Below are 72,089 nucleotides of genomic sequence, written 5' to 3'. Positions count from 1 at the left end.
GTCTCCTTTAGCCTATCCGGCATAACCGTAAAACTTAAAGAATTCACTTAATTTCAAAAATATATTTCATTAACGATCATATTATAATTTTGTAAGCAGTGGTCCCGCGTAGCGTAGTCGCTAACGCTCTCGCCTTCGTTGCTAGCGGTCCCGGGTTCGTTTCCCGGTGTGGTCACTCGGTCGAAAAAGTGTAAATCGCTTTATCAGGCCAGCCACCCTGAATGAGGTTTTTCTGGGTTTTCCTCATTCACACCAGACAAATGCTGGGGTGGTACCTAACTTATAGGTCCCAGGCCGCTTCCTTTCTTCTATTTTATTCTCTTAATTAATCTATGGGAATATAAATAAGAACATAATCAGATCCCACTAAACAAGTGATAATATGCTTCTGTCCTCTACATAAAATCCAAAATGTTAAGGGGAAAATGGTGTCCTAGTGTTAGAGCCTTCATCACTGACTTGAGGTATCTCTGCTTCAGTCGTACGTAATTTTTGTTTAGATGGACATCTTTTCGGGGAGGTTTCCAGTTTCCTTCTACATTCTCATTTCACCCGTTCTTTCGCAACCATTTACTTCATATATTATCGTTTTCTTTATTCTTTAAGGTATAATTCTGGGATGTAAAAACTAATTTCCAATAATTTCATAATGTTGAGGTTCGAAAAATGTAGTGTATGATGAAACTGACAGATAACTCGGAATGTAGACACAATGATAAATCAAATACCATGTAATATCGTTTCTTTGAAGAAAGTGGAACAGCAGTTACCTGCGTAATTTCTTAGTGATTCTAGTGTAGAGAAGTAAGATTAACTGTTTATACAGCGTAAAGATCCATCAAGTAAAGTAGAGTGATGCTTTTCCCAACAAATTTAATATTTGTTTTCTTTCTTTGCTAATTTTTGTAGCAGAAATGGTTAATACAATTAAAGAAAGTATCATGATTAATTGGTTAATATAAATGTAATTCAGGCTTCGATCAGATGTGGATTGGTGGTTTCTTTTAGCGTTGATTCTATACGTGGACTTTTACTTCAAGGTAAAGCCTGAATCACTCTATCGAATTCAAATTTCAAGGATCCTTCACGGGAAATCAAACCAGTAATCTTGTGGGCCAAAGGCACTCGCACTAGGCAAGAGATCAGCTTTGAGAGTTACCCTGTAGTTACTCCAACAACTATGTTAATTTGGCGTTAATCAAAGCCACGATATAACTGCCTCTTCTAAACAAAGTTGCTAGATTGTGTTCTTTCATTAAGCATGATCTTTGTTTCGATTGTTTATTGCATTTTGAAGTTCAGTGTCTCGTTTCAGAACTGTGACTGTATGAGACGAAGACTCACAGTTGAAGTTGGAACCAAACTACTAAAATGAGTTCAGATTTTAGGCCAGAAACTTCGTGGAACGAGGGCGCAAGAAAATATAAATTGGTTGGTTGATGGGTGAGATTCATAGTCAGAGGTTACATAGAAAAGAAAGTGATCAACTTTACGCTAGTTAACGACAGAATATGCAAAATCAGAACAAACACAGAACCATATAACATGACCATCATTACAGTCCATGCACCAACAGAAGGTGAAGATGTCAGTGTAAGGACAGATTCTATAACAAGTGTGATAAAGTGTACGACCAATATCCGAAATACGACATTAAAGTAATTGTAGGTGATACGAATGCAAAGATTTGAACAACATAAACCTTCACCTTAGCTTGGGTTTCAAACTGTATGATCTCCCAGCCAGAATATAGAGGAAGCAATCACTCATATTAAAACAGCTACACTACTAGCGCTCTCACTAAGTGCTTCATCAGATAGGGTGAGTAAGTAGTAAGAAGAAAACAAAGAAAATGAATTAGCAGAAAAATTGTACTAAACGACACACAGCAATATATATGTATTTCTTTTCGTTCTACAACTTCCCCTGTCTATATGATGAAGTATTTAGCGAGAGCACTTTTATGAAAATGTTTTGTTCCATTAGGTGTGTATTTTTTTTCTGGTAAATTCTTCATTATAAATACAACTGTAATCTAAATAGAATAAGCATAAAATAGATGTCTTCTTTATGTAGCCTCCATTTTTATGGGAAACTGTAATGTCACATTTGATAACAAATTCACTATAGAATCAGAAATAATAAAAAAATGAAATCTTTTAGTTTAACGTCCCACGATTATCTCATTTAGGCTAAGGGAGACTGATGATTGAGGTAAGTGAATGATGATAGAAAAATTGGAGGAGTGAGGATGTGAAATAAAACGGGAGTACACCAAGAAAACCCATGAACGCGATGTTGTCCAGCACAAACTTACTAAACCACAGCTTGTAAACGTTGATAAATCCTTATTGTACCTACGTCCTAGTCTGTGTCTAAAGTTAATTTCAGTAGTTAACAATCACTTTAATATGTGACGATACGTGCGCTGCCTGACTCCAATAAATGGCAGTAACGTGCAGACAATTTGCAAATTTAAAGCTAATTAGGCTATATAATTTTAACTTAAACTGTATGGTTTCAATTTATTTGAATATGGATTTATTTGAATATGGATAGTGATGATGATGAACACGAACATGTCAATCTGTTTACAGAAACATAGGAATGCTGGCTTAGTGATAAAGCACTCACGTCTGGCGTTTGCTCTGAGGTGAAATAACAGTAAGTTTTTTTTCTTCTTTTTTTCTTTCACGGGAGTTCTTCCGTTTCTTCCCACTTTCTCTATTCCACCATTTATCATAAACTTCATTATCACAGGCTCACTTACTTTCGGTGCATAACGTGGGTCGTTAAACTTAAAGAAAAAGAAAAAGAAAAAGACGGTATTATATGCTGCTTCTGTATTATTAAGACAAGAGCTGTAAGCGTATTTTGATTTGAGGGTTAATTTTTCTGTAACAGCAAGGTAGATGGTAGACAAACTAAAAGAGTTAAATGTGATCAATTACAATCTTTAATTAAGGAAAATATTAGCCTTACAGCATATAATGCATACTATAAAGTTCTGCTTGAGAAATTGTTAGTAGAGCAAATTGCAGTTTGGAATTGTTTATTTCTACTACTAGTTTTATTACAAAGTTTTACTATAATATAAAATAGATAAAAATTTGGATTTTGGAAAAAAATGGTCTTAGTAAGCAAGCTACGTGAGGAGGAGTTGGACACTCATTACTCTATTGCAAGCTAGACCAGTGTTGTAATAAGGAATTTTCTAATGTTCCATTCCAAGCAGAGAGAAAGGTAAAGTTCCCGCAAGGCTCCACTGCAAGCCAATATGGAAAGAAAGCCTAAAGCTCCATTGAGACTTTAAATTCGGGTGAGGTATTTTTAAGACTTCACTGCAAACCAGTTAAAGCTATTATCAATCGTTAAAATCCTTTTAGTTATAGAAGTGAGACAGTGACGCTGTTGTTTCTCCGTCGTCTGCAACTATAATAATCCGTAATGAAACGCACATAGTTGATGTTTCTAAATAAAAGCACATTTCGGGTGTTTATAAACATAACCATACGAAATATTACAATACTCATTTCCTTCATATTCCCCACCTTTTTCTGAAAACTCTAAGAACCAACCTTCGACGAATACTTAGCTTTCTCCCCTTTGGTGCGAATGAGTCCAGGTTTGGTAGTGAAAGTCTGTGCATTGAATATAAATCCTATGATTCCTTCGTAGGACACTATAATCATTGTTTCCGTATTAGCTTTTCGTCCTCCACAGCGTAGTGATAAGAGCTCATGCCTTCAATACGTAGGGGGTCTTGGTTAGATCGCTAATGGAACAACTTAAATTTCGGTGTTGATCTAGCATCGTCAGATGGTTGAGGAACTACTTGAATAAATAAATAAATAAATAAATAAATAAATAAATAGCGAACTTCCGTCAAAAAGGCCAGCAATAACGATAATAACACTCATAATGAACTCAACCTAAATCATCGGTTGATTGGCTTAAAATATTCGGGTCTTCATGGCCAAAATGAAATGTTTCCGATGATATAAAACACAAATTGAAACAAGAAATCGTGGCAACTGGTTAATTTTAAGAAGTGTTACGAACAAATCTCTAAAAAAAATTATTACGTTTAGTAGGTCCTAAAAATATTTATTGCGTTTAGTTGCGCAGCGAATCACATGAGATTACACATGTCTGCAAAAATAAAACAATGCTAAGCTGTTTCGGTTTAGTTAACTGATTCGTATGTGTTAGGGTGCGCTGAATCCAGGAATGACAACCGTTTTGTTCTGGGACGTCTGGGTTTCCAACAAACGGGTGGTCATTGTTAAACAAAAATATGAACACAAATATGCGATTTACAGAAACACCATTAACAGCGTAACACAAATTAATATACAGAAACACGCACACACGTGAAGACAGAAAAGTAATACCACCCTCAATCAGATTGCTTGTGAAATCGTATTTTTTTAAAGGTCAAACTTCGTTTAAAGCTTGTCGTTTTGTAGGTGGCTGCGGAAGATTCATAAACAACATTCAGCAGTAATCTGCCATCATCGTAACACTCCAGTTCCCCTGATACCGTCGTTCCATTTCTTTGATGGAAACGCTCACCCTGCTCTTCACTCACTGCTCCCACATTGTCAGGAAAGTAGTCAAGGTGGGAGTTGAGAAAATGGACTTTTAAGCTCATGGAGCAACCAAGCTTTCGGTACGTGTGCAACATTTTTCCCACCATTTCCTTGTACTGTGGGTAGTTTCGGTTCCCCAAAAACTTTTTGATGACCACAGTAAAGGCAACCCACACCTCTTTTTGAGTTGGAGTCATTGAAGTGATGAAATCTTTGTCGGATATGAGATTTCTAATATCAGGGCCTACAAAACCCCGCGTACTCGTAGTATTTGAGCAATAAACAGTGTAGCCAGAACTACTTACCAACGTTTTACCAATCTAAGATGTAATTTTACTAAATTCGTTTTATGAACAGATCTATTGTTTTTGTTTTTCTTTGTTATCTCGTACTCTCATTCATGACAGATTACGATATGTGTCAGTGATACCCATCCGGACCAATATACATGTATTTTCATGTTTCGGGGAGCACAAACACATTTAATCTTCCATGCTCATTTTTATTTTTGTGTGATGCATTTGCAATTTAGCGATTTCCAGCTACCTGTTTCTCTACGTTACATTTCGATTGCGCAAAAACTTGACAGGATGAAACGGTGGTCATTTTCTAGTTCCGTGCACCAAGAAGCGTAAAAATCAGATAAACTTATGCAAACAGCTTTTTGGTTGCAGACCTGTGTTATTATTAAGTCAAAAGAATAAAAAAAAGGGATAAAAATATTTGAACAATAGCTCATAAAGTGGTTCCGATATCACACAGAAAATGCGATTGCCCGTATCCTGTGCGCTGATAGTTTTTACTACGTCAGTAGAAGTAGAAAAAGTGATCGTGCTTTTCACTGAATACTTCGCATTGTCATGATTAATAATAATAATAATAATAATAATAATAATGATATTAATAATAATAATAATAATAATAATAATAATAATAATAATAATAATAATAATAATAATAATAATAATAATAATAATAATAATAATAATAATAATAATAATAATAATAAACTTTAGAGGAGCGTAGAACATAACTTCGGATTTGAATCACACGGGGTAAAATGCTGCTCCATTTGATTATACCCTGAACATAATATTACCGTAAGCAAATTTTAATTGTTTATTATGATGCTTATTTGATGTTTCTCATTAATCATTCTTAATTATCATTTCTAAATATGTACATAATTCTAGGTTCAGTTCCTAAGGCAGGTTGGAGGCAATAATCTTAATGACTCTGTATGGAAGTCATGATGGACGTTTTAGTACTTGCTACTAACATATTAGGAGCAAATCGGAAATGCGGATCCAATGTGTCTGTGTAATTACTAATTCAATTCTCGTTTTGAATGTTTTCAACGAACTTAAAAAGCTAGTTACTGAATTCTCTGTGTGTATGTCTGGCTGTTGTTTGCGAAGTTTTCAATTATGAGCCCTTCATACGATAGAGCATCAAAAACTACCTGAGAAAGTGATGAGATTTTTCGCGTCACTCTTACTGTTACCGAGATATTGGCCATAAAATGTCCAATTTCGGGAGATTTAAGGACCCATATCTCGGGAACCATAAGCTATAGAGAGATGATGTTGGCGTTATCAATACCTAAGAGAATGGTGAACATTTTGGTACTAAGTAGTACTTGGAGGCTATTGTCCAACTGGTCACTGGTTTGGCCAGAGCGGCCAGCGGCCAGTTGGCCAATGGCCAGCAGTTAATATTGGTATTAAAATGTTTACCATCTTCTTATGTATTGGTCAACACCAATATCATCTCCCTATGACTTAATGTTCCCGAGATATAGGCCCAAAAATAGTTCCGAATTCGGGAGATTAAGGAGCGATATCTCGGGAACCATACAGATATATTGGTGTTCATTAATACCCAAGAGGATAATGAACACTTTGGTACCAAATAGTAACCGGTGGTCACTGGCCAACTGACCACCGTTCTCCAGATATTGGCCAATTCGGGAGGTTTAAGGATTCTTATCTCGGGAACCGTAAGTCATAGAAAGTTGATACTTTGCGAATTTTTGCGAGAAACAGAAGAAGGTGTGGATAAAAAGATTTACTTTTACATGTAGGAACAATCACAGTTATTTTTCCGCTCCATTTTTCCATTCCTTTTAAGTTCGTTCTGGGAGCATTCTCAACTGGTTAATTATAACATTAAAACGCAGAAAAATACAAAGGAACCCTTGATTTATTTTAAATAACTGCTTACGTTGTCTTCAGCGAATGCTTAGATAACTCTGGGAAGGTGTCTAGTGAACCGGTAGAGAAGAATACAAACATGATTTTAAGAAATCACAATTTATCTGCACTTCTACGGCATAGAAAGCTTAATATTAGGTCTGGTTACGCCATAGTCGTGAGAAGGTAAGAAAATTACCATGCAAAAGATATCGCTGGCAATAGGCTCTATACATGTGTGACCAGACAGTGTGTTATATGCTGCCGACTGACATTTATTTTCTTATATATGAATTGTGATATGTTAATTTTGTAACTAGTTTCAAAATTCAGTTAACACACACACACACACAGATGGAGAAAAAAAACTGCTAATGTTAAAGGAACGCGAAACAAAAGTTGTTTTTCTGATTAATAGATAAACTTCAAGAGCGTGTAGATTTTGTTATAAGATACATCTAATGTTTCGAATTGTATGAGAGAAATGTGCAATTAACAATAGCCTGAAAATACATAACAACATTTAAGGAAAATGTGAAAATCATTTCCCTTTATATGAATCTTATTGTTGTATTGAAAAGAGTAATGAATAAAAGGAAGGATTTCAATAACTTATTTCATTGTTGATCCTCAGTGCCACAATCGTATGTGCTAAGGCTGCTGTTCCGTTGACTGTGTCAAGTAGTATTCGTACATAGCGTCGTTAGTAACGTTTCAGTAAATAACCTTACAGTTCGGAAGATCATGATTATCTTTGATATATAAAATCGAATGATACATTAGAGAAGTTTCTTCGATAGTAAGACTATTCATGGCTTTGGATTAACTGTTTTAACAAAAGAGACACTGACCAAAGCTTAAAACTTTACTTTATTTTAAATTATAATTTGTAACTGTTTCGGATATCTAGCATATCCTTCTTCAGACACGATCGAAATTAATGAAAATACAGACATATATATAAATTTATATATATGTCTGTATTTTCATTAATTTCGATCGTGTCTGAAGAAGGATATGCTAGATATCCGAAACAGTTACAAATTATAATTTAAAATAAAGTAAAATTTTAAGCTTTGGTCAGTGTCTCTTTTGTTAAAATAGAGAAGTTTCTTGAGATTTTGATATATAATCACTTTTTCTTTCTTCAATACGTAATGAAGTGCATAAAACAATTCGAAAAGTAGGGTTCTGATGGCGTCTAATTGCAAACAATGATTGTTCTCACAAGGGAAGGTCACGAAGTCGCTCCGCTGAGATCCGAACGAAACAATTGTGTTTGCATTTGATATGTTCTAACTAGATGAATCCCAAAGCTATATCGGGATCTGCTACCGGGCAGGATATCATGAGTTACAACATATTTTGTAACGTAAAAGCTACAAAAAAATTACCTGCCAGAATAGTTTGAACCGAGTCATTTGTTCGGAAACGGTTGGGTAAATGGAAAACTCGGCAACACATATTCCATCATTTTCAAAGGAACACTTTGGAAGTAAAAACGTTTGCCCCAGGGTGTCCCACAAGATCCCAGACGGGGTCCAACTTAAAAGTTTCAAATAGCAAGAGGGGTTAAGTAGCACATCGTTTGAAAGCTGTTGTTAAATGAAAGAAGATGGAGCAAGTCCCGACTCTCTACGACAACCCTGTGCAAAATGGCGTAGAGTCAAAGTGTAAACAAAAGCTTAATTCAAAAATTTATGGCCACCTTGAATCCAAAATGACCACTTTAAACCTATGTCGAAAGGATAGGTATACCGAACTGCTGAAGCTAGGAAAACCAAATTTGCATGAATGTTGATCAGTAGGTGACGAAAAGATACGAAATGTTCAAGAACTCGACATCTTGACCTCAAAATGCCGCACTATGTATCGAACGCATTTCCAGCTCAAACCACTGAAGTTGGAAAGTGAAATGTGAAATTTATGTTTATGGTCAATAGTAGATATCCACAAAATATCAAAGACGTATCATCTGTAATCCAATATGGCTGCCAGAGTGAAAAATCAGTTTGTATATAAATATGTTTTTTCTTGGAATATTGTGACCAAACCAACATGTAGTAGATGTACTGAAATGATTTACACGTGGTTTGGTACTGCTCACCAATCTTGTAAATGAACATTTTCTGTATATTTGGTATTGGTTGGAATATTGCGATCAAACCAACGAATGGTATAAAAATGTAACCATCACGACTACGTTACAATAGAGCCCCCAACCTGACTGGTGCAGTACGTCCTTTATGTATGAACTACGTATGATAAAATTAGAAAATTCCAGATGGTATTTAACTTTGGGTTAACAGTATGTTCATCGCTTATTCGTTATATTCACGTAAATGATATCATGAGAACCGTGACGACCGTACATCAGGAACAAAGGAATGAAATACTAGTTGAAATGAATTGAACTTCAATTGATCTTTAGTCTTCTTATTGTTTCTAAATACATAATAGAGAAAAATAGAGATTTAGATTTGTACTGTTATGAATGACACGGCCATCTAGGATGCAAGATGGCCATAGACTTTTCAATTAAGTTTGTGTTTATACTTTGACCCGCCGCCATTTTGCACAGGATTATCGTAAAGAGTTGAGACTTTTTTCATCTTCTTTCATTTAACAACAGCTTTCAAACGATGCGCTACTTAACCCCTCTTGCTATTTGAAACTTTTGAGTTGGACACCGTCTGGGACCCTGTGGGGCACCCTGGGAGAAACTTTTCTTACCCCAAAAAGTGTGCCCTTGAAAATGATTGGATACGTGTTCGCTAACCTTTCCATTTACTAGACTGTTTCCGAACAAATGACTCGATTCGAACTATTCTGTCAGCTTTGTAGCTTTTGCATTACAAAATATGTTGTAACTCACGATATTCCGCCCGGTGGCGCGTATAACTTTGGGATTCGTCTAGTTATAACATATCAAATGTAAATACAATTGTCCCATGTGAGATGATAAAATTAATTTCTTTTTGTAAAAAAAAAAAAAAAAAAAAAAAAAAAAAATCAAGTATGTTAAAATATCCTATAAAAATTTTTCAGGTTAATTGCTCACAGTAATAAAAAAATATAGAACACGTTAATGTAATAGGGTCAGCAACAACAAAGAAACAACGGAGGATTAAAGAATCATTCTTTATTTATAAATACAAACCTCCTCTGAATCTGGATACTGGCAACATTGATAGAACTTGGTTACCTGCTTTTGATGCATATTTTGAAATCTTTTTAGTTTTACGTCCCACGATTATGCCAGTCATGCTAAAGGAGACGGTGATTATGAGTAACGAATGAAATGGTGGAATGAAAAAAGTGGAAGGAAACGGGAGAACACCAAGAAAGCCCACGCACACGGTGTTTGTCTACCACAAATTTCACTTGGCGGGGGCTGGAATCGAACCCGGGACCCCAAGCACCAGAGGTGAACGCTTTACCACTGAGCCACCGCGGCTCCTAATGCATATTTTGAGTCTGGCAATATCGACACCGCATTATCTTCGATTCATCACTGTTTTTGCACTTCGCTCTGCTCGTCACATTTCAGAATCTACTCTTTACGTTACATTTATTCATTTAGTTGTGTGTATTCCTTATTTTACACATTTTATCTCCTATCCGTTTTAATCCTTTTCACCTTGCCACTGAGGACGGAACGACCTTTGAGTACCGAAACATTTGAAAAATATTTAGGCTTTCCAGGAGAAGATTCATTGGTAAGTAGCCATTTTTTTTTTTTTTTTTGTTGTTAATTTTGAATCATCCTCTCATGAGCCCATATATTTGTAGTGACAATTTACTTTAAGAAGCTTATAGTTTAAGTCTTCATTTGTTAACTGATTCATACTGAACTTTATTATATTTGATTCACCTCTACGGTGAATTGTAGGTTGAAAGTCAGTTTTATAAATGAATTGAACTTGAAAAAAAAAAAAAAAAAAAAGGAAGTGTCATAATAAGGTACACCAACAGATCCTGCTTGCTGTTACACCTAAAATGGACAACTATAAAAATATCTAGTAGAAAGAATTGAATTTTTCCTGGCGACGTGATTTTAGTAACTCTTGTCGGGCTATCAACAAGGTGAAGGTATTGTCATCTGATGTTTTGAATGCAGACATTGCATTCATCTTCAGTTATTGTAATGAAGAGACCGGAGATATGGACATGTATATATGGTGACTACTTAGGGGCGCAGCTATGAATGGGGGCTTGTGATTGGCTGAGGGATGTTGGCTCCTTATTGGCTGTTGCCCCTGAATAGTCACCATATATACACACATACTCACGTCTCCTGTCTCTTCATTATAAACGCTGATGATGAATACGATATCTGCATTCGAAACGTCAGATGTCAAAATACGTTCACCTGACTGATAACTCGAGAAGCGTTACTAAAATACCTAGTAATTTTATTTAGTTTCCAACGTATATTCATCAACTGAATTTTAATTATTTTCAATTACTTTGTACCCATCATTATACATCAAGGCTAAGTTTATTCTCACCATTTTGAATTTTAGTGCATAAGTTAAAGAAAATGGAGAATATAAAAAATAATAAGAACCAAGACAGATTGTATCTACAAATGAATAAAATAAAATAAGAAAATTCGCGTATATGTTAGTGAACTGAGCTAAGGGCCCTAACGATATATCGGTTGGCACATAATGATGCATGCAAAGTAGAGAACAATAATTGAAATTCAGCTGCTGAATATACTTCGGAAATTTATTGTAACTACTGGATACCCTTATATTCGTCCTCGTAGCAGGCAGGTAGAAATACGTGGAGCGAGTTCAGCGGTTGGAATAGCAGGGGAAAGCGGGAAATCAGTGGGATTAAACCACTAGTCTATTGGCGGGACGACAATATAATAAGTGTAATCAAGCAGGTGGTCTTGTGTTCACCACCTGACTGCCGTTTGTAGATCGGTGGGCCTGCGATGGCTCTTTGGTTGGTAGGTTAGGTAACTAAATGTTCCATTCATACGAGAAAGTTAGATTAATTCCGAACACAAATTCGTGCATCAATTAAAACTGAATTAAAAGATCGAAATATGGAAATTTATTTAAAGGCGGTTTCTTGACCTGGGTTCGATGTTTATTCTGATTGCCCCTTTTATTCGGAGCTTAAAACACGGAATAGGAATATTATGCTGAACAGATTCATCAATCACACTAAATTCATCAAAGAAGATATAATAGGTCAAAAACTTCCATTTTTTACTCATTAAAGGAAAGAATCAATTCTCAGATTTAAGGAATACGTCACTGTATACCTCCCAAAATTTAAGAGTGCATCATTGTTCCTACGTCCTATGCAAAAGATTTGATCATGTAGTTAATCATATAACTATATAATTTGTAAAGTCTCATCTAAGAAGATAGGTCAATAACCTCCAAATTTTGAATTATTGGCAACTGTTTACCCATAAAAGAAAGAAAAACAGAATCACACAAATTTACGTGAGTCCTAGAGAACGTTTACCAAATTTAAGAAGTGGTCCTATTTACATCACCCAAATTTTAAGAAGCAAGCATCAAAATTACACATGTCTTTTTCAAAAAGAAAATAAAAGAAAATAGATCTCTAGTTAAACATATAATCATATGTGGTGTTAAAGCATATTTTTTTTTTTTTTTTTTTTTTTACCCATAGGAAGGATTATCAGGATAAATAAAAATTACAGAAATACATATTTCGGTCTTAGAAAACATTTAGCAAATTTTATTTTTGACATTTCCCAAATTTAAGGGTGTTCCTAGATATCTCTCCCAAAAATTTAAGAGGGAAGCATCAATGTACCTATGTCCAGGACTCCGGAACTCATCCATAGAACATACTAGCATCAAATACCCGTCTTCATTTTTATTTTCTTTTACATATATATCCCCTCTCCCGCTCCCTTACGTTGTACCGTCAAAGCAAAATAATAAAAATCGTCCAAGGGCCGAACCTCATCTACGTTGAAAATCTGATTGAGATCGATCGGGTGGTTCAGGAGATTAAGGTTCACAAACATCGTCAAACATCAAAGAAGATAAAATAAGTCAATAACCGATTACGTGACTGTACTAATATTTGGCAATTATTCATCCACAGAAGGAAATGAGCTGGAGCATCCAAATTTACAGTAGGATCTACGAAACATTTACCAACTTTGGTTTTTGACAATTCGCAAAGTTAAGGAATGGATCAATGCACCCTCCCAAAATTTAAGAGAGGAATACTAATGTACCCATGTTTTTTTTTTTTTTTTTTTTTTTTTTTTTTTTTTGAAAGGAAATGGACACCTGTGCGCATATATAATCATAAAATATAATAAAGCTTTCATCAGAAGGGGTAAATTAGGTGAAAAATCTCCAATTTTTTTTTATACTCATAAAAGGGAAAAAGAGGACCACCCAAATTAACAATGATAAGGTTCTAGAGTAGTGCTATTCAACCGGGGGTACGCGAAGATGTTTCTGGGGTACGTAATGCTGCTTTTGGGGGTCTGCTGGAGATGTCAGTTGACAGTTCACTGCAAATGAAATTCGATATAATTTGTCAATTTCAGACTTTTGTATTTATGGTCCAAAAGAGTACAATGAAACTAGTGACAGTAATATTTCACAACTTCTTCCATTTCTATCAACATATTTGTGTGAACAGGGTTTCTCTGCATGAACATCAATAAAAACGAAGCACAGAGATTACTTGAATCCAGAATCAGCTCTGATTCTCGCACTCTCGAAGTTTGGACCTAAAAATCGAAAAGTTGTAGTCCCGGAAACAAGCTCAGTCATCTCATTAACAGGTTAGTTCTGAACTCACTTTTAGTTTTTGAATTTTTAATATTGTCCTCAGTGTACGAATTATCAGGGAGGATGAATTGAAAATCCTCCTCAATACAACTAGATGTTTCCAATATGTTTTGAAATTTCCCATGTTTATTTTTTCGGATGTGCACTTTATCCTTCTGTAAATAGTCTTTTGATTGGCACACTGATTGTCCTTCTATTGGGTCTCTATTTGCCCCTTTTTTAAATCAGCAGAACATGTGTATTAAGTTAAATGAGTTAATTTCGATTTAATTTCTTTTAATCAGTTTCACGGGTGCACAATTGAATGGCGAACTGTGTCTAGGGGTACGCGAGGAATAAAGGTTGAATAGCACTGTTCTAGAGAATATTTACCAATTTTTGTTTTTTAACAATTCCTAAATTTAAAGGTGGTCCTAAATACCCCTCCCAAATTTTAAGGTGGGTGCATCAATGTATCTATGCTTTATGAAAGGGAAAACGCCTCTGTGCACACCCATATAATTATATAAGGTAATAATACCTCATAAAAGAGGACACATTAGGTCAAGAACCTCCGAAACTTACATTTTTGGCATTTTTTTTTTTTTTTACCGATGAAAGGGAACGAGATGTACCCGCAAAACTTAAGAAACACATACCCCATACCAAATTTTTAAATTAGGCAATTTCCAAACTTTAACAGGGGTAGTCCGAGGTACTCCTCCCAAAATTTAGGTGGTAAGCCAAGGTACTTCTCCCAAAATATAGAGGGGGTGATACTAAATACCCCGAGGTTATCGACCTCCCACAAATTTTGTTGACTCAACTATCTACAGTGCTCCCACTTCTACCGTCGTTTAAAGAAAGTAGCCATGACCATGGAAACTTGTTCTATGTATTACTAAGAGACACTTAATGAGTGTCTCTACAAAAAAATTTAACTGTGTACAATCACCTTAAAAAAAATCACCTTAAAAATCACTTGCGCAGGACAACGAAGAAGTACCATGCGTATACGTAAAGATTAAGCGAAACTTCTGCGTTTACCAGCCATTGGTCAATCATACAGCAATTGAATATTGTTAAAATTTCTCCGTCAGAATAATTTAGTTTTTATTGACTCGTCTCGAGAGTTTTTTAAACGTTAATTCTTCAATTAGTTACTTGTGCTCCATTAAAATTTCTGTTCAGCTGTAGCCATCTACCGAGCGTTTAGAAAGCTAACAACATGAAAGAAAAAAGTATTACAGTACTTCACAGGTTCGTACCCGGTTCGGAAACAGGGCACGAAGCAATCACTCACATTTGACCGAAACACGTTTCGTGGTCAATTATACACTAACCATCATTTTCTGTTGTGGAAACTTGCGGAAACTTGAACGTTTTAGAAACTTACGGATTTCTTTGGCGTCATTATACATACTTGTTAGCAGCGAAATGGGAATTGCGACGGTTGAAATGAAGAAATAAAAAAAAAGGTTTGGAATCTCACCTTCACACAGTGTTCAGCTCTTTCGATTTGATTCGTTTGTTGAGGTCAGTACACTTTTTCAGCACTGAGGCTATTTTGAGACATGGACCCATGGGTGCCAATCTTGGTGGCTGAGGGGTAGGCGGGCACCCAGAAATTTTTAGGTGGGATGCAAGGGGTGGGGGACCAGTAATGCAAGACATTACATTTATGTAGTATGGAACGGAGTTATACAGGGTAGCCCAAAAGTAAGTATACAGTACCGTGCTGATCAGCTCATTGCATTTTATATCATTTCATTTTGTTATCCATCAGGTAGATTTAGTTGCTTTATTATTTGTTCTTAATGTGTCTTTGCTTACATCTTAAGCTCGGAAGAACCGAAACAAATAAACCCATAAACTAGAATGTTATACTTGATCAATTCAGGAGTGTGTACTACAGCCGAAAAAAAAAAACAAGTAGTTTTTAAGTATTGACACTTATATTCTGACTTTATTTAAAAAAATATATTAAAAAATTAGATTGTTTATATATATATATATATATAAACAGTGCAGATAATGAGGTCCGGCTGAGTAAGGTCAAATTTTTATCAAATATTTGTCTGCTAAACACGTATAGATTTATTAAGAAACTATATAAACGTATAAAAAGTTACGATGTTTTCGGGGGGGAGGGGACAGTGGACACACCTTGCGTGCACCCTTAGTGACAGTCCTGGGGGCTGAGTATCTACCCGCCTTAATTTTGCTTACACCTACGTGTCTGTATTAAAATCATCATTGCTGTCTTTGTTCGGTTACATCTTAGAAAGTTGAATGTTCCCCGAAAAATGTTATACAGAAATATGAACCACTGTATAAAATATACTTTAAGATGGAATCCGAGCACCAAAATACGTTAAAATTTCGTGATCTCCCACTGGGAATCAAACCGAATGCGCACGGGCTGCTGACCACTAGATCAGCTAGGAGAAGATGACCAGCCATGTGCACCAACGAAGTTTAAGTGAGCGTTCACTTAACCCTTATCCGGGCAAGATTATTTTTGTAACGTAGACGGGAACTGGGCCTTACTAACTCTATTAGCCTTACAAACTCGGTATGTTCATGACTTTAACTTCGACTAATGTAGAAGAATTCAGAATTTTATGTCATCGAAATATTTATGGTTATTGAGAAATTCGAAAAAAAAAATGAAGCTACGGGGCCTGGGAGGCCCCGCTTGCCCGGATAAGGGTTAAACGCGCTCAACATTAAACTTTCAAGTTTAAACGTGGTTCCAGGACTTTTGTTGCACCATTAAAAGTCGAGATTCAGTACATCTCGTTTTTGTAAACTTCGGTCAAATTGTAAAATCGACTCTGATTGGTTGCCGTCTTCTGTCTAATCTTCGTTTAACAAAGTAACAAATGAAGAAAGCCTACCGCGTGCCAGTCTTTTCGACTTTGGAGATTATGTGCATAGAGTTGTGAGAAGTTCAGTGATCGTGTTGTGATGGAAAAAATAATGAAGCCACGACCAAACAATTTTTACGAACACGAGTAATGTATTATAATTTCAATAGTGGAAAAATACAAAGACATTATTGAATGTAAACAGACTGATTTGGATCAACAAAGTTTAAACCCCCAAATTCGGCCTTTCAAGCTAAAACCAAATTTATCCACCATTTGACCGAGACTTAACCTTGAAGGTTGTTGGTGCAACAAACATTTTCACCAAGCTTAGTTTCAACCAAGGATTTTATAAAATAGAGGTTCTGCCCATATGTATCTTCATCCTATTAAATCAGAGAAGCCAAAAAACAATCAAGCATCGGCACGCCTATTGGCCACTCACATTTCCGCCATCGTCTGATTCGCTACTTTCGTTTCCGCCATGGTTGTTGTCTCAAAACACTGCGATCTTATTGGGCGGAGTGGGAAAAGTAGTCGTGGCGTAACTGTGACGTATGGCTTCAAGATTTTGTTGTAAGGGCAGATCTTCTATTTTAGAACATCCTTGGTTTCAACAGTTGAACTTCGTTGGTGCATACGGCCGGAATTTTTTCAGTTTAACGTCCCACAATTATGCTACTTAGACAAAGAAGACGAGGACTAAGGCTAATGAATGATGATGGAATAATTGATGGAATGAGAAAGTGGGAGGAAAGAGGAGTACCCCGAGAAAACCAACTAGCACGATGTTCTCCGCCTAAAACTTACTTGGATGAAGATTGGAACAAGGATCCTACGTACCAGAAGTAAACGCTTTACCACTGAGCCACCGTGACCCCATCGGGTAGAAGAGGTCTAGGGATTTTGAAAAAAATTAGCTTCGAAAAGAAAGAGAATAATGAAACTGTTGTTGATTCTTAGTATTTATGAGAGTCGCGGTGGCTCAGTGGCACAGCGCTTGCTTGTATTGTGTGAGGTCCCTGGTCCTATCTCCGGCCAAGTAAGTTTGTGGTCGATAACATCATGCCCTTGGGTTTTCTCTCACATTTTCATTCCGCCAATTCTTCCATCATAATTCATTTGCCTTAATCGTCGTCTTCCTTAGCCTAAAGGACATAATTGTGGGACGCTAAACTCAATGATTCCATCCTTTCAAAAGCATTTTGACAAACGATGACAAAATGAATAAAATTTTGTTCGTTAAGTCATCTACTGCTTAAATTTGATAATACGAGATTGTATTTGTAGTGTTTACGCCTTTCTGAGTGCGAGTGCTCATTGCTCCCCTTCGTTGTCCGTGATGGGGTAGCATACTTAAAATTTTGGCTTTATAAGATTTGTTCTTTCTGGAGAAAAGGGTCGGCAAATGATGCTATAGCGGGGGGGGGGGGGGAGGGAGGCAAATTGCCTATTGCCGTCCCCGAGCGTTATGATGCTGAAGTGAAATCTGATCACTTCCTGTCCATTGCATTTGTAAAGTTAGCACAATTTTCTCTTCCTATGAGTTTGTGTTACCAAGGGAAGAATGAGAATTATTGTATTTTGTGTTTGTAATTTTGCAAAGGATGTATATCCTCAAGTGAAGAATATAATAATAATAATAATAATAATAATAATAATAATAATAATAATAATAATAATAATAATAATAACAAGTGTTTCGGAATGGGGAAACAAATGACAAAGCAAATGTTTGTTTTGACTCTGTTTAACCATATTCCATGTGACGTAGCGATTTTAACTTTTGCATATTTATTGGCATTATGGAGTAAAATGAATGCAAGAGGGATTTAATTTTAAAATAGAAACAGCGTTGTTTCCTTCTATTTTGTCTTTTGCTTCTCTGGTAACCTATTCACCTTCCTTTTTCCTCCCTCTATTCCCCTACAGTATATTTATTGGGACATTATAGAGTTTAGTGTTTTCTTAATTTAAATGATCTGGTAGTACGGTTTGAGTCTTTTGTCAATATGTCATGTGATTGCTATACTTGTATTTGATTGGTTGTTTATTCTTCCGATGAAGGAGCCTTGAAAACAAGTGGTTGGGCCCATCACTTGTTCTCTTCGCTAGGTATGTGCAATACCATTCTTAGTATTGTGTGTATTATATTTTATTTGTGAATTTAAAAATCATACTCTTGTTGTTCTATGAGTATATAAAAATGAGATAGAAAATTACTGAATTGTCTAATTGAACCATCACTTCAAATATTGTTATTGAATTCCAGTAATATAAGTAATTATATTTCAAAAATGGTTCGCGTTAAATATGACTTGTCATAAGGCAGGAGCCATCTTGGAATTTCACTTCATACAACACGTACGTGATGAATTTTTCAGTAATGTCGAAATTTGTTATGGTTTTTGCATGAGTTGAATTTATATAAATCTAGTGGTTGAATTTTTTTTTTCAAAATCAGACGAAATTTTTCGAACTTTACACGTTTGTTGTTCTATTCAACGTTACATACGATCATTTTTTTGTTTTATAAAAGTAAAATTTGTCAATGTTATCTAAATTGCTGTTGTGTCGTTTATCAAGTAGTATTAGTACGTCCCTGTAACCTTTGAAGACAGTATTTGTTGGGCTTTTGCATACCATTCTTTTTCAGTAACCTTCATTTTTACGTGCGCTAAGCGGCGTTGTGAACCACATACCGGACCGGGAAACTTTTCTCGGAGGGGCTACTTGTTTGAATAGAGAGAGGGGAACATACACAGAGAAAAATCCGTTCTCCGGACAGCGGTATATTGTACAAACATACGGTATCCTCTTGCTTACTATAGAAATCAGTACGGAGCATACGTTATCCGTATGCAATATAGGCACTGCCCTTAGATGTTATATCATGCCGTTGCAGGATGTATGGCATCTAACAGTTTTCCGTATATCACATGCTTATACTTATGTTACCTTCGCCAGCTATATGTTATATACATCCATTTGTATGAGAGATCCTGACCGCCTGTATTGTTTCATATGGAAAGTACGTATAGATGGAACACTTATACAGAAAGTATTATAAAACATGCGTTTTCAGTTATACGTCTGTTGTACGTTAAGTCCAAAAACTACAGGAATTACGCATGTAACCTATCTTTTTAAGTACGCCACCTACAATTTTTTTTCTCAGTGTAATACTTTCTTTCCTGATTTTCAAACAATTAGTTTTCCTGCGAAGAGACGGTAATGGTAACATTACCCACATTGGGTGTTACATCCAGATTCCCTATCTGCATTTATTTATTTAATTTCAAAATTTGGCAAATGCAGAGGTTTTAAATATTTTCTATACGATTCATATTTATAGCACTCTATTACAATATTGTGAAAAATGATTACATGATATGAAGAATGCAGGGGCGTAGTCACACGGAGGCCACTGGGTCCGGACTCGCCAAAAGCCTTCGTAATTGGATAAAAATATTTGTAAACTTTCTTAATAAAATGAAGCCTAAAGATGTGATCTCTTACCTTATCTCCGCCCTCCATTTTCTTTTATAGGAAATCCAGTTCTATTATTTTTCCTGAGAATACAGCTGAGGGTATTTAACAGTTACTTATTGTCTTTTCAGATGCAGAGTAACAGCGGTTCAATAACATTTAAGAGGAGTTGTTAACTCGTGGATTACATCTTATTTGTAAAATCGTGCTTAAGCTGTTGAACTGTCATTTATGTAAACGCAGCTGAATCAGCCACTCATAAATCTAAATTTAAAAGCATTTCTACCGGTGTTCCTTAGGGATCGATATCAGGACCCATATTATTTCTGTTATATGTAAATGATTTGCTAAATGACGTAACATTAGCAAATACAACCATGTACTACAACGATGGCAGAAGTCTAACTATAACAGGTACAAGTATCTGCGATTAAATTGACAAGACAACCCGTAGTTTAGAAAGCTGGTTTGCCCAAAACTAACTAAAATTAAACACAGACAAATCCACAGCACTAAATTTTCATCACATTCCAAATAAGCATTGCATAGATATAAGATATAAGATAGATATAATGTTAAGTAATCAAAAAAATAATGTACTTGTGAGCGGAGGATTGTGAGTTTACATAATCTGAATAAATTACTAAAATCATTAATATGCAAAAATGCAAATGTGGGAGGAATCTTAATATTTAATCTGATATTTACTTTAAATTACTGTAACCTCCTGCCACAAAGTTAATTTAGTGAATTTAGTCAGTCGGTAGAGTCTTAGAATGAATAAAAGTTAAAATTTTGAAAAAAAAAAAAAATTTAAATAAGATTCCTGCTAAGCATGACACTCTAATTTACAGGTTCACATGGTTTTAACACCCATCCTGTATGCGAAAGATACCCGCAATATGTTCATCGCAATTACGATCCACCAATAGACCCAGCTTCCGGCCTGAAAAGCAAACAAGAAAGACAAAAGAAGGGTAACACATTACCTTGCGGCCAACTGCTACAATAACAGAAGTCAACATTCCAGTGGTTATCCTGATTTAATGCACCACTTTCGTAATTCCAGAGCACACAGAAATTATATTTACAAAAGCACTCGCGCGCGCGGTCTTACTAAGAGACCTGAGCAAAAGAAAAGAAAAAAAAAATATTTCTCTTAATATTTCTTTCTCACACTTTGAGCTCGCAATTTAGTACTGTTTGTGCACTTTTGTTTTTATCACGCCGCACTCTTCTTTCTTGAAGTGTCTCTAGTTTCTCGATAGACTACACTTCCGGGTCGAGTTTCTTCCAAAGATGTGGGCCATCCTCTTCTTAGATTCTGCTAACCGTCAGGTTTCCTCTTCCATGGAATTTCAGTAAATACCAGAGCCTGTTCAACTGGGTAGTCCTTGGTGTGATACAATGATAAAATACGTTTGTTATTCGACGAAAGTTCTCATGCGTTCTCTTTCACAAAATCCGTCTACTAAATACAAGCGAAAATAACTCAGTTCTTGTATTGAATGGGTTTTAATTAAACTATGCTATACGATAGCATTGGTGATTTCCTACAGAACACTGCAATGCTTTTTCTTCACTAGGAATGTTATTCGCATTCAATTTCACTGTGAGTAGTGTGAACAAGTGATTTAGCGTGTGACGTAAACATGGCACAAATTTTATACTGGTGCGAAGCACTTTACGAAATATGATGTAAAGCTTTGTCTCTTCCACTAGTAATTGGTGATATATGTCTCATATCACTTTCGTGAAAACACACTTTTAAATATATATATCTATATTCGGTATCTCCCACTCTCCCATTCTACCACGAGAATGTTAGTCCGGAGAAAAAAACGTGGAAATACTGAAAGTAAACTAACTATGATTGCCCATTCTACGGCACACACGCACAAATTATCAGTGTGTAACTAACGCACTAATCTAGTACACACATCTCTGAATGGTCAGAGTTCCAAAAGGCTGACGGTCAACACTATTACGACTCGCAGTGCTTTGAACTGCACTCTCTCGCGATTTAACAATAACTAACTCTCTGGTTGTCCCGAGTAATGTTATATCCCTTTGCAGTTTCATTGTTTCTTTCAACTGCAGGGTTGGGCCGAACCAAAGTAGCCCGCTCCACTGGAATAGGGGTGAGGGTGCCTCCCTCACTTGCGAGTTTCCAGTGACCTACATAACTTAAAAAAAACACACTTTTTCATGTTCTTTTCCACTTTGTCTATCACTTCAATGACATCGTTGTCTGTCACTATGTTTATTAACTTGCTTAATAATCAAGCTTCAATTTAGTATCTGTTACGCACACACACTGTGCCGTAATTACAAGAAATATTAACACAAACACCAACATTATTTAAACTCTGTCACTTGACATGTTTACTTAAACACCTTTGTCAGGTGACACCATCTATCGGCGACACCAGGAATTACTTGAACAAGTGACATTGAATATGGTGAATTACAGAAACGGATGCATTGAAGGGATTTGGTTTCTGAACAACTTAATGACGTTAATTAAACAAATTTAAATGAACTATGCAAAATGCAAACAAATTAAAATGACTTTAAATACGGCTAAAGTAGCCTGACACATAATAAACAACATAATATCACTGATTGGAAGGTCGCTTTTCCCTTGTAACAGTATTGCCTTCTCAGTTATATTAAAAAAAAAAAAAAACAAAGGTATGTGTTCGTCTCCCTGCATACCTTCCATAACCACAAACTCGGCCTACACTGGTACTAGTACAAGCCAATTTGACAAAACAAGATATATATATCGAGCTACCTATGTCTAATACTACGAGAACACCCAGAAAGTTTATTTCATAACATAACACATATTATCATACAAATCATATCAGCGGTGCAGACGAAAACTATATTTTTACAGAGACATCTAGCGGATGTCATGGAACCATCACAAACAACGTTCGAGACAGCTTCCCCTCTAGTTCAAGTGGACTCGTCAATAATTTTAAAATAGTCAACATCCCTGTCTCTGAGAATGTTCCGTTGGCAAAACGACGCTTCGAGAGTCCTAGATGCTAAAATTGGGCGTGTTTAAAAAAAATAGCACCTCTTTGTATACATGTTTCTATCATAGACATGCTAAAAGTTATATGGTTTTTCAAGCATTGTCATCGTAGGAATTGTGTCTCGGCGGTGCTAGTGTATGCTACTCCCTATAACAACACTAAGAAATTCAACTAGCAATACATCTAAGCAAAATCTGAATCTCATAGGTTTTCTATCCTTGTTCAGATGGCTATATTGATTTCAAAATATCTACTCAACTTGGGTGTCCAACGCTCCGTTAAGTACACCTGCTTTCTTTGAGTTTTTTTTTTTCTGTGAAGCTTTCTCTGCCTCTATCCATGCAAGCTAGCATATCAAAATACAAAATTCGCTATCTTCTTATACGTTGATATTAATTAATATCAAATTCTCATTGCTTCTCACTTAAGTCCTGCCCTGTTGTTCATTACTATTTATTTACATAACACAATAAACCATAACTATACATAGGAATATTAATAAAAGTTATCTGCTCCCGCTGGTAATTATTTAAATCTCAAAATTCTTTATATGCAAATTACTAATTAAATTGAAATATTATTCATAATTTCACGAAAAATTTAAATATGCAAATCATCTTATAACACAGATAATGTGACGTTCACATTTATTCCCCTCTTAAGGAAATGCAACCGTTAATCGCTTAATCGTTGCATTTTCTCAGAAGTTGTACTAATCTACTTTACGTAAAACACATACATATTCCGTATATATTAACTTTATACAAGAAATTTCCCTAAATACATCAATATGTCCTAACAATCATAAGATAATAAACTAAACACTAATAACACATAAAAATAATCCCTAACATGTCATAATCACTTTATCATCATAATTCTATACAAAATTCATCTCTTTCCTAATATCCTGATTCAGCTGTTGTATTACACTCCGCGCAACTACTCTCTTGGAGGCCAGACGTAAAGAGGTGCGTCTGGGAGTGTTTCTTTCTTCTTCAGCTCTCCATCCTGTATGACGTGCTGTGTTTATTTCCTGCCTTTCCTACGTCATCAGGTCAGCTGTGTCCTGAGGAGGCGTGGCTTCACGCTGAACGTATTTTTTCAGGTGGAACACGTTTCTCTTCATAAATATTTCTCTCAACTCAGGATCGTTTATCTTACAGCAATGCTTTCTCGAATACTGCGTACTGAACTTTGCGCATAACCGACGAAAATGCGTTGATGATATTCATTTGTGAGGGGCTACTATGACTTAATTTTCAAATATACTTTATTGACGTTTATCTTACTCATCAACCATGATGGTTGAGAAGCACGCACACAAGCGAAGCTTACCACGGCTTCAAGCTCTTAACGATTTCTTCAATTTTCTACGCTATGCTATCGTGCAAGGAAACTTAATTTTCACTGGCTAATTTCTTCTATTACAGTGGTGCAATAATTCATTCTACTTTCGCACTCAGCCAGCGGACTCTTCAACGAAGTGGTATTCTTCTGTACTAATCCCCACGTCATCTATCAACTAAACGTATTATTAGCGGCGGATCTAAGTCACAGAGGGTAAAGATACATCCTCGTCTTCATGGTTCGATCATCGGTCACCTCTATAGAATGCTGGTAATCCCTAATGGTACCGGGCTTCTCGTCAAATATGCTTCGATGTTTGTAGAGCACGTCGTACAACTTTTGCTTTTCCTCCCCACTCAAATCAGTATACTTTTCGACATGATCTCTAATTTCTTCTGGGGTAGCCTGGGTTCGAACCTTCGCCCATTCCTGTGGCGAGTAAACGACGTTTGCAAGTTCGGCTGCAGTTGGGAACTTCCATCGTCCAACTGGCTGCGCAGGGTAGCCAACTCTCCCTGGTGGCCTCCGCCTGCTGACGCTCGCTCGAACTGCTCTGTAGTCAGCGGTCCTCTCCTCGACACGCACATACTACTAAGTGTGGGATTCTCACAATCGACCACATCCTCTTCGAACTCCCAGGATAATTTTCTTATGAAAAGGTCTTCTTCCTCAATTTCGATGTCTCGAAAAGAAACTTCTATATGGTGGGGATGGTTAAGCGAAAGGACGTTTCTCTCATAATCTAGGATCGCTCTACTTTCTACAAAGAACTGTGAACCCAAAATGAGTTCACGGTTCAGCCCTTTCACTACTATTGCTGAAGTATAGTACTCCTTTTCTGCAATCACTAACTCTAACAATACTTGGCCGATGATCGAAGCGACGGCGCGACCGAACGCTGAACTGACTCTAATGTTCGCTGACTTAATGAACGCTGGTGGGGGGTCTCGCTTACGTATTTCTTCCCAACATTGCAATGAGATAGCCGAGATGCTCGCGCCACTGTCCAATAATGCCAGAATTTTGCTGTTAAATAGACCTACTTCTACCTCAGGAAGTGTAACCAAATTATTATTGGGTAGCTTTTCGGTCGAACTATCTAAAAGGTTCCTAAAAATCGCATTCGTCTCTTCAAACAACTTTTTGTTTATTTTAATTTTGTCCCCATTTCTCTGTAAAAGCATAATTTCGGGCTGACGAATGTCGTTATTTCCTTCACGATCGAAATGTGTCGTGCTAATTATACGTCTACAGGTTTCACAATCCCCATTCTCTAGTGTCTCTAAAGTCTTTACAAATGTTTCACTACTTTCTTCTTTTTCTTCTTCTACAACACTGTTGCATGCAATAACACAATTACGCATATCCTCAGAAATACAATTCGCCGGTTTATCCTGAATATTCAGTACTCCAGTATTCAAGTCACCGCTCTGAGAACATGCGGACAGTTCTCAGTGGCGTTGACCAGTTCCAGGGCTATTCGCACGTGAATTCCCACGAGACGAGACTTGTCTCGTGGACTGTTCAGTCCTATCATTATGAACACGGAGCTCATTAACCTCCGCAGCATAGTCGCTATTTCTATTATTATTGCGAGTTTGTGCACGACCTCTATTCCTTCCACGTCGTTGTCCTCGATTTCCCTGATTTCTCGTTCGAGAATCTCCAGTGTCACGCTCCTGACCACTGGAATTTCTCGAACGCCAATTGCCATTATTATTGTTATTTCTGCTTCCATTGCCTCTTCGTGAACCCCTATTATAATAAGGCCCATTGTCCCTGTGGAACCTCCTGTCTCTGGTGGGGTTACTCGGCCTACTGTTTCGTGGGGGGGGGAAGATCGTCCTACATCTTCTTCTTCTTCCTCTACTGTGAGTGAATTTATTCCCCTCCTATTGTTGTTGTTACTTGGTGGCTGATAGGTGGACTGCAGCTCACCAACAATGTTCAACAACTCATCTATAGATCGTGGTTTAGATGACACAATACATCTATAGATGGAGAATGGCCATTTCCTGTGGAAGAACTCGCAACAGTACCTGGGGCGGTAACGGGGGGTCGAGAATACTGTTGGTATGCAGTAATTCCAACAAGTATTCTGTCGGCTTCTTGCTTCCCCGTGTCTCGAAGCGTGACGTCAAAATAGAGGCACGGAGATTAGCAAGTTTCTCCTCGCTAAGATAGGCGTTCTTGAAATGTCTAACGAGATCTTGATAATTAGCGCATTTCTTCAAAGTCACCTGCATCCACTGACGTGAGATACCACGGAAGCAGTGGGAGGAAAAGGCCAACCGTCTTTCTTCTGGTACACCCGTTAAATCGAAGTAATTATCTAGTTCTACTAGAAAATTATGGGCCTGTATCTCAGATTCAACTCCTGTGAAAACAGGAAGTGACAAATCTCGATGTAACAGCCCTAAGGCTGACGCAACCTGACAATTCGCAACACTGCTATTGCTACTGCTTACGTTGTTTATGTTTGGAGGGGGAGGGGCAGCCTGCTCGTCTGAGTTCTCACGCCTGGGAAGCTCAGGGAACTGTCCCGCATGACTCGGTCCAGCGACCGGCGTTTCGATTCTCTCATGCGAGACAGAGGCTGTGTTTTGACAACTGGAACTGTTTTCTCGCACCGACTCCTTTAACAGTTCCAGCTGTTCCTCCCATCTCAGTTCTGCTCTACGCAACTTAGATTGTAAGTGGCCCACTGAACTATCTACTGTAGCTTTTACCCTGTCTATTTCAGTAGAAACGGCGGCTACATTTTCCCCCACTCTCTCCATGTCACCACGTAGATGGTTGACATCTCGAGAGACCTGCGCGAGGTCTGCACCAAGGACCTCAGATATCTCGCCTATCCTGCTTTCAGTATGTGCCTCTAGTTCACTAATTTTATTCTCTGTTGTCTCAACTGATGATTTTAGCTCCTGGCAGGATGCTGTTATCTTGGATTCCAGAGCTTCCGCTGAGGAATCGATCCTTGCTTCTAGCTCTGTCACGTTTTGCATCATCTCACGCCGGAAACTGTCAGTGATCTGCTCTTGAACAGCCTCTAACCTCTCTAACATGGTTCTGCTAGCGTTCTCCTGCCTACTTGCTAATTCCGACAACGTTCTCTTATTCGTCTTTTCTTGATTTTCTAATTTGTTCGCTATCTCTAAAAGTGATTTATCCTGCTTCTTTTCTTGATTCTCTAACTTGCCTGCTATTTCTTTCAACATACTAAATAATGACGCGAGACACGGGTCAGGTACTGATGTGACTTGCGCTGAGGTGCTAGGAACCGGTTCCCTAACCTGCTCCGATTCATTAGCCCTCTCGTTTCTAACTGTACCTTCTCCAGGCGGAACTACTTCCTGGAGAGAGGTGTTTACATTTCCTACAGAATCGCTTCCGGTGTCCTGAGACTCCGATGGAAATTCCATTATTTGCGCAAATTGATCGTCAATAATGTTGTCGCCTACAAAGCCTTCCATCGCTCTAGCTTGACTTCGCGTTACTACCATCAAGTGATTATGAACTCTAAATAAGTAACTAGGTTCTCTAATATGCCTAAACTTGATTCGCTAAATGCTATTCCCCTCCAAAAAGGTTTAAAATTTGGCAATACACTTCAACAAAATAAATGCATATAACACAACAATAATACACTCAGAAATAATAAACTTTCTGGATGGCAGCGCGACAACCTGAAAGAAAAACACATCTACTGCTACCCGCGTCTGGCTTGCACTAATTATCGTAAAAACGTTGGGTATCTTTCATTTCTTGTGGCAACATTCTTTACTGAATCGAAAATGAAAAAGAAAACAAAACTTTACTTTACTTTAATTCTCTTGCCACAAGATTTACTATCAACAGCAAAATTTAGCAAAGGACATTTCTAAAAACAAAACATACATCCAGGATGGTGTGTGTGTCGTGCCCCACGCGTTAGGAAGCCAAGTTCTTTGTGAGCGGAGGATTGTGAGTTTACATAATCTGAATAAATTACTAAAATCATTAATATGCAAAAATGCAAATGTGGGAGGAATCTTAATATTTAATCTGATATTTACTTTAAATTACTGTAACCTCCTGCCACAAAGTTAATTTAGTGAATTTAGTCAGTCGGTAGAGTCTTAGAATGAATAAAAGTTAAAATTTTGAAAAAAAAAATTTAAATAAGATTCCTGCTAAGCATGACACTCTAATTTACAGGTTCACATGGTTTTAACACCCATCCTGTATGCGAAAGATACCCGCAATATGTTCATCGCAATTACGATCCACCAATAGACCCAGCTTCCGGCCTGAAAAGCAAACAAGAAAGACAAAAGAAGGGTAACACATTACCTTGCGGCCAACTGCTACAATAACAGAAGTCAACATTCCAGTGGTTATCCTGATTTAATGCACCACTTTCGTAATTCCAGAGCACACAGAAATTATATTTACAAAAGCACTCGCGCGCGCGGTCTTACTAAGAGACCTGAGCAAAAGAAAAGAAAAAAAAATATTTCTCTTAATATTTCTTTCTCACACTTTGAGCTCGCAATTTAGTACTGTTTGTGCACTTTTGTTTTTATCACGCCGCACTCTTCTTTCTTGAAGTGTCTCTAGTTTCTCGATAGACTACACTTCCGGGTCGAGTTTCTTCCAAAGATGTGGGCCATCCTCTTCTTAGATTCTGCTAACCGTCAGGTTTCCTCTTCCATGGAATTTCAGTAAATACCAGAGCCTGTTCAACTGGGTAGTCCTTGGTGTGATACAATGATAAAATACGTTTGTTATTCGACGAAAGTTCTCATGCGTTCTCTTTCACAAAATCCGTCTACTAAATACAAGCGAAAATAACTCAGTTCTTGTATTGAATGGGTTTTAATTAAACTATGCTATACGATAGCATTGGTGATTTCCTACAGAACACTGCAATGCTTTTTCTTCACTAGGAATGTTATTCGCATTCAATTTCACTGTGAGTAGTGTGAACAAGTGATTTAGCGTGTGACGTAAACATGGCACAAATTTTATACTGGTGCGAAGCACTTTACGAAATATGATGTAAAGCTTTGTCTCTTCCACTAGTAATTGGTGATATATGTCTCATATCACTTTCGTGAAAACACACTTTTAAATATATATATCTATATTCGGTATCTCCCACTCTCCCATTCTACCACGAGAATGTTAGTCCGGAGAAAAAAACGTGGAAATACTGAAAGTAAACTAACTATGATTGCCCATTCTACGGCACACACGCACAAATTATCAGTGTGTAACTAACGCACTAATCTAGTACACACATCTCTGAATGGTCAGAGTTCCAAAAGGCTGACGGTCAACACTATTACGACTCGCAGTGCTTTGAACTGCACTCTCTCGCGATTTAACAATAACTAACTCTCTGGTTGTCCCGAGTAATGTTATATCCCTTTGCAGTTTCATTGTTTCTTTCAACTGCAGGGTTGGGCCGAACCAAAGTAGCCCGCTCCACTGGAATAGGGGTGAGGGTGCCTCCCTCACTTGCGAGTTTCCAGTGACCTACATAACTTAAAAAAAACACACTTTTTCATGTTCTTTTCCACTTTGTCTATCACTTCAATGACATCGTTGTCTGTCACTATGTTTATTAACTTGCTTAATAATCAAGCTTCAATTTAGTATCTGTTACGCACACACACTGTGCCGTAATTACAAGAAATATTAACACAAACACCAACATTATTTAAACTCTGTCACTTGACATGTTTACTTAAACACCTTTGTCAGGTGACACCATCTATCGGCGACACCAGGAATTACTTGAACAAGTGACATTGAATATGGTGAATTACAGAAACGGATGCATTGAAGGGATTTGGTTTCTGAACAACTTAATGACGTTAATTAAACAAATTTAAATGAACTATGCAAAATGCAAACAAATTAAAATGACTTTAAATACGGCTAAAGTAGCCTGACACATAATAAACAACATAATATCACTGATTGGAAGGTCGCTTTTCCCTTGTAACAGTATTGCCTTCTCAGTTATATTAAAAAAAAAAAAAAAAACAAAGGTATGTGTTCGTCTCCCTGCATACCTTCCATAACCACAAACTCGGCCTACACTGGTACTAGTACAAGCCAATTTGACAAAACAAGATATATATATCGAGCTACCTATGTCTAATACTACGAGAACACCCAGAAAGTTTATTTCATAACATAACACATATTATCATACAAATCATATCAGCGGTGCAGACGAAAACTATATTTTTACAGAGACATCTAGCGGATGTCATGGAACCATCACAAACAACGTTCGAGACAGCTTCCCCTCTAGTTCAAGTGGACTCGTCAATAATTTTAAAATAGTCAACATCCCTGTCTCTGAGAATGTTCCGTTGGCAAAACGACGCTTCGAGAGTCCTAGATGCTAAAATTGGGCGTGTTTAAAAAAAATAGCACCTCTTTGTATACATGTTTCTATCATAGACATGCTAAAAGTTATATGGTTTTTCAAGCATTGTCATCGTAGGAATTGTGTCTCGGCGGTGCTAGTGTATGCTACTCCCTATAACAACACTAAGAAATTCAACTAGCAATACATCTAAGCAAAATCTGAATCTCATAGGTTTTCTATCCTTGTTCAGATGGCTATATTGATTTCAAAATATCTACTCAACTTGGGTGTCCAACGCTCCGTTAAGTACACCTGCTTTCTTTGAGTTTTTTTTTTTCTGTGAAGCTTTCTCTGCCTCTATCCATGCAAGCTAGCATATCAAAATACAAAATTCGCTATCTTCTTATACGTTGATATTAATTAATATCAAATTCTCATTGCTTCTCACTTAAGTCCTGCCCTGTTGTTCATTACTATTTATTTACATAACACAATAAACCATAACTATACATAGGAATATTAATAAAAGTTATCTGCTCCCGCTGGTAATTATTTAAATCTCAAAATTCTTTATATGCAAATTACTAATTAAATTGAAATATTATTCATAATTTCACGAAAAATTTAAATATGCAAATCATCTTATAACACAGATAATGTGACGTTCACATACTCAAACTGACCTAAATTTCTGGGACTTTGGCTAAACCACAATCTTTCCAGGGAAACACATATATTTTCACTGGCGCAAAAGCTCAATAAAATGTTCTATGCATTAAAATCAATGAAACATGTTTTAAAACTAGACACGATTTGTAATTTTTATTTCAACTTTTTCAGTCCTTAATTTCATATGGTAAAATCTTCTGGGTAAATTCCCTCCCCCAAAAGTAATACGTTGTTCATGATTCAAAAAAGGGTTTTAAGAACTATGGCTGGGTCCAAAATAAACGACTCGTGTAGGCCAATATTCAAGGAAATTAAAATACTGCCTTTACCCTCTCTATACATATTTCGTATATTGCTCTTTGTTAAAACCGTCATTGACGTATTTAATGCACCATCAACCCATAAATACGATACCAGCGTAAGGATAAAATCCCCAACAAACACCATTGTACAAAGTTATACGAAAGAAATCCAACGTATGTGGGTACCATATTATATACCTAGGTAATAGTCTAAACTGCCTCAATATATTCGAAAGACGGAACAAAGAGGATATTACTGAAAACCTATCTGTTAGAACACTGCTTTTATTCCGTGAATGAGTTCCTACATGTGTAAATAAAATTTGATTAGTATTTAAAACGTCTATTTTTTCTGATTCTTTTATATAGTAGATGTAGCTCAGTATTTTAATTTAATCGGTATGCATGTGTTAGAACTACGTATGTATGTTTATGTATTTTTGTACAGTAAGGGACACTTCTGGATGGTACACTTTTGCCGTAAATTTTCACATGGGTGTACCATTCAGAAGTGTCCCTTACTGTACACTGACGAGTCTTATTCATACGTACGAATTTGTGCAATATGTATGATTATAAAGACAAAATAAAATGAACGAATATTTCATAGAGGTAGTGTCTTTAGTGTCAGCCCCCCACCCAACAAAGCATTCTGTGTCCTCATCTTGAAGAATGGGATGTAAATTTGAATTCGGCAAAACGGAATTGTATAAGTATTTTGGACACATATTTAATGGTACTCCTAGTGCCAGCCGTAGGCAATTTGCCATCTTGTGCAATTGCATCATTTGCCGCCCCCTTTCTCCAGAAAGAACAAATCTTAAAATTTACGATTTTAAGTATCCTACCTCATCATGAGCAACGAAGGGGGAGGGAGGGAGTGCACTGACACTCAGAAAGGCCCAAACACTATAAATATAATATTGTTATGTCTGTTTTTTCTTTAAATAATAATCTATTATGTTAGTGAAATATAAAGCAGACACCTGAAGAGGAAAGATTGTATTTTTTTATATATAGAATTCAATATCGAGCTTCAATCTCAATATATCAGTTTGCAATTTTAGTGCAACTAACTCTTTTTTTCTTTATTTCTTAATTTTCCTTCTACATCTGTTTTTTTTTATATAAAATGCTTGTTTCCACCTTCAATGATGAGGAACTTGTTTGTGACAAAGACAAGACTAGTTTTCAAAAAAAAAAAAAAAAAAGATAACTAACTAAATGGAACAAGTGTTCTCTAGTTTTCGAGAATTGAGCTCTTGTATTTGACAACAATCAAGCAGTTCATGCTGGGATTTGTTTGACTTTTTGCTTTAGCACTGTCCATGTGACCTTAAACTAATACGACCTAATCATAATTTATGAATGTAGTATTCAAATAGAAGGTCAGCTTAGTAAATGTAACTACCATCATCATCAAGTCTGTTTCCATGATAAATTTTGCCGCTCGGTGCAAATGCACGTGTTGCACATAGTTAGAGCTGGCCCTGAATACTCTTCTAAATTGTATTTATTCTCTGGTATATATTGCAGAGAAGCTTAGTGTTGGTTTTTGTTTATTGGGCGTGCGAAATTAAAAGCACGCTCTGCAAAAAATTAGCGGTTTTAGTCGTGTATTGTTATCGCATGATTGAAATCGACGGCTGTTTGTGATAAATAACAAAACTGTTCTAGTTATTCTCGGAAGTATTTCGACATAACACGTGGATTCTCTTCCCTTTGATGTAGATATGATAAAACATTGAAATGTTAACACTTATGCATTTGCTTCTGATGCTCTTTTGAAACATTATTTTTTGCTTATGGCTGGAACGTTCACGAGCTATTGCGAATGAAATTCACATAATAGCGACATCTAGGGAGAGTTTATTCAGTCACGTCATGAACTTAATGGAGTCTGAAACGCAATGTACAGTGATCCAGATTGCTTATTTTCATGCGTGTTTTTGTTAAATTTGTTTCTTCTGAATTGTTTTTACTAGAAGTCTCTGAAGACATGAAAGCACCACCTTTAAATCACAATAACATATTTTAGTTACTCCATAAATTCTCATATAACTTTGTACTGATCTGATGCACTTATATGTTGGTAGCTTAGGTCACAGACAAGAATATACAGACCGCAAGCTCCGCGAAAAATGGAAACAAAGCGAACTGTAGCGCCTCTAACATACGTCTACGGAAATAACCCCTTGGTCTCTCTTCAGCAGCGTGGAAAGTTCGAAAAGTAACTGCCTCTAGTAGCACAAGGTGGGTGAAAGCGAGGTGTCCTTTTCCAATAATTTTGTGTTTGACCGCTAGTTTGTATAAATTATTTTAACATAATGTTCGATAAGGAAGTACGAAAATATCAACAACGCATTTCAGGCACAATACAACAAGATGCCTATATAAAAAGTACCAAATATATATATAGCCTGTAACTTTTATGTCTTTCAATTTTTTTAAAAAAAAGCATTCCAAGCGAGATATTTAGCAATTCCGGAACTTTTGACAAGCACTGTATATTTATAATTGTTATTTAGTACGGGTAAATGCAAATGTGATCTTCCTGCACTGCACCTCACGCTTCCATGCGAAACAGACTGAAAGAAAATGCGCTGGTTCAAGGCCAACCCATGACGTCGCGTTCAAAATCCAATGGCACCGCCGTTCCACTTACGGCGAAAATAATTCTGCAGCAAAGGTTGATTGACTCCTTCCGCGTGCAGATGACACAAACTAACTTCAATAGCGCATATAGGGAGCAAGGGCGCCCATGTTGTGGTTTTCAAGGAGGGGGATAAGAGAGGTTTCAAATATAGTTTCAAATTTTGCTATAACTAATGTAAAAATTCGATTGGGCTTTCGATATTCCCAAGTACGATTTTCTCTTAGGAAGGAAGGGGGACAATCGCCCCACCTTGCCCCCCTGATGGGCGCCCTTGATAGAGAGTTGCTCGTCTGTGCATTCTTGTCTGTAGTTTAGGCTAACGGTGTTTGAACTCGGGTTGACAGGTACAATCCACAGAGATGGCCCACGCGGTGGTCCACAAGATCCCTGAGACCCCAAAACACTTCAGATCTCAATATATATTTGTGCAATTTCTTAATAAAGCTATACTTGTTCAGCAGGGAAATGATTGGTGTGGTGTACAAATTTGATCTTACACATCATCTATACGTAGTCTTTCATTTCATATAAAAACATTCTAATTCCATCATTTCTTTGAGTGTATAGGTTCCAGAAATTAACAATTATTTTTTGAATTATCGCATACGGAATAACACCTGTTCAATATTTCATACAAGTAAGGTCTTGTAATATTAGACTCCTCCTCAAATAAAATTTTGGACCTCCCAACAAAAAATTCTGGTTGCACACTTGGTTTCCACAGCACATTTTCTATTCATTTAAAAGCTAATATACAGTTTACAAAATAAAATTCAAAGCTTTTATTTAAAAAAAGATTCTTTTTCAACCACCATTATCTGTTTTTTTTTCCTGTCTTTCTGTCTTTGGGAAATGAAAATCCGACATTGTTTTCTCCAAGCTGAAACCAGTGTTGGTTATCTCTAAAATACTGTTCGGTCTTTCGCCGAAAATTATTTCGGTTTACTCCAAATAACTGGCTCGGTTTCTCACTTAAACAGTTTCCTTTTAGAGTTTTGGGCTTTTACTAAAACCAATGCAATCTTCACACAAGTCAGTATCTGTTCTTGAAGTCAGTATCTGTACTCATTTCCAAAGAAGCAAACAGTTTTTTATAAGAAACCGAACCAGTTTTATGATCGAAATTGGCTGTGATAAAAATTCGAACTGGTTTTAAGACCAAATCCAGATTTTAAAGTAAACCAAACTGGTTTTTTGAAAGCTCTCTAGAAGCCGTAAACTGGGAAACCGGTTTTTTTCTTTTACTCATAACTAGTTCTCATAGCACAAACAGTAGTTTTTTTAATAATTATTTTGTTGGTGTTTTGAAAGGGTTGCACTAAAAAAAATATAAGATTAATTTATGTTACGCCTATTTATTGTAGTGCGGGCACTTGTACTTTTAATACTTCCAATTTCAAAATTTATACAGTGCGGATCCAAGGGGGCTATAGGGGCTATAGCTCCCCCTTGACGCTCAAGTATGCACTGGATAAAATAGGTTTCAACCCTGCTTTACACTGGATAAAATGGCAAAATATGGTTTAGCCCCTACCTTGAGCATATCCTAGATACGCCCCTATATATATATATATATATATATATATATATATATATATATATATATATATATATATATAACTTTCAGACGTGTTGACACAAGTGGTTACATCAACTTGATACCCCCTTCTCGTTAGGGCAAATTGACCCTTGTCATATAGAATTAAACTGGTCAGTAGATGAACAACAAATGCGGTAATTAACTAAGTCCCGAGAAGTAAGTCCCCAGCCTTTGCCTACACGAACGAATCAACAAAAATCCTATAACAAGCAAACATAATTAATGAGAAAGGAAGGGGAGAAGAACCAGCCATGGCCTATATTCACAGATACTATTGATAAAAACAAGGGGGAACTGAAGATAAAACACTGTTAGAGTAGTCCTCAACGTATCTGAATCCGGGGCTTTTCGATTGTTAAGCGAGGTTGCCAGCCATTCGCTTGTGCTCCATTCCGGTAGCCAACCCAAAAATGTAGGCGGGCCCGGTAGAAGTTAGGGGGGCCGACCCAACCATATTATAGTTCATCACCGTTTTATAGTTCATTTGCAAGCCTACCGTGAAAATTTTAGGGATGGCCAGTGAAAATTTAGGGGGGGGGGGCACCCTAGCCCCCCGTGGATACGAGCCTGCTGTGCTTGCATTAGCCCAGTCAATGAAGACCCCAAAATATCTGACACATTGAATTGTAGTCCTAGTTCCTCACATGTCTGGCCACTTTTCGCCTCAATTGCTACTTGAAGATCTTTGGTACGTGTATTGTCCTTTCGCCACTTGGTGCGTTTCCGAGAGTTTCGCTGCACTGTCCACGTAGTCACGACACTCTCACCAAAGGCCTGGCATATGTTCCGCCCAGCTGCACCTTCGTTTGACTCCAGTTTGAACTCGTACAGCGTACACGCTCTTATGACGTTTTGTTGAGGTCCTATGTTTACTCTGTCCTTACGCAAGTTGAGTAAACTGCCACAACCAGGTAGTATGTTAGATATACCTACATCAACAACTGACCTTCGCCTTATCTCCATTCGCATTCAACTCACGGTGTGAGGGCCAACTGAACCCAGGCCTCCACAAAAAACGACAGAACTTTCTTGGTTACCTTTATAGTATGAAAAATATTCTGTGGAGAGCATGTGCTTCATTTTGTTCCAATCATATACGTGTGGATTTTTATACAAGGTCAGTCAAGATATCAGAACAAGCTAGTAATAACAACACACGTGGAATAATTAAAAGCAAATATTGAAATTGGTATTATTGCAAAAACTGAATTGATTGGGAATTTGGAAAGAAGTGGAAAGGTGTATACTTTTACACTTCTACTTAGGCTTAAGTATTCCCGGAAATGATAATGTGAACTCATTTTTTACCCATTGCCATCCGTTTATGAGATAGAGTGTGCTATGTTTGATATTTGTATCTAATAGAAGAAAGTATCAGGACTGTGCAGTAAGAAAGAGATGCGTAGACGAAGGAAAAGCAAATGATGTAAATTGGTATCGGTGCAGAAACTGCGTTGAATGGTTGTACGTACATCATGACTAACTAACTAACTAACTAACTAACTAACTCTATGGCCTATGGAACCCGGAGGTTCAGTGCCGCGTTCACAAAAGCTCTCCACTGACTTCTATCCTTAGCTAATTGCATCCAGTTTCTACTTTGTATTCCTATCTCTGCGAGATCCATCTTAATATTGTCCTCCCATCTGCGCCTAGGTCTTCCTAATGGTCGTTTTCCTATGGGTCTACCAGTCAAGACTTTGAAAGCGTTTCTACTTTCTTCCATTCTAGCTAAGCCTCCTAGATGGACGCTTTTGTGAACGCGGCACTGAACCTCCGGGTTCCATAGGCCATAGAGTTAGTTAGTTAGTTAGTTAGTTAGTCATGATGTACGTACAACCATTCAACGCAGTTTCTGCACCGATACCAATTTACATGACCTGCCCACCTAAGCCTCCTAGACTTGACGACCCTAACAATGTTGGGTAAACCGTATAAACTATGTAGTTCCTCGTTATGAAGCTTCCGCCATTCCCCATTCTCGTTCCTCTTGGGTCCGACATCATGACAGTCATCTTAACTTCTTCATATTGGATATCATACAATATTTTTAAATAGAAGGAGGTATGTGCGTCAAGCTAGGCTAGAATCTCCCTACAAACGAAAATCTGAACTGATTTTTGACCATCTGCCATTCGTTTACGAGATAGAGTGTGCTACGTTTGATATTTGTTTTTGGTAGAAGAAAGTATCGGGAAAGGCAAGCAATAACGAGGCACGTTAGTTGTGTTCTTCATATTTCTGTTCATTTCCTTGCGTTTCTAAAATATTATGGAGTTACAGATAGAAACATATTTTAGTAGTAAGTATATCTGTCGCTGTTAATTGTTATTTTACGACTATAAAATAACAGAATGTTCTTAAAATAACAGAATGTGTAAAGTTTTGAATATTCAGTATAGTTCAACGACGTCGTTCAAATAATAGCGAGTGATGACAATGTTTTGTCTGGTCAGTGTATTGTGCTGTGTGGGATTAATAGGTAAAAGGTATTATGGTAGAATACCTTGAAAAAACATATATTATCCAAATTAAAAAAAATATATATAAGATACTTATATTTGCTAGAGATTTCGTAGATAAGCCCAAAAATTGTAGAGTATTTGTGTTGTTTACCAACGAATCTAAATTAAACCTGCATGCTTATGATGGTAGAATAATAGTTTTTCGACAAGTAGACACATAGCTAAATATTAAGAACATTTAGCTCACTGTAAAACACAGAGGAGGAAGTGTAATTGTTTGGGTTATATAAATTCATCAAATGTTGGAAAGATAGTGTATGTTGACGAGATTATAACTAAGGAAATATATCTTAACGTTCTTAGAACAAACCTTCAAAACCCTTTGACTAACAACTGTGTCCCATGCGAATAATTCAAACATCATTGGGAATTTGATTTTAGAAAATTCTAAATAAAAAAAAAAATATTGTTCTCCCATCGGTTCAGATGTGACCAGGAGACTGTGTTTAGTTTCAAAAACTGTGTATAGATGTCAGGAATATCCCACAGTAAAGGAGTCGTATATTAAAAGAAATTGGTAGTCAAAAGGTTAAGTGTAGGAAGTTGGGAATAAAGAGTACTTCTAATTTTGTCAAAATATTGATTTCAAACAGAAAGTGTATGCTGTAAGGGAATGTTTGTTTCACAACTGCTCAAATGTGCGTGAAACCCCACCCCAAGTACCGACTTTAATCCCATTGTGAATCTTTACAACGAATTGCGATGTAAAGTCAATATGTGCGAGTTACGGTGAAAGAAAGTTTGGAAAAGCATTACACACAGCGTGGAACAATATTTCCCCACATTATACCAAGAAAATGATAACAACCACGCTAAACGCTTAAAAAGAGTTTTAATTCGTCGTGTATTTGCTACTAACTTGGAGGGAGAGAATAACTTTTCAGGACATATTATAGCAGTTTGTCTCATGATGTCCGAATGAGATAAACCGAGTGATACATGCAAATTTAATTTATAGGTAGTATATGTTATTTTTATAACTAACTAACTAACTAACTAACTAACTCTATGGCCTATGGAACCCGGAGGTTCAGTGCCGCGTTCACAAAAGCTCTCCACTGACTTCTATCCTTAGCTAATTGCATCCAGTTTCTACTTTGTATTCCTATCTCTGCGAGATCCATCTTAATATTGTCCTCCCATCTGCGCCTAGGTCTTCCTAATGGTCGTTTTCCTATGGGTCTACCAGTCAAGACTTTGAAAGCGTTTCTACTTTCTTCCATTCTAGCTACATGACCTGCCCACCTAAGCCTCCTAGACTTGACGACCCTAACAATGTTGGGTAAACCGTATAAACTATGTAGTTCCTCGTTATGAAGCTTCCGCCATTCCCCATTCTCGTTCCTCTTGGGTCCGACATCATGACAGTCATCTTAACTTCTTCATATTGGATATCATACAATGTTTTTAAATAGAAGGAGGTATGTGTGTCAAGCTAGGCTAGAATCTCCCTACAAACGAAAATCTGAACTGATTTTTGACCATCTGCCATTCGTTTACGAGATAGAGTGTGCTACGTTTGATATTTGTTTTTGGTAGAAGAAAGTATCGGGAAAGGCAAGCAATAACGAGGCACGTTAGTTGTGTTCTTCATATTTCTGTTCATTTCCTTGCGTTTCTAAAATATTATGGAGTTACAGATAGAAACATATTTTAGTAGTAAGTATATCTGTCGCTGTTAATTGTTATTTTACGACTATAAAATAACAGAATGTTCTTAAAATAACAGAATGTGTAAAGTTTTGAATATTCAGTATAGTTCAACGACGTCGTTCAAATAATAGCGAGTGATGACAATGTTTTGTCTGGTCAGTGTATTGTGCTGTGTGGGATTAATAGGTAAAAGGTATTATGGTAGAATAGCTTGAAAAAACATATATTATCCAAATTTAAAAAAATATATATAAGATACTTATATTTGCTAGAGATTTCGTAGATAAGCCCAAAAATTGTAGAGTATTTGTGTTGTTTACCAACGAATCTAAATTAAACCTGCATGCTTATGATGGTAGAATAATAGTTTTTCGACAAGTAGACACATAGCTAAATATTAAGAACATTTAGCTCACTGTAAAACACAGAGGAGGAAGTGTGATTGTTTGGGTTATATAAATTCATCAAATGTTGGAAAGATAGTGTATGTTGACGAGATTATAACTAAGGAAATATATCTTAACGTTCTTAGAACAAACCTTCAAAACCCTTTGACTAACAACTGTGTCCCATGCGAATAATTCAAACATCATTGGGAATTTGATTTTAGAAAATTCTAAATAATAAAAAAAAGTGTTCTCCCATCGGTTCAGATGTGACCAGGAGACTGTGTTTAGTTTCAAAAACTGTGTATAGATGTCAGGAATATCCCACAGTAAAGGAGTCGTATATTAAAAGAAATTGGTAGTCAAAGGGTTAAATGTAGGAAGTTGGGAATAAAGAGTACTTCTAATTGTGTCAAAATATTGATTTCAAACAGAAAGTGTATGCTGTAAGGGAATGTTTGTTTCACAACTGCTCAAATGTGCGTGAAACCCCACCCCAAGTACCGACTTTAATCCCATTGTGAATCTTTACAACGAATTGCGATGTAAAGTCAATATGTGCGAGTTACGGTGAAAGAAAGTTTGGAAAAGCATTACACACAGCGTGGAACAATATTTCCCCACATTATACCAAGAAAATGATAACAACCATGCTGAAACGCTTAAAAAAGAGTTTTAATTCGTCTTGTATTTGCTACTAACTTGGAGGGAGAGAATAACTTTTCAGGACATATTATAGCAGTTTGTCTCATGATGTCCGAATGAGATAAACCGAGTGATACATGCAAATTTAATTTATAGATAGTATATGTTATTTTTATAACTAACTAACTAACTAACTAACTCTATGGCCTATGGAACCCGGAGGTTCAATGCCGCGTTCACAAAAGCTCTCCACTGACTTCTATCCTTAGCCAACTGGATCCAGTTTCTACTTTATATTCCAATCTCTGCTAGATCCATCTTAATATTGTCCTCCCATCTGCGCCTAGGTCTTCCTAATGGTCGTTTTCCGATTGGTCTTCCAGTCAAGACTTTAAAAGCGTTTCTACTTTCTTCCATTCTAGCTACATGACCTGCCCATCTAAGCCTCCTAGACTTGACGACCCTAACAATGTTGGGTAAACCATATAAATTATGTAGTTCCTCGTTATGAAGTTTCCGCCATTCCCCATTCCCGTTCCTCTTGGTTCCGAATATTCGTCTCAGGATCTTGTTCTCAAATACTTTCAGTCTATGTTCTTCCCTCAGAGTAAGCGACCATGTTTCGCAACCATACAGAACAACAGGCATGATTATCGTTTTGTATATTTTAAGCTTCAAATTTCTCGACAGAATTCGTGACGACAAAAGATTTTGAACCGAATAGTAACACAAATTCCCTGCTTTTAGTCGACATTTGATTTCTACGTGAATATGATTTTCGTTTTTTAATATTGATCCTAGATATTTGAAAGTATCCACTTTATCAAAAGTATTATTTAATATTTTATATTATTTAATATGTTATTTTTATATTTCATTTTATAGTTTATGTTCATTGAATTATTATTTTTATAAGTGTTGCAAATACGTATTTCACTTTCGTTACAAATAAAATATATATAGCGGGTAACAAAAAAGTCGGACAGTGGAATATCTCTAGAAATACACTTGCGATTCAAAAATCGCGAAACTCGTGTCCAATATTTTAAAAAGATCTATTCAACTAACATAAAATGAAATTTTCCTCCCCTTCTCCACTCAGCAGACGTAAACTACTATCAAAATAATTATATTTTATTTTCTTCTGTTCGTTGGATATTAAATAAGCTTTAGCATACAACCTTGCTTTTTTGTGTTATATCTATTCAAGAGAGAAACCTTTTATTTAAAGAAAATTATCACACAATATTTCGAGAATCGGGACGATAATTGTCGTGTTCCTTGTCTTGTCTCGAATTTAAAATGTGCTTCTCGTTTTGATTTCAAGACGAGAAATTTATGGATTCGTGGGCAACACAACTTCTGGAATCAGAGTATTACTAAATTCATCGTTTTATTTAGCGTTGGAACAAATTGTTTTTAGTAAGAAAAACAAGTTTGCAATAATAAAACAGTGAAGTTAGAGGAAACTCTTCAACACTTTTTTTTAATTCAAACAATGAGCAGGAAATATTTGAATTTGTTGTCTTGGTTCCTCCCGACAATCAAACAAGTTGAATTTCGCCAAGAATACGAAACAGGTTCCATAATCACAGGAGATACAACTACGCGAGCTATTCAATCTTTTCTATAAATGAGCAAACAAAACTGTATACAACGAAACTGTACTTACTTTTTGCTGTGAAGGAAATAAGCTTACACTGGTTATCTTTGGGAAACATGTTCATGTAACACGCCTGAATATTTAGGGGTTGGATGAAACGCAGGGAAAATACGTATTTCCTGGCCACACAAATGTCTAAAGGCCTACAGATCACATTCCACATTCATTGTCGTTCATATATTGTCACTCTACTTGAAACTTTTACCTTGTAAAACCTGTATAATCGATAATTGTTTTACTTCATATGTCTAACTCAAAACTCCAAGGCTAAGTACATTATTGTTTCAAATCAAACACTTTGTTATAAAATATATTTTTTTTATTAGTTTCTCATTTTTTGAATTTAAATTCAAAAATAACTATCAACAACATAGCACCAACAAAACGCCATTCACATATGTTAACAAGGAAAGATTGTATTTCGCCAAGAACACGAAACAGTTCCCATAGTTCACAGGAAAAACAACTATGAGACCCACTCATTCCTTCTCATAAATGAGCAAATGAAACTATATACAACAACAAGCAGCTCAGTCCAACGACAACAGTAATCATGGAAATTATTATATTACATAAAATTTGGGTAAAGACATAAATATGTTTTGTTAAATACAATAGTATAATTAAACTTTGGTTTTGTTTTGAAGAGATCAAACACATTACAAAAGTATGTCAAATTAAAGTTAATAGTTGGTACGCATATAATATTCGCCTTCCTGATAATAACAAGAGTATCACCATAGATGGAATATTATACATGTCTAAACGTTCACAGGATTCGGTGCTATTGGATTATTACCTACTTGTGGAAACATGTTATTAGGTCTTTGTGCATCGGGATGAACGTGTTCGTAATGAAATTCTTGTGGAGGGTATTTTATAACGGCCACTTTGTCCTTGTTGTAAACATTGTCATAGGTTTTCTGCTCTTGTCCTTCTCCACCAAAATCATCATATTCCCACGGCTTATGGAATTCTTTAATAATACCATCGAAAAAGCCATCAGCATTTTCATTCACTTTATGAATACTGTGTTTAAATTTACCAAGAAAATGATCAGCATTTTTGTCGTCATGGGGATGGGAGTGATGTTCTTCTTCATGTTCGTGAGATTTATGATGTTTATGGTGGGGTTCTTCCTGTTTGTGGTGACGTTCTTCGTGTTTATGATGGGATTGTTCGTGCTTATGTGGCTGCTCGTATTCATGGTGTTTGTTGTGTATTTCATATGAATGTCCGTGGTGTTTATCTTCGTATTTATAATGAACTTTATGTTTGTGATGTCCACCATGTTTTTTGTGATGTTGTGGATACTTGTGGTGATCGTCGTGTTCTTTATGTTCCTGATGGTCTTCATATTTATGATAATTTCCATGTTTGTCATGATGGCCATAATTATTTTGTTCTTTATGCTCTTCGTAGGAGTCATGATGTCCTTGATATTCTCCGTATCCCTTATAGTCATAATGCTTGTTATCGTGATTTTCATATTTATGGTGTCCTTGGTGTTTATGATGATTGTTCTCTTTATGGTCTTGGTGTTTGTAATGTTCCTGATACTTGTGATGCTCTTCGTATTTGTGGGGTTCCTCATAGTGATGTTCCTGATAGTTATGATTCTCAAATTTATGTTGATGATACTTGTGGGGTTCCTCATACTTATGGTGTTTGTATTTATGGGGTTCTTCATATTTGTGTTCCTTGTATTTATGCGGTTCTTCATATTTGTGTTCCTTATGTTTATGTGGTTCTTCATATTTGTGTTCCTTGTATTTATGCGGTTCTTCATATTTGTGTTCCTTATATTTATGCATTTCTTCATATTTGTGTTCCTTGTATTTATGTGGTTCTTCATATTTGTGTTCCTTGTATTTGTGTTCCTGGTGTTTATGATGAGGTTCCTCGTACTTATGCCCTTGGTAATGAGAATGGTGTTCGTATTTTTGAGGAAATCCCTGATGTTTGTTATGGTGTTCTTCATGTTTCTTATGATCTTGATAATAATAGCCATGAGGTTTCTTGTGCTCATTGTGTTTGTGTTTTTCCTCATGGTGATGTGGAAATTCATATGAGAATTCACTATTAAATCCATGGTGCTTATGGTGATATTTGTCGTCATAGCCATGGCCAATTTCATGACTATTATGTTTATTGTGATGTTGCTCTTTGTGATGATTATCATATTCAGAATGCTTATACTGTTCGTACTTATGCTTAGAATCTTCATGTTGTTTGTGATGTTTGAAGTGTTGTTGGGGTTGTTTATGATGATCTTTCTCTTTATGATGTGGAACATGGTGATAATCACTATGGTACTTATGGTTAGGATATTTATGATTTGATTTATGATCGTTTCCATGTTTGTATTCATCTTCTCCTTGATGCTTGCTGTGTGAATGATGTTCGTGATTGAATTTCTCTCCTGAGTGGTGATGTTTGCCAATGTTAGCGTCGTGGGTCTTCAGGTCATGTCCGTAGTGGATTTGTTCCATAACAGGATATGCCTCTGTATACTTATATTGTTGTCCGTGTGTAAGAATGGAAGGTATACTACTATGAACGCCATGCCCATGTTTGAAAGAAGTACCAACAGTGAAATAGTTATGAGATTTTATATGCTTAAAATCATTCGATTTTGTATTACCGAAAGTGCCTCCGCTTGCGTAATCATGTAGTTGTGAATAATCTTCTGGTAGTTTGTGAAAGTAGTTCACCTTAGATTTCAAGTTAATTGCTCCACTTGGTTGTAACTCGGAATTCGTTATGTTATGTCTATTTGAAGTATTTAATCCGTAATAGCTTGGTTTAACTCCTGTTAGGGGCGCTGCTCTCCCACTAAAATTTGGTTGTTGTACCACTTGGGCGTTAGGTGGCCTTATCACTGCTGGTTGATTGTTGTATTGTTGTGATGGTGGTTGCGGTTGTGGATTTTGTTGGTATGGTTGTTGTGATGGCGTTACTCTAGGAGCATCTGAATCCTTGAATCCCTTTTTACAACGATAGTCGTCACATTTTACCACTGCTGGAACAGGACCTTCTTCTTTTACAGGTCGCGGCTGAAGGTTTGTAGGATAAGGAGGGATACTTATGCGCCTGTTCTCACTGAAGTCATTTCCTTCTGATAGTTGATCAGCGACCAACTCAGGTTCCACCGGTTGCCATGAATTCGTTGTATCTTCGAGATCGGAACTCCTGAAATAAAATGCAGAATATAATGAAAGAAAGAACTTAAATTATTGTTTAAATTAGAATTAAGAAATAAAATATTCCAAGGGATAACCACAAAACAAGCTCCATTTGCAAATGTCGTCACGAAACGAGTTTTACATTTTGTGACAAGAGGTGGAATGAACTTAAAACGTTTGATCAGTTTTAATGAATTGTATACTACGTATAGATTGCGTCCACTCTATAATCAAGGACAAAAAAATGGTCAGTAGAACTCGCGAAACTGACTGACTGCGGTAAACGACATGCTATTTGCAATTGAAAATACAATTTATAATTACGTCACCTTAACAATATTGCCATCAAAATTCTCGGTCACTTAATCACAGAATGCCACGGTTACCACGGAATATGGTTACCACGTAGTTTGCTTCGGAGATATAATTATGAAATATCTATTTCCGCTATCGGGAGTGTGCCAATAACTGTAGAAGATATATATCAAACAAATCAGTAGGGTACTGTATTGTGCAATGATATTAATGTTTAGAAATATGTATTTTTGTTCTTACATTTTCTTCTAGTAGGCAATCGGAACTTATTTTCTGGATAACCATTGTAGATAATTACAAATTATGAACTACGTGACCTTGCTGTAGATCCATATACATTAAAAGTAAGAATGCATATTTTTAACTTTTCATAAAATTGAGAAATGTTAGTAAACCTGTTATTGTTTTCTTATTAAAAAGTTCAATCACACTTTTCCTTTTGTTTTCAGATGAATAAGAAGTTTCTACTTAGAAGTTTCAAAAGTGGCTACTCAAATTAAATAGTTAATTTATACCGATGGAGAAATAACTTCAACAGTATCGACTCTCCCGACCAAAGTTCACAAAAAGTGAAGTGAAAACATTAAGGCTACCAACTAAGAACAATGATTCTATTTTGTACATTTTCTCCTTCATTGAGTCTCCTTATTAGTTCTCTACATTTTACATGTATAGGTATTTTATTTTCGGAATAGCTGTGAGCATTCGTATGTGCACCTCTGAATCGAGTCGCACAGCATGACGTTTCTACAATAGCGCGAAAACAAATGGCTAACAGTTCACAGATACCACAGTGCTTTCTTTGCCTGTGCACAACTTATCACGTGATCGAATTTCCCCTCCAATGTTCCGGCTCGCTGACTGGCTTCGCGCCAGAAGTCATAGCTGTTCCGAAAATAATACTTACTATGTTAGAAGAGTGAAGTTTATCAAATTGGTGTTTCTTTAGAGCACACACATATTTCTATGGATTTTGAAAAGCATGTGTTTTTTTGAATTCATTTTTTGGCTTTGTATTACAGAAATTTTTAAATTTAAGCATTGATAAGAATTAGCTTTACTTTTACTGCTCAAAACTTTTTTTTTGTTTTCCAATGAATGCTCTTTTTATTTTATTTTATATTTACTTGGGGTTGTTACTTTATTCTTCACTCAACGGGGTAGATTTCTTTTACATTTTTTTGTTTAAAGTCTGGATCACGTTTGAAATATTTTAATGTGTTCCATATCAAATTAATTCTGATGTATATGTATTTAGTTCGTAATTTATGCAATTCTTTGTGCTACTTTAAGTTTTGCTCCTGTTTCCTAAACAAGCAAATGAAGAAATCCTTTATGGTATGCCACTTATATAGAATGCATGATACTCAACCTTTTTGCTAAAAGTATATCTCAAGTGTGTGAGGAAAAATAATGGTAAGAAGAATCTGAATGCACTTGGAAAAGTTGTAATAAATAATTGTTATATATATTAAAAAATATCACTATCAACTCATAATAAGCTAGTCATACGAGTAAAATATGCAAATTATGTGAAGTGTATTAAGTTTTGCTGTGAAATAGAGTATTTTTTTTAATTCTAGGCGCCTGCTTCTTTTGAGTACCATTCATTGCTGTATTGGGTTTACGAGTACTTCATGTCATATGATGTTAAACACAGAATAAGAGTCTAAGCAAATAATACTTGAAAATCATGTTAATGATGTATTCAATAATTTGGAAACAAATTGATTTTCATTATGTCATTGCCTTCTTATGAATATATGTTTAAATACATGCTTAAAGAGAGAAAAGAAACTAAAACTAACGATATCAACTAAGTAACTAAATAACATTCATTACTTACACAACTCCTTTTGAAAGTACAAAAGCTAAGCTGAGGATTGTAAATCTTGCCGATAACTGAAAGAAAAAAATGCATGGGTTAATAGTGGTTGCGATAAAAATAATAATTAAGGAACCAAACAGGTCCCTATAGTGCATAAGTGCTATGTTTAATATGACAATATACACTTTTTGTTTAGTATAGCAGTGTAAATTTGCTGTTTAGTATAACAATATACATTTTCTTTCTTTAACTTGACAGTATGAACTACTTTTATTTTTTAATATGATAATATAAATTTCATATTGTTTAATATGACAATGTGAATCTCGTTCGTTTATTATTACAGTATGAATTTATCTTTGTTTAATGTGACAATATGAATTTCCTTTCTTTAATATTACAGTATGAATTTATTTTTCTTTAATATGTTAATATTAATCTCGTTCGTTTATTATTACAGTATGAATTTATCTTTGTTTAATGTGACAATTCACGAAGAAATTAAATGTCGACTAAAAGCAGGGAATTCGTGTTACTATTCGGTTCAAAATCTCTTGTCGTCGCGAATTCTGTCGAGGAATTTGAAGCTTAAAATATATAAAACGATAATCATGCCTGTTGTTCTGTATGGTTGTGAAACTTGGTCGCTTACTCTGAGGGAAGAACATAGACTGAAAGTATTTGAGAACAGGATCCTGAGAAGAATATTCGGACCCAAGAGGAACGAGAATGGGGAATGGCGGAAGCTTCATAACGAGGAACTACATAGTTTATACGGTTTACCCAACATTGTTAGGGTCGTCAAGTCTAGGAGGCTTAGGTGGGCAGGTCATGTAGCTAGAATGGAAGAAAGTAGGAACGCTTTCAAAGTCTTGACTGGTAGACCCATAGGAAAACGACCATTAGGAAGACCTACGCGCAGATGGGAGGACAATATTAAGATGGATCTCGCAGAGATAGGAATACAAAGTAGAAACTGGATGCAATTAGCTAAGGATAGAAGTCAGTGGAGAGCTTTTGTGAACGCGGCACTGAACCTCCGAGTTCCATAGGCCATAGAGTTAGTTAGTTAGTTAGTTAGTTAATGTGACAATATGAATTTTCTTTGTTTAATATTACAGTATGTTTTCCTTCTGTTCAATGTGATAATATGAATTTTTATTTGTTTATTATGACAATAGGAATTTCGTTTTTGTTTAATATGACAATATTCATTTCCTTTGTTTCACATGAAAATATGCATTTACTTTGTTTCATATGTCAATATGAATTTCGTTTGTTTAATATGACGGTATGAATTTTTATTTGTTTATTATGGCAATAGGAATTTCCTTTTAATATGATAGTGTGAATTTCCTTTTGTTTAATATGGCAATATGAATTTCATTCCCTTTGTTTAATATGACTGGATTTACTTTGTTTAATATGGTAATATCAATTTTCTTTGTTTATTATGACAGTATGAATCAATGCCTTTTTTTTAATGTGACAGTATATAGAGCTGTACAGCAATGATTTTTTTTTGTCTGAGAAGCTGGAATCGTACGAAGTTATAAACTAACGTAACACTGTATTGACACCCACTTTGAATAGTTGACCAGAAATGGATCATATTTAGCCAGTGCTTTCCGTATTTGAGTATGTAATGGTTTGTTATGATATTGTAGCGATATATTTAGCTGTAATTCCAGCTCAGCCAGGAATCTAGTCATTCTTCTTGGGTAATACATTTTCTTTGTTTAATGTGACATAAATTCGCTTTGTTACGGTGATAATACAAATTTCTTTTCGTTGGTTGATTTGGAGATTAGTATCCCGTTTAACATCGCAGCTAACAGTCCCGGGTTGGATTCCTGGTCGGAAAGGTTTAACAACTTTTCTCTGAAAAGTTACCCTGAGTGTGTTTTCTCTGGGTTTTCCTAATTCACATCAAACAAATGCTCTCATGGTATCTAACATACGGGTCCCAGACCGTTTCTTTCCTTTACCATTCCTTCCTCGCTTTACCGGATAGTGTATTCTCCGAGGGACGAATCCCTCATATGTGACGAATTTAAAAGGCCATAGACGGTAATTCCCAGAAATATGTATAAATATATAGCATCGTGGCCACATGAAACGTGGACCTATAGCTTAATGTCTAATTCGATCCAGATGATCTGCCACCCAGAATAGATCCCGGATCTTCCGTGGACTGAGAAAAATCCATTATCCGGACAGCGATATATTGCATAAAAGTAAGGAATACTTACTTTTACTACACAAATCAGTACGGAGCACATGTTATTTATACGCTACATACGCACTGCCCTTAGATGTTGCATCATGCCGTTGCGTAACATATTATATAAATCTGCCGTATATTATATACATATACGTATGCTACATACGTCAGCTATATGTTACATACGTTTATCCGTATGTGAGCTCCTAACCATCTATATGCAGTACTTTCGTTCGTACGGAAAGTATGTTTATTCGGAACACTTATACGGAAACTACGTATAAAATATACTTTTTCAGTTATACGTTTGCTGTACGCTAAGTCCATTAAGTACAGGATTTGCACATGCAACCTACGTTTTTATGTATGTCACATACTTTCCTTCTTTTAGTGTGGCGAAACCCTTTAAGCTAACCATACAGCCATGAAGGAGTATCTACAAATTTGCTTTGCTGAATGTGATCTTTTTTGTTTGTTTAGTGAGACAATCTATCTTATTATGCTAACAATGCTATGTCTGTTAGTAACGCCAATTCCTAATCGTTAACAATCAGCGCTCCGCACCGTTTACTAGGACAGCGTAATATTTAAGAAACTTTACCGCCAACCGAATGAAGCGTACTACCATTAACACTCATAATAAGCAGGAATAATATTCCAATTACATATATAAAGTCCACATGTTGTATTCCATGTCAAGCAGAATATAATTTAAACAAAGCAAAATGGCCACAGTATATTAACTACAGACAGTTTTTTTTTAAAATTCAACTCAGCTCGATTTTGAGCTATTAAATAATTCTAGAATGGAAAGTGGTTATTTCAATTCGCGAAATGTTATACACTTATGTACAAATAGACACCTCTACTGTGCAGATTAAGAATAAGGGTACCAATATAAAATATGTCCCGATTTTTTGACATGGTAGACCCTTAACATGTTCGAAAGTGGTATTTTATAAGTGACGATACATTCCTCAGTGCAGGTTTACTTTATGGGGGCCTTAATCATTGTGGTTATAAATATAGCGTTTTCTGGCTGGCAATGTTCGACTCAAACTGCCTTAGATCGAATTAAAATGATTTTTACTGTATACGTTTTTCAGATAATGTTAGCATACATATATAACTTTTACATTCCATGAGTATACTCCAGCATAGCTCTAGAATGTCTCGATCAATTTCAATGAAACTTGGTGCACATATGAGTTATAGTCTGAACAAATATATTGTAATGCAAATATCTCTATTACCTGTTGGAAGTGGAAAGTGGCTAACACATAATAATAATAATCGAAAACGACCGACATTAGTGTTTGAATCCATAGTTTTTGGGGTCGATAAGCTAGGAGGAAATGGATTCAAAACAGGGTGGCTCAAAAGTAGGTATAAACCCCTGCATTGATCAAGTTTAACATTCTAGTTTATAGATTTATTTGCATCGGCTGTTCCGAGCTTAAGGTATAAGTAAAATTACATTAAGAACAAATAATAAATGAAACTTAGTCTACCTGATGGATAACAATAAGAAATTATATAAAAAGCAATGAGCTGTTCAGTACGGGACAGTATACCTACTTTTGGGCCACCCTGTATATTCCATAAACCTATTTTTCCAGCGCGAAGAACTGGAATTTCAGCTTGTTGTATTGAAAATAAAATTATCCGAAGGATTTAGAATCCGAAAATGAATGTTCGGCCAAAATGAAAAGAATATTCCTTTTTACATTATAAATTTACTAGCGTCAGTTATGCGCTTCGCTGGGTTAAAGTAAGCAAAATTAGTAATATAATCTATTAGTCAGTCACATTTTAATATTACTGAAGTGTTCTCTGATAGACGATGTTTTTTGTTTTGCTGGTTATTTTCGATCATTATATATATATGCCTCCTCCTTTCCTCCTCCCCCAAGTTGCGGGAGTCAAACTGGATTTAAATGGCATCGGAAGTGTCACTGCTCATCTCAGCAACCCCGAAAACTATGAATTCGACAATAATATCGGCCATTTTTGATCATTTTCGAACATCTTCCTCTCTCCTAAGTTACATCGTCAAAGTGAAAAGTTAGAAACCATTCCAGGGCCGAACCCGATCTATGTTGAAAAATTGATTGGGATCGGTTGGGTGGTTCAAGAGTTATTAAGTCACAAACATAGTGACTTTCATTTTTATACATACATAGATGGTAGATTCATTTTTACAATATCTGGAGATGGTGTATGGACATGATTTTCTTTTTTTCCCTCTTTTGTAGTTTTGAATTTATCAACGAATTTAAAAAGTTCGTTACTGAATTTTCTGTGTCTGTCTGTCTGTTATTTGCGATGTTTTTTCAATTTTGAACCCTGTATTCAACAGAGCATCAAAACTATCAGAGAAAGTGATTAAATGTTTCGCGTCACTCTCGCCGTTCCCGAGATATTGGCTAAAAATGACCGATTTCCATTAATTTAAGGAGCCATATCTCGGGAACCGTAAGTCATACAGAGATGATATTGGTGTTGATCAATATCTAAAATATGGTAAATATTTTGATACCAAATAGTAGCAAGTGGCCATTGTCCAACTAGCCACTGGTTTGGCCAATGTCTAGTTGGCCAGTGGCCACTAATTAACATCGATACCAAAATGTTTACCATATTCTTAGGTATTGACTAACACCAATATCATCTCTCTATGACTTACCGTTCGCGTGATATTGGCCAAAAAATGGCTATTTTTTTTTTAGATATTTGAGGAGCCATAACTCGGGAACCATAAGTTGTAGAGAGATGATATTGATGTTGATCAATACCTAAGAGAATTGTAAATATTTTGGTACCAAATAACCGGTGGCCACTGCCTAACTGGCCACCATTTCGTAGATATTGCCCAAAAAATTTCGAATTTCTAGATATTTAAATAACCATATCTCGGGAATTCTCATTAAAGAGACATTTCGCGAGTTTTTGTGAGTAAGAGAAGGCGGCGCAGATAGAAAGATTTACATTTACATGTAGGAACAGTGACAGTTATCCTTCCCACTCCGTCTCTCCATTCTTTTTAAGTTCATTTGGCAATGCTTTTGGAGCATTCTCAACTGGTTTATTTTAAATATGTTCTCTTTTCAATATTTTTGCCATATTTTTCAGTATTGTTGTTTTTTTTTTTTTTTGGTGAATACTTTTATTTTCGACCAATGATAGATAGGGGAGAAGAAAGTATGGTGATTGCGGAGGAAACGAATTCGAGACTTCAACATATTTACATTTTTCATGGCCAATACATACCGAGAAAGTGTTTCCCCCCCTAAACCATCTTTTCTAAATGAACCGTCCGTTCGTTCGTCCAGAAGGAAATGTGTTCATTTACCTACAGGCTACACTGTTCAGCAAATCCACACCAAAGTTTAGTCCGGTGGTCCGTATCTTTTATTTTATTTGTTATTGTGCACGATGTAACTATATATTAGGTAGAGCTAAATAGAATTCACAAGCTTTAACTCAATCTTTAATAAATTGGAATTGCATGTTTTAAGCTCTGAAAGAATATCTAGAGATTTTACAAGGAAGTTCGTGAGAACGCACTTGCCTGCAGAGAAACTAAACATGAAATTTGAAGGACCAATTCATGCTGATTACAACAAGCTAACAAAATTCCTGTACCGTTGAGAACTGTTCGAGAGATTCAACTTGGAAATTTATATTTAAAAAAACGAGTATACGTGCACTTAAACGAGTTAAGTACAACATTATTAGCAACGAATATTGACATACAACTTGAAATATATCGGAGGCAACAGGAAAAAAAAATATTTTGCAATAACTAACGATTTTGTTTGTTAAAATTGGTTATTATATTGCTCGGAATAATGATGGGTTAGAGATGAAAATTGATCACTGTTGTTTTTTGTTCTATGAAGAAATGACGCTGGCAAAAGACTTCCTTGCATTATGAACATGTTATATGTTCAAGTGCGTTGCATCCGTCAAGGGAACAGTTAGCATAACCAAAGCAAAAATGAAATTCGGCAGGTGATTCAAAAGGTATATAATTTGTTCGTTAATCTGCCTTGTAGAACACAAACTGAAATAATCCAATGTATCGTGGTAATCGGCACTAATTCATTAGAATGGCCAGAAACTTTATTTGATTGTTTCGTTGATACGTCATAATGTCCGGATGAAGAAGTTTCATACTATGTACAAAAATCTCCTGCCATAATCTTTGATCGGTCAGAATCCAAACACATCAAATGGTTGTACAAATCGTGTGCAGATCTTTGGTATATTCTCAACCATTACGTCTTTGCCATCCGTCACCCAACTTCCAATGGGCAATTTGTGAATGGGCCCCAGTGATCAAGCGGTAGCAAGTTCGAACCACGAAAGTATATTTAACGCGGGGTTTTGATGCTCATATATTCATTTTTGATATAAGCCTCCAAGTTGAATATTTCAAACAGTTCTCAACCGTACAGGAATTTTATTAGCTGCTTGTAATCAGCATGAATTGGTCCTTCAAATGGCGTGCTTAGTTTCTCTACAGGCAAGTGCTTTCTCCCGGACTTCACTTGTTAAAAATATGTTCAAAATGATCAAAAAGTCGATTTGATTCCATTGTGAACTGAGCGCGCCATACTGTACCTAGTTGAGGCATAAATCAAGATAACTGAAACCACATGAAAACCAAGCAGTTGGTACACTGGAGCCTTAAAATAACTGAAATACTCTCATTCTTAAACAAAATCTTAACTATTACGTTATAGCAAATCAACAAAAAATTCACAGTCGGTATCGGTATTTACAGCTTAAGTCGTCGATCTCGAATCAATAGTAATTCAAAGTCTTTAAACTATTTCAACGATAATTATTTTCTTTACTTGATATTTCAGTATTGTTGAATGTTGAAAACTGTGCAGCACAACTCATTACATTTGTAAAAAAGTTAAAAAAAAATTCAAAGCATTTAATATTGCAATTGCGTATTTCTTTAAATGTCGTAGCCAATGCTTGTAGTGTTTACTCTCTTTTATTTTCTAAGAGTAATAACATACATTCAATGGCATGTGTTTAATAAAAATATAAGTTGTTCAATAATCCCCAGTTTTAATATAACTTTTACTAAACAAGCCTCATTATTCATTACTATGATAAATATTATCCTCTCTACTTATTTGTTTTGCAAATTTTTATTAAATAATCTGATCACGCAATTTTCCAGACAGAATTTTAAGAAGTTCATCAGCAAGGAATCAAATCTCTTCTCACACTTTCGTTGTTTAAGAGTACAAAGGGCTAGTATCTACTTGCATTGCTCTTGTCAATTTACTTAATAAAATATGAAATATGATATAAAGGTATTTTAACTGAAAAATACAGTATCCTAATAGTTATACAACCTTTCTTCAATCAGGAAAATAACATTGATATACAAATATTCAGATCACGTCTTGCCCCCCCCCACTTTTAACGTCCAGTCTTCGATACTGGTATACCCTGATCTACCTAGATATTCGATTTAGGAGGTTTTTGTTCAATATTCTAGTAAATCGGAACTACTATGCGTCGGTAGTCAATAGTTGTATAAATAAAAACCATTGTTAGTTACAGAATTTTCTCTCATTCTTGAAAATAGAGCCAAGTAAAACACGCTCCTCTGATTACATTCCTTTCAAGAGTCAGCGAACAATACCATCAGAAAAGAATAAAAAAAACGAAGAAAACAATGCTCTGTATAGTGTGAAAATTGTGATCACTCATGTATTTTGGAGTAAACTGGACAAATTAGTTTTGTGAAAGTTTATCGTGAAAATAATACGTAAACTTTCATTGATTGAAAGAAACCATTACAAGTCAATTTACTGTTAACATAAGCATGTAAATAAATCTTTGTGTCAATTGTCTTTGTGGGGCAATTATTTTCAAGTGATCAAGATACATAATTTTTAACGTGGTCGTGATCCTTATGTCACGATTATGAAGTCACTCAAGTGTGCGTTATGAATGTAATTCATAAATTTAATTATGATGGATTAACGTTCTGGAAAGGAGAAATTGCTCACACCTTTTCTGTGTTTAGAAAGGAAAGTTATGATTCATGCAACGTGCAGAGCTATTGAACTATATCAACCATTATTTTGGATCAATAACCTGAGTAAAATCTACAAGATAACGATTCGTCAATTGTCCAATTGCATGATATGTGAAAAGAGAAGAACAAATAAAACAAATCTTGGTTTAAAATTTTTTTTATCACAATTACTGTAATTCTGACTTTTTTGGGAACGTGTCAAGGACGTTAATTGTTTGAGGCATAATTACCATTTTACTCTTTCACTTCATTTAAAATTTATTCGTTCTGGACGGTCAAAGCAGAAAAGCATTATTTATGGAATACAACTGCTAAAAGATGCATTATGATGGATTATTTTTTAGTGTAACGTTCCACAATTATGCACCAAGTTCTATGTAGGTGGTGAAATGGAATTTATGGAATTAAAGGCACACACAAAGATACAAACTAGTCATATTTTAAGTAGCTCATGCGGAAAATGGGAACCAACAATTTGAGTCCGCGAGATTTCTGCGATCACATTTTCCCCATCGTAACATGAATTATCGTTAATAACACACGTTGCCAATTAATAATTGAACAGTTTAACCATGAAAGGAATTAACGCAATTAACCTATAAACAAATCCAGTAAAAGTTTTATGATATTCCCATTTGCCTAAGCCAGAAGGTAGAAAACTTTATTTATCATTAACTCGTACATTAAAAAAATGAAAAATGAAATGGAACATTACAGTTTAACGTCCCACGATTATGCCCTTTCGGTTAAGGGAGACGAGAGATTAAGGCAAGTGAATGACAATGGAAGAATTTGTGGCATGAGAATGTGGGAGGAAACTTGAGTGTGCCACAAAACTCACGGACATACTGAGTAAAATCCGTTATCCGGACAATTGTACGAATGTACGAAATCCTTATATTTACTACAGAAATCAGTGTGGAGCATGCGTTATTCACATGCTGCAAACTTATTGACATTTTTCCCGCTTAGATGTTACACCATGCCGTTGTATGGATGTCTGACATCTAACAGTCTTCTGTATATTACATACATATACGTATGTTACATTCCTCAGGTATATGTTGCGTACGTCCATCTGTATGTGGGTCCTGACAGCCTATATACAGTTCTTTGGTTCGTGTGGAAAGTACGTTTATTCGGAACACTTATACGAAAAGTACGTATAAAATATACTTCATCTATGCATTTACTGTACGTAAAGTCTAAAAACTACAGGATTTACAAATGTAACCTACGTTTTCACGTACGCCACATAAATTTTGTTCTCAGTGCAGAATTTTGTCTACCACAAAGTTACTTGATCGGTGATCGAATCAGGGATCCCATGTGCCAGAGGTAAACAGTCTATCAGTGAACCACTGTGAGTATCCCTGAGACTTACAGGAGAGAGGGCTGAAAGGTTTTGCCTGTTGGTTAATATTCTTCTGATTTTTACTTGCAGAGATATCAGAACTTTTGCTGAGCGTTTCTCCACTCCTTATCTACAACGTCAGCGGGAGTTGTCATCTGCCCACACGATCAGCAGTTATGGCCAGGTAGGTGATTGGAATGGATGTGCTGTTAAAGCAGAGATCTATAATCGAATTCTTATCCTCAGATTGAGTTTCTTTCTCCCAAATTTTTCGGCACATACAAGTTGTGTACGGTGAGGTCTGCGTGGACGAGAACACCGTTCGAAGATGAGTCGACGTAGTCAGAGGAACAGACCCAAGCCATTACAAGCTTATTGATAAACCTCGTTCTGGAAGTTCAGTAAGTGCCACCGACATGAATCATCAAAAGACGGTTGACAAGTTGATATGAGAGAATGGTCAGATTAAGCAGAGGCAAATTGCACTGAAATTCGACATTTCTAGAGAAAGAATCGATTTCATAATCGGAGAACTGCTGAAGTGCAGCAAAGTGTTGCTGACGGATGAGATGAAGGCCACGAGGAAACGAATTTCCAAGGAAAATGTGCGACGATATGATGCTGAGAGCGGCACTTTCCTGTCACAGGCGACGCATCGTGGATCGACCGCTATGACTTAGCGAGAAAGAGGTAGTCCATAGAGTAGCATCACGAAGGTTAGGTTAGGTTAGGATAATATATATAAAATCAAGATCCTTGCATCCACAGGAAAAGTATTGCTGACTGTTTTTCGATATGAATGACTTTGTCCACACTGACTTTATTCCCAAGTGTACCACCGTAAAGTCAGAGCATTACATCGAAGCCTTGGAAAAGTTAAAGACTTGATTGACACGCGCTGGGCTGACAATGGGGTCCTTATTATTTTCTATGACAATGCTAGACTAAACACTAGCAATCTGACCATCGAAAGAGTATTGAAACTTAGATATACTGTAATCCACACCACCCATACAGCCCTAATCTTTCTCCCAACGACATTTGCATCTTCCCGAAACTGAAGAAACACTTTAAGGACATCTAGTACTTATCAGATGAGGACGTGTAGCGTGTTGTATTTACGTGATATTGCTTCAAATGTGAGGATTTCTACAATGATGCCATGGGAGCACTGGTGCTTTGCTGGTGGAAGCACGTGGAAACGGATGGTGACTATGTGGAAAAGCAATGTTCCAGAAATGAAGACTAGATGTCTAGGTAAACATTGTTTTTGTATTTCATTAAATTATTTTCACTATAACCTGAGATATTAATCGAGACGCAAATTTTTTCAGCCTACTCTCGTAAGATTGTAAGGTTAGTGCCTTCACTATGGCAGACGATAACTCTTCAACCAAAGAGAATTCTATTATTTGGAACAGACAAACTAAAGTGTTTATTTCGGCCGAGTTAGTTAATGGAGCCAAACCGTCAATAACTTAAGGAGTAACGGTGATATTAACGGTGGATATCTATATCCCATACATATATTTCACGTGATTCTCTCTATTGTCTTTCCCAGACTAAAGAAATCCAAGTTTTTAACACATCAACAAAAATATGGGGCTAGCTAATGACCTACACCTTGAACCCACTACTTTTCGAAATTTTTGTAACGTAAAGTCGATAAAAACATTAAAATACTTGAAAGAAGGAAATATAAATCTTTCTTTGAAATGAAATCTTTCAGTTTAACGTCCCACTATTATGCTCTTTAGGCTAAGGGAGACGGATGATTAAGGCAAGTGAAGAAGTGTAGGAATCGGAATGTGCTAGAAAAAGAAAATACCCCGAGAAAACCCGCGGACATCGTTATGTCTACTACAAGCTTACTTGGACGGAGATCGAACCAGGGACCTCACGCACCAGAACTAAGCACTGTGCCCCTAAAAGAATATTAATGACCGATATAATTAGGATTCGTATGTAGTAAAAGTACAATATAGCATAATGAGTAACACCATTAATAGCAAGTAATAAAGTCACTTGTACACAGCGTGAAGGAATTTGCTTAGAATATTAAAAGTTGTTGAATGCAGTGCAACTAATCTGACGTCTAAACAGAATTGTGTTGCATACTACCGAGGGTTAATTAATATATAACAAACTCCTATTGTAATACAACCGGACAGTATCTTCAGGATAATTGGATGGATAACCAACATTTGACCCCTGCATTTTGGTCAAAATGGATGATGATCAATCAAGTGGTTATTGAGGCTTTGTCTCCAAGATGGACCGTTACACAGACAGACAGGGTAAACACATAAAGGAGTTTGGACGGACACATGGACTGACAAGGTAAATATATAGAGGAGTTTGGATCTACACATGGACAGACAGGGTAAATATGTAAAGGAGTCTGGAAAGACACATGGTCAGACGGGGAAAGTATGTAAAGGAGTCTGGACAGAAACATAGAAAGACAGGGTAAATATATAAAGGAGTTTGGACGGATACATGGAAAGACAGGATAAATCAATAAAGGAGTTTGAACGGTCACATGGAAGGAGAAGGGTAATATATAAAGGAGTTGGACGGACAATGGACTGACAAGGTAAATATATAGAGGAGTTTGGATCTACATATGGACAGACAGGGTAAATATGTAAAGGAGTTTGGAAAGACACATGGACAGACAAGGAAAATATGTAAAGGAGTCTAGACAGAAACATGGAAAGACAGGGTAAATATATAAAGGCGTTTGGATGGATACATGGAACGACAGGGTGAATTTATAAAGGAGTTTGAACGGTCACATGGAAGGAGAAGGGCAATATATAAAGGAGTTGGACGGACAATGGACGAACAGAGTAAATATATAAAGGAGTTTGGACGGATACACGGAAAGACATAGTAAATATATAAGGGAGTTTGGACGGATACATGGAAGTAGAAGGTAAATATTTATAGGAGTCTGGAAAGACACATTGACATACAAGGTAAATTAAAGGAGTCTGGACAGACACATGGAAAGACAGGGTAAATATATAAAGAAGTTTGGACGGATACACGGAAAGACATAGTAAATATATAAGGGAGTTTGGACGGATACATGGAAGAACAGGATAAATATATAAAGGAGTTTGAACGGACACGCGGGAGGACAGCGTAAATATATAAAGGAGTTTGGACGGATACATGGAAGGAGAAGGCAAATATATAAAGGAGTTTGGACAGACACACAAGCAGACAGGGTGAATACATGAAGCAGTTTGGAGAGACATAGATATGGAGAGACAGGGTGAATATATAAATGAGTTTGGAGGGACAATGGACAGACAGAGTAAATAGATAAAGGAATTTTGATTGGTAAACCAAATTTTTAAATATACATAAACGCTACCATATAAACATGGTTTGGTACTTCAATTTTCCATGTTTTTGTGGCATATACTACTCTACGGTGATAAAATTTACATGAGAGCTGGGCCGAGGGGTAGGGCTTAGATGACAGAAGTCCACTCATACTAAGTTAAAATGTGATGGTGTCCTTGAAGAATATTCTCTTGACATAGTTTAAGAACATCATCCATATTAGCGTGATTAAAACATGCTCATATCGTATTGAAGTTGTGTGTATGATATTGTACAGTGTTTCTGTTGTTAAGACAATTATATGGTTCTTTTCCACATAAAGAAGGTATCGTTTAGAAAAATTGCCTAATTATCCTACTTCCGTCAAATCACTTTTTTTAAAAATAAATTATTTAACTTGTACTAATAACTAATATTCGGGCAAGAACAGCCTTTTACATTCTTAAAGTGCAATTTGTATCATGGGATTTCATCTAACCCATGTGTTTATTTATTTATTTATTTATTTAACAATCACCAGATACAGCTCAGAGGCCTTTTTACACTGGATATCCAACAACAACAATAACAATGGAAAGGATTTGGGAAGGTATTGGTCAGGGCCTGTTTAGTAGGTACCATCCCGGCATTTGCCTGGTAGGACTGAGGAAAACCCTGGAAAACCTCAGTCAGGATGGTCGGCAGCGGGATTCGAACCCACGACCTCCCGAACGCGAAGCCAACGCTCTATCACTTGAGCTACTTCACTCGGTTTGGTCGAATGCAACTATAAATGGTATTTTTTATCCCTACTCGTGAAAATGATGATACCATACAATCATACTTCACACCAGTTCTCAAAAAGGTGAAACCTAACAAGTACAGTGGGACCCAAAGCTGAAGGGAATAGATATGAATTCAAGTTATCGAGTTTTTCAAATAACCAAAGTTCGAGTTATCAAGGTGACCATAACACATTTCGAGATACCGGGATTCCGCGTTTCTCATGAATAATGACTGTATAACTCAAAATTTTATTCATTCAATCTACAACTGGCAGTTCTGAAAGTTCCCTAAATTAAATAAGGTGACTAGTAAAAATAAAATGCTAGATATAAGTAAAACACAATTACAGTACACACTAGCAACAATGGCAATCACGTAAGAGTATGGAGAGCTTCGAGTTATCGAGGTCACATTAAGAGAAATTTGACTTATAGAAGTAAACTTCGACTCGTAAAAGTTCACAGATCTTAAAGTTTGAGTTACCTAGGGTTTTAGATATTATTATTTAGCCCTTAAAAATAGTCTTAGCGAAGTTGGAATTTTTAAACATTCGACTTATAGAGATTATTTTAACATTGAGTGTTATGAAGAGTGGAAGGAAATGTGAAAATATTCGAGTTATCAAGAAATTTGAGTTATCGATGTCCAACTGTATTTTAATTACAACTAGTGACGTTGCGAATTGCAGCACTGAGGGATGCTTCCCGTTCCATGTTACTAATTTTAATACCAAAATATAACATTAAGTGTTTAAGTTCGAATAAAACACAAACTGTTTCTTAAAATCTTAGTACTTTAAAGAAATGTTCAGGGAAATATGTTACGTAAAATAAGGAAGTAATTCACTTTTCCATTATTGACCAATAAAGTTTAATTCTAAGCAGTAGGGATGATTAATTCTCACAAAAATTTACAACATACAGTATGTCATAAAAATCAAATAATACTGTTTACGAAGATATCGTGGATTTTTTTTCTACGAAGGAGAGGGTTTCTGTCTGATCTAAACTCCAAGCAATGTAGATTATCTGAAAGCTTTGATACACTATTTTGTGACAAAATCTAATACCACGTTACATAGATTTAAAAATTGGAGAAATAATTCACCACATTAGGAAGGAAGTTCCTAAACGGCGTGACAAATATCTTGGCATTTGAAGGCGGCGCTCCAAGTTCCCTTTAAACGCTGCTAGCAAATGAGAGGCCAGTGGTATTGCCATGTTTATTTTGTACACATCCACGTCTATCCTTTGCTACCTGATCGCATTGTAGTTCGTCTGCTTACCCATAACCACACCCCTTAGCATTCCGCAACATCGCGACAGAGCTTGCGTTTTATTCGTTTAGCTGAAATACCAAAACATTTGTCACAGACTTTAGTTCTTTTGGCCGCAGGCTTGGAGTGCACAAACAAGTAGCTGTGTGCGCTCGTGGTACAAAGCATAAGCAATGAGCGCACAAAATCCATTGCGGTGGTGCCACATTGTGTTAAACAGTTTTGGCATTAATTGATTACTCTTTCATTACAAAGGCACCATTAATCACCATTAAGATAAAATATTACTGTATTCTGTATGTTTATTCTTTCGTTATAAATAACAAATAAAATAAGTATTGCACATCAGAGATGAAAAATCATTTTATGTATGCGTCTCGTCTCAAATTGTAGAAATAATGTACCATCTCGATTTTGAGACGGGACCTCGTTTCGTACAAACCCTTAGAAACACAGTTTCTATCCAAAGAGATCATTAGAATGAGGTAAGGAAGAATCACCTCCGTAGGAAAGAATTCATCCAGAGACCCATGGTTATCTTCAATTCATTAAAGAGAGTTATTCATTGCTCTCCATGATTCGTTAAAGTTATTGGATACGTGTTCAGTGCTAACAACTTAAGGGGACAGACTACTAAATATTTTTGAAAAACTGATATTTTTTCGTTTGCCCGTTTTTCGTAAGTGGAAAGAGGTAATAAAATGTAACTTATTACAATAATAGATAATGTTATTCTACACTCGAAAATACGAATCGGAAGAATTTTCAGTGTTGCCACCCATAGAAAGTACAGTGTGACCAGAATTTAATTACTCAAAAATCTAGGTAAAGGCAGCGACTAGAAAAATGAACTCAACGGTAATTGATGACTTATCACGCTGTCTATGTTTCTTGTTTACTACTTTTTAAATAATGTTTCTATTTATTTTGTAATAACTTATTTATTTTGTAATAATTTATGTAAGGTTTATAAAATAAATAGAAATATTATTGAAAAAGTAGTAAACAAGGAACATAGACAGCATGATAAGTCATCAATTACCGTTGAGTTCATTTTTCTAGTCGCTGCCTTAACCTAGATTTTTGAGTAATTCAAATTCTGGTCACACTATAATTTCTATGGATGACAACATTGAAAATTCTTGCGATTCGTATTTTCGGGTGTAGAATAATATTATCTATTATTGTGATAAGTTGCACTTTATTACCTGTTTCCACTTACGACAAACGGGCAAAAGAAAAAAATATTAGTTTTTCAAAAATATTTAGTAGTCTGCAGTCTTAGTTTCAAAGAAATGAAATAGTTCTAGTTGTGTTATAATAAACACCCTTTACACTTCTTGATGTTTGTGTTTCCTATGTAAAAGGGGAACGGTTTCTCAGTGATAGAGCGCTTACTTCTCATATGTGGGGTCAGGGGTTTGATCTCTGGCGCAATAAGTTTGTGGTGGACAACATCGTGTCCGTGGGTTTACTCGGGGTACTTCCGTTTGCTCCCACTTTCTCATTTCACCAATGCCTCTACCGTCATTCATTTGCTTTAATCATCGTCTCCCTTAGTCTAAAGAGCATAATCGCGTGAGATTAAACAAGGAGATTAAAACGAAAGGGAATTTTTGAAATCTTTTCTTTCAATAAACAGTTAGAGCGATTTTTCGACCGAGTTCGTTAATGAAGCAAATCCATTAACACCTTAACGGCGAATTACGTCCTTCCGTTACTTCACACGATAACTCTTGAATGAAAGCGAATTTTTGAATTATATTTTTCTTCTCAATCGATAGCTAGAGTCATTATCTCAGTCAAGTTTGTTAATGGAACCAATCCCTTGACATTATCAGGGGTAACGGTGTCTTTAACGGTATCTATCCATATCCCTTTTCTGCTATTGACATAAAGATAGTAGAAGATACACAGGTAGCTGTTAGATGTCAGCAAGCATGCTGTTTCGGTTGACATATACCGGACGAAATCGAATCTTCTAATGCGTGGTTATTTTTATCGTCTGCCAGATTATTCATTACTTGCTGGAAATTACTCATGCTGAACTGATAATAGAGAAACCCTGACAAAGTTGGAGACATGACATGTGAAACGATCGTCGGTTCAAACTTACACACGCGACGTTATACTCGAAAACCTAAAATATATAGTGAACAATAACTGTATAATCTGAGACCATCATTTGCATATTTTGCAACCGAAATTAGGTGATCCTCTTGCATCAGAGTGAATGAATTTCTTCATGTACTTTGAAATTTGTAGAGCACAGCTCGAGCAATTCACGTCTTTATTTTTCCTTACAGTCTCATCCTTGAAAACATATAGCTTTCTCGCCGTTATATAAGCGTTTCGAGTTTTAAGACGTGATGTCACTTGAAAAACAGCCACAGCCTTGCTGGCTATTCATTGGCTATGATACCGGTGATTATGCTTATGAATACCGTCAATCATTTGGTTTATTGCTTACATGTAACACATTGCTTATTTGAAGGTATGTAAGTTTATTTTTAGCCGCTATTTGGAATCGTGATCCTTGTGTTTCGTTAAATCATAATTTGGTTATTTATGGTTAGTTGCGCTTTTCCAAAATGTCAAACCTTCAACGCTTCTTAAGAGTTACTTGTTAAACCTGCGCTCTCTACACAGCGCATCATTTACATATGAGCATGAATTTCCTTGTCATTCCTCACATCTGTACATTTCCCTTTACAAACACAAGTAAAGGCGTGTTGATAAAAATTGACAAGGGGTACCGTAAAGGGGAGATTTTTTCAATATCTCTCACTCTTTGCAAGATTGAGCCTACTTCCAGTTGCAGTTTTTAATTCATGTATGACCAGTGTGTTCTTTCTTCGTGCATGCAGTATGTAATAAGCAAATAAATTTCATACACAATTAATTATAATGTCAGTGATATATGGTGTTCATTGGGAAAAACACTCAAAACAGTAAAGAGACATCTTGGACTGAAGAAAGAGGTATAGGCAAACATATAAAGCTAACATTTTAATATATAGATAAATATAGAACTAAAGTATAGGTTATATAATGCGATTATTCACATTCAGTTTCTTGCTTGAGTTAATGTGCATAATCCTATTATATAATTGTTTCATTAATATTCACACAAATACACACACACAATTGAATTAAAATATCAATGGTACATTTATTAGGGCAATAGAAAAGCATGCCATTTTGTTTCACTCTCTATAATTTACTTTGTTAATTATTCTTATAAAAGTTGATGAATTAGAATCTCAGTCTAAATAAGCATATCTGGATTCTTAATTCAAAAGTTGATATCTAATTAATATCTACTGGTATCATACACTAATTAACTTTACCATAAAATGATAATTTAGAAGTCATTTTATGAACATTCTGTATAGGAATTATAGGGGAATTATTCTGTTCAATTTGTCACCCAACCTGTCTCCTCATTTTTGAGGAATAATGAAGTTTTACAAGATATTATCACTGACTAATTGTGAAGTAAAACTTATGACCATTAATTAAGAAAGTGAATGATACTAGCGCCAGTGAATAAGTTTAAAACAATATCGCAGAATAAATAGTAGGAAATAAGCTAGCGGAATTTCTTATGTAAGAATTATTTCAAATTATAATATTTTTAAGGTATTCAAATATAACTCATAGGTTGTTTTGTGTCTCTTTCTGATTTACGTAGACACAAATACGTAATATGTTTAATAATTGAGATTTAATTTATATAAACGAAACTTTGTATCAAATTATTGTGTAATCGGAGCCGATGATTAAAACCACACTTTTTAGCACAGGACTCACTTGACACAATACCACGAGACTTAATTCGATCTACGTTGAGGACACTTGGTAGGAGTCACACACATTCACATGAGAATCGCACTAACTCACATTACTTACCATTGCATGTGTTGAGAATTGTTCACTGTTCACTGTATCGAAGTGTAATGACACAGTGTATGATCACACATTGCGCTTTATACTGTTTAGTTGGTGATTGTTGCCTTCCAAGTAATATGGCTAATGAGAGAAAGTAAAAGTCCATTAACCATGACATTGTCCATTCATTCCCTGCCAATCGCATGTTATCAGATTTTTTTGATTATTTTCGTTCCCCGTGAATTCGATTGTACTCTTTTCACTGTGTTGGTCGTGGTACTGTAACATTTAACTAATTAAAGAGGATCTGCTTTTAAGTATTCCTCGCTCATGTAATTGTATTGCATCAATGAGCAAAAATTTCAACGGATAGACAACTTGTGGTAGACATTATTTATTCCTACCCTTCTTCCCACACCAAAGACTCTTTGAACAAAAAAGCAACAAAAATTAAAACTGACTTATTACATTTACAAGCAACACTTTAATATGCATGAGCTAACATGAAGTGCATTCCCTTCAAAAGTAAAACATGATGTTTCATGTTGTTGATGGACAAGCTTTTTTATAATTAACAATTCAATTTTTTTTAATCACGTGGTGACTAGCACGTTTTTTTTGGTAAAGAATTTATATGACAGCATAAACAATACATACAAGAATTGAATATTTTTGTTCAATTGTCAACATTGAGATTTTCAAAAGGTAGTTTGTTATTTTTATTGATTATATCATGTATATGTCATGCTTATTGGATTTCAATTTTATTTATCTGTAATAAAATATTACATGTTGTTAATAATAAATTCCTATATACATTATAAATTAACTCCTTACTGACCAATCAACGCCCAGATCAAACTGTTAAAGCTCGAAACTTGAAATATGAATAGTACAGATTATTTGTGGAGTTACGTACTACTGAGAAAAATATTTTTAAAAAGTCGACGTGAAATGAAAAAAATATTAAATATTCTGGTCTGCATTTGGGAGGTCTTGGGACTAATGCGTTTTTATTTTATTTTATTTTTAGGTTTGGGCCTGGAAAAGTTTCTTCCATGTTTCTCGGTCTTCATCATTTCTTAACTTCCAATATTTTCAACTACTTTTCAAACAATTGATCAGTTGTGTTCTTCTTCCTATTCCTAGCTTTCCTTCCATCTTTCCTTCTATGCAAGTATGAAGAAGACAATTTCATTGTAAGATGTTTACAATCCACCTGGCTCACTTTGCCTTCTAAAATGATCCTCTTCTCTTTTATCCGTTTCAAAACATCGTTTGTTACTGTCTCTGTCCATTTTATCTTCTCCATCTGCCTCCATCACCACATTTAGAAGCTCTCTAAGTATCTCTTCTCTAATTTCCTTGATGTCCAAGTCCCTCAACCATACGGTGCAATGCTCCATATATAGCACTTGAATAACTTCTTCCTTAGTCAGGTATTAAGCCTGCTAGTTAACAGGAACACAAACTAGAAACTGGACCCATTTGGTTAAGAACAGAAGTCAATGGAGAGCTTTTGTGGACGCGGAATTGAACCCCCGGGTTCCATAAGTCAAGACGTAGTTAGTTAAGAGTGATCTTTTCTTGTTGAATGCTTCTGTGGCTATGACAATTCTTGGTCTGATTTCTTAATGCAGTAAGCATCTTTCGTAGTAAGCGGGAAAACATGAAAAAAAAAATGAAATGAAATCTTTAAGTTTAACGTCCCACGGTTATGCCGGTTAGGCTAAAGGAGACGGTGATAATGAGGAATGAGTGAAATGGTGGAATGAAGAAAGTGGGAGGAAACGGGTGAACCCGGAGAAAATCCACGCACACGGTGTTTGTCCACCACAAAGTTCACTTGGGGGGGGGCTGGAATCGAACCCGGGACCCCAAGCACCAGAGGTGAACGCTCTACCAGTGAGCCACCACGGCCCCGGGAAAACATATGACTTATAATAAGATTTCCATAACTAACAGTAAAAATACCATAAGCTTAGAGACTTCAAATTGCGTATTTAAACTACACTTTTAAAATAATTAAATTCGTGTTCCAACGTACTTTAGTATTTACCCTAGAAGGTCACAAAAGCAGTGAGCTTTAATTATCATCTTAAGATGTCAATGTTTCACAATTCCTTCGCTATAAATGTAGCAATGAAGTAAATCTTATTGTCTCCACGCAAAGAACCTGGACATCTCTAAGATAGCTATATTTTCCTTTAAGCTTAGTACGGCTACTAAAGCTCAGACAATGAAGTCAGGATTAAATGGGTTGTAGATACTAAAATTGGTACACATGGAAAAGTATTGTATTGAGGTAATTGAAATAACAGCAGTTGTTTGTTTAAGTTTGTATGTTCATCAGGATCCCTTGCAGTTATTTAGAACAGTGCCTAATGGCCCCTCATAGCTAAAGATGGGCACGAGCGAGTTTGAGCGAGTGGTCTTTGAAACTCGACTCAACTCGAAACATACATCTTTGAGCTCGACTCCGGAACTCGGTTCGAAAAATTTCCTCCAACTCGACTCGAAACTTGACTCGAATTTGGGTCGAGTTTCGAATCGAGTCGAACTAAAACGAGCCAAATCGAGCTAAACCCTTTGTGTAATTTTAAGTACTCTCTTCAAGTATCCTACATAGAAAATATAATTATCAATGATACTGCTACTACTGACTTGTAATAATAATAATAATAATAATAATAATAATAATAATAATTATTATTATTATTATTATTATTATTATTATTATTATAAGAACACCGTGTATAACCATGAAAGATAGGCGGTTTGTATCTGAATACTAAAAACTAGTTGACTGCCGATCTCGGTTGTCGAGAAGTCTTCAGAATGCAAGGACATCGTTCACGAGGTTCTGGGTTTGAGTTCCGGAGAAGCAAGTATTAGGGCTCGAGTCCAAAATTGTTAAAAGTTATACGGCGCCTGTCAAACATGTACAAAACTGCTCGGCTCGGGTTTAGGGTTGTCAATGGCTCGAGTGGCTCTGATCACAGCTCATTCAGTATCGAACCAAACCGAGAAGTGATCCGAGCCAACAGCTCACCCAACCGAGCCGTCTCGAGCCGATGGATCACCTGAGTCGAGCCCAACCGAGGTGATGGCTCACTCCAACGGAGCCGATTCTAGCCATCGCACAGTGGAGTATTTGCGATGAAAACCTGGCCAAAACTCTTTGCTGTGATATTGCAGTGTTAGTTTTGAATAAAAAGGTTATATTTGAGTAAAAAAAACAGTTTACACATTATAAATACTCAATACTATAATTGAAAGTGGTGATAAATAATATATTCTTAAGAAGCTAAGAATTTGTAAAGTTGGACATGAAAACATACATTATTGAATCAACATACACTCTTATTTAATTAGAAAATGGGTGCTAGTGGAAATAATGGAATCTTTTCGCATCAAAAATAAGATATTATTTATTAATTAAAATAACGTACACATGATTAATTAAATACATACAAAATGTGTTTTAAAGAAATATTCTGTTGTACGAAATGACATTTGAATAACTTTTGCAAATCGGAACTGGAAATTAACGATATTAAATCTAGTAAACTTAATTGGCTTGAAGAACTTGAGAAGTAATTTGTAAACAAAAACGACAAACAAACAAACCTGTACATATACCTATAACCATAAAAAGTGTAGAGATGTCTATATTTACATATAAATACAGTTCTTTGGGACATATAAAAATATAAGTTTAGATGTCCTCATCACTTTCAACTTCCTCATCACTTTCTTCTTCTAAACTCCGAGAGGAGCTCCCTTCAGCTGGTTCTGGTAGAAGAAGTGCAAGTGTCTCACTACTGAATGGTTTACTCTTCTTCCTGGATGTCTTCCTGGAGCAGCTCATGAAGGGGTCACTAGTTAATACAAGCCGATTGAGGACATCTCGGTTGCATACTGTTCTGTTAAATTTCCTTGAAAATTTACTACTGTACATCCGGAAATGTTTGTTTCTGGCCTCATCGGCTTCCTCGGAGAGTTGTCCTATCGGTACTATTGCATGTCTTATTACAGTCGCTCCATGCACTAAGACCTTATGTAATGTCAGTGTCATGGGGTGCCATCCATAATGCTCTACGTATAAGTTGGCTGTTGCATACGTATATTCTTCAAACCTTTTCTCATCAATGTGGTGACCACTTGTTATTGTTTCCAGGATGGCTTTCAGTCTGGTGATCAAATCTAAGTGTATTCCTGTGATTTGTGAGGCTGTAGCTGGATCAGTAAATAACGTCTGGCAGTGTATCCGTCATTGGTGCTACCAAATCCCTGTTTAGGTACATCAACTAGGAGTCCTAATTCTTCCTTACATTTCATCTAGATTTCCTTTTTTCTTTCACTAACATTCTTCTTCTCTTCCGGACTTCTCGCTTGCCACTTCTTGATGTTCAGTTTGTATGATAAATGGAGAACTGACTCGAGGAATCTAATCCTGGTGTAGAGGGTTGAAAGACCAAATTTCAAATTTTCAGGGTTTACAGCACCACGTTTTTCAAGGTTATTAAAATCTTTTGACGTCAACCAACAGATATAACACCTTGCAGTTGACGTTGTTTCTGGTGCCGAGTTACACACTTTTCCGTCAAACATTGTAAGTAAAAGCGTGTATTTGATGATAGCTGGGTTGTCACCTAACTGAACTTCAGTGTTCTTTAACGCTTTTATTTGGTCTTAAACATACTTGATCTCTTCTACTGTTATGTCTGTACTTTCATGTACAAATCGTATACGTATCGGTCTGCACAACCTAGTGGAAAAAGGGGTTGGGTTCTGCCAAATAACTTTTTTCTTATCCTTTACGTTTGCCATCAGTTTAAGGGAAACAAACGAACTCTGGAAAATATTTGCATCACTTTCACTCAAATTCTGGAACTTTTACTTAAATTGTGAATGCTGTGACCCATCACATCCCCATTTTGAGGCCAATTCTAAGTTGTGTTTCTCTTCAACAGAGACATGTTCCAATGCTTCCTTCAGATACTTACATAATCGGGAGGTTG

General features: G+C 36.0%; 1 protein-coding gene across 1 annotated transcript; it reads right to left on the bottom strand.

Annotated features, from left to right (window-relative positions):
• Positions 1-43,094: 43,094 nt before the first annotated feature.
• LOC145673846 (uncharacterized) lies at positions 43,095-67,118 on the bottom strand. Its single transcript, XM_081743618.1, has 3 exons — positions 67,087-67,118; positions 48,144-48,199; positions 43,095-45,989 (listed from the first exon to the last, which is right to left on the bottom strand). Exons 1-3 carry the CDS (start codon positions 67,087-67,089, stop codon positions 43,559-43,561), a joined length of 2,490 nt encoding a protein of 829 aa, XP_081599744.1. The 5' UTR covers positions 67,090-67,118; the 3' UTR covers positions 43,095-43,558.
• Between the last annotated feature and the right edge of the window lie 4,971 nt (positions 67,119-72,089).

The sequence above is a fragment of the Thermobia domestica genome, chromosome 17 (genome assembly GCF_964235325.1).
Source record: "Thermobia domestica chromosome 17, izTheDome1.hap1.1, whole genome shotgun sequence".
Taxonomy (NCBI): domain Eukaryota; kingdom Metazoa; phylum Arthropoda; class Insecta; order Zygentoma; family Lepismatidae; genus Thermobia; species Thermobia domestica.
Note: the sequence above shows the minus strand (reverse complement) of the source record. Positions and strands in the feature narration are given on the sequence as shown.

What these genes read in the sequence shown, in the direction of transcription:
- LOC145673846 (XM_081743618.1), bottom strand. An exon ending in GTACTTTCAAAAGGAGTTGT is followed by an intron (nt 45,990 to 48,143) that starts GTAAGTAATGAA and finishes ATTTTATTTCAG; the next exon opens with GAGTTCCGATCTCGAAGATA.